General features: G+C 39.3%; 6 protein-coding genes across 8 annotated transcripts in view; 2 read left to right on the plus strand and 4 right to left on the minus strand.

The window, feature by feature from the left end:
• Positions 1-2,021: 2,021 nt before the first annotated feature.
• Positions 2,022-15,595, minus strand: LOC105395628. The gene is made up of 6 exons (XM_048625858.1): positions 14,051-15,595; positions 13,152-13,364; positions 12,675-12,784; positions 6,772-6,979; positions 4,399-4,535; positions 2,022-4,163 (listed from the first exon to the last, which is right to left on the minus strand). The coding sequence occupies exons 1-6, from the start codon at positions 14,175-14,177 to the stop codon at positions 2,289-2,291; spliced, it is 2,670 nt and encodes an 889-aa protein (XP_048481815.1). The 5' UTR covers positions 14,178-15,595; the 3' UTR covers positions 2,022-2,288.
• Positions 15,596-15,705: 110 nt separating this feature from the next.
• Positions 15,706-18,336, minus strand: LOC119691300 (seminal metalloprotease 1). The gene is made up of 6 exons (XM_038108527.2): positions 18,177-18,336; positions 17,788-17,976; positions 17,122-17,231; positions 16,534-16,750; positions 16,089-16,225; positions 15,706-15,856 (listed from the first exon to the last, which is right to left on the minus strand). Exons 1-6 carry the CDS (start codon positions 18,268-18,270, stop codon positions 15,767-15,769), a joined length of 837 nt encoding a protein of 278 aa, XP_037964455.2. The 5' UTR covers positions 18,271-18,336; the 3' UTR covers positions 15,706-15,766.
• Positions 18,337-19,828: 1,492 nt separating this feature from the next.
• Positions 19,829-22,434, minus strand: LOC119691170 (seminal metalloprotease 1). Its single transcript, XM_048625690.1, has 6 exons — positions 22,426-22,434; positions 21,961-22,315; positions 21,608-21,717; positions 20,765-20,975; positions 20,246-20,382; positions 19,829-20,017 (listed from the first exon to the last, which is right to left on the minus strand). The coding sequence occupies exons 1-6, from the start codon at positions 22,432-22,434 to the stop codon at positions 19,928-19,930; spliced, it is 912 nt and encodes a 303-aa protein (XP_048481647.1). The 3' UTR covers positions 19,829-19,927.
• A 905-nt stretch (positions 22,435-23,339) lies between these two features.
• On the minus strand, positions 23,340-53,640 carry LOC105395627 (guanine nucleotide-releasing factor 2). The gene is made up of 28 exons (XM_048625715.1): positions 50,924-53,640; positions 47,089-47,260; positions 43,764-43,869; positions 42,137-42,245; positions 41,594-41,902; positions 40,705-40,849; positions 40,010-40,090; positions 39,600-39,736; positions 36,522-36,636; positions 36,090-36,197; positions 35,603-35,719; positions 35,171-35,281; positions 34,236-34,336; positions 33,637-33,660; positions 32,767-32,869; positions 32,316-32,420; positions 31,649-31,748; positions 31,181-31,276; positions 30,847-30,951; positions 30,548-30,740; positions 30,164-30,175; positions 29,150-29,309; positions 28,702-28,846; positions 28,250-28,507; positions 27,793-28,046; positions 27,251-27,382; positions 26,673-26,844; positions 23,340-25,581 (listed from the first exon to the last, which is right to left on the minus strand). The coding sequence occupies exons 1-27, from the start codon at positions 51,534-51,536 to the stop codon at positions 26,712-26,714; spliced, it is 4,044 nt and encodes a 1,347-aa protein (XP_048481672.1). The 5' UTR covers positions 51,537-53,640; the 3' UTR covers positions 23,340-25,581; positions 26,673-26,711.
• A 13,012-nt stretch (positions 53,641-66,652) lies between these two features.
• LOC105386732 (parafibromin) lies at positions 66,653-68,426 on the plus strand. Of its 3 annotated transcripts, none has more exons than XM_048625949.1 (6): positions 66,653-66,849; positions 66,926-67,031; positions 67,110-67,229; positions 67,418-67,548; positions 67,687-67,807; positions 68,210-68,426. In XM_048625949.1, the coding sequence occupies exons 1-6, from the start codon at positions 66,716-66,718 to the stop codon at positions 68,279-68,281; spliced, it is 684 nt and encodes a 227-aa protein (XP_048481906.1). In that variant the 5' UTR covers positions 66,653-66,715; the 3' UTR covers positions 68,282-68,426. The 3 variants fall into 3 exon arrangements, with proteins under 3 accessions (XP_048481906.1, XP_048481905.1, XP_048481907.1); XM_048625948.1 differs by having other exon boundaries at positions 67,687-67,806; positions 68,203-68,426; XM_048625950.1 differs by lacking the exon at positions 67,687-67,807 and having other exon boundaries at positions 68,203-68,426.
• A 250-nt stretch (positions 68,427-68,676) lies between these two features.
• Positions 68,677-71,408, plus strand: part of LOC105386763 (parafibromin) — a 10,336-nt gene continuing 7,604 nt past the window's right edge. The window contains exons 1-7 of the mRNA XM_048625951.1: positions 68,677-68,842; positions 68,933-69,038; positions 69,115-69,234; positions 69,447-69,592; positions 69,930-70,155; positions 70,477-70,645; positions 71,070-71,201. Of these exons, the coding sequence (XP_048481908.1) occupies positions 68,712-68,842; positions 68,933-69,038; positions 69,115-69,234; positions 69,447-69,592; positions 69,930-70,155; positions 70,477-70,645; positions 71,070-71,201 (1,030 nt within the window). The 5' untranslated portion in view covers positions 68,677-68,711. The remainder of the gene's footprint in view (positions 68,843-68,932; positions 69,039-69,114; positions 69,235-69,446; positions 69,593-69,929; positions 70,156-70,476; positions 70,646-71,069; positions 71,202-71,408) is intronic.

Consider the following 71,408-nt stretch of genomic DNA (forward strand, 5'->3'; position numbering starts at 1 on the left):
GAGATGAATGAAAGAATTATTCAGGTTATGACAAGACAACAATACAGAAAAATACAGGAGATGAAAGAAAGAGAATTGGATGATATTGTTTCTATCAATGAACGGCCTGATCAACCGAACGTGGTGGAAACTCATATCAAACCAAAAGAATGTGTGGAGTTACGTATGATAAACGTTAAAGACTATGAAAATATAACGAAGAAGAATTTAATTACAGAGGAAAATAATATATTTGCTTACGTAAGTAGTAAACAGACAATATATATTAATCCAGCATCTCGATCACAATGGACGCGAGCCGACTTTGTGAGAGAGCTAGGAAAGTTTTGTAAATTGTTGAAAATAGATGAAATATATTTAATAAAAGAAGCAAATAATAAAAGTTTTGTAGAAAAATTAATAAAAGAAGTGAAAGAAAATAAAAAATGGACCGGTCCCCGTTTTTGTGTTTTAAATAGTGTAGAAAGAATTGAAGATAAAGATGATAAAAGGTGCATACTTAACGATTTTCATCTTTTGCCCACAAGTGGCCACGCGGGCAAAAGACGAATGCTAAATAATATAAAGAAATACTATTATTGGAATGGGTTAGAAAAAGATGTCACTGATTTCGTAAAACGTTGCAGTCATTGTCAAAAACAAAAACAAACAACTATTATAAAAGAGCCTATGGTAATAACGACTACTGCGAAGACAGCATTTGATAAGATTTATTTAGATATTGTCGGACCACTAGAAAAGGATGACAATAATTACAATTATATTTTGAGCATTCAATGTGAATTATCAAAATTTATCGAAGTATTTCCATTAATTACCAAAAGTACAAATGAGGTAGCTAAAACGTTAGTCAACAATTTTATTCTAAAACATGGTATACCTAAAGAAATATGTACGGATAGAGGAACAGAATTTATGTCAGCAGTAATGAAAGAAGTCTGTGATCTTCTTCACATAAAAAAGTTAAATTCCACCGCTTACCACCATCAAACTATAGGATCTCTTGAGAATTCACATAAACATTTAGGTTCATTTTTACGGATACAAACTGACAACCATCCAGAAACATGGAGTTCATGGTTGCCATACTGGAGTTTTGCATACAACACCTCAGTGCACTCCGAAACAAAATTTACCCCGTTTGAGTTAGTTTATGGTAAGAGGTGCAATTTACCTACTAATTTATGTAAACAGGTGCAACCACTTTATAACAGTGACCATTATCCTTATGAATTACGATTCAGACTACAAGTATCCCAAAAAGAAGCTCGTGAAAATTTGATTCAAAGTAAAATAATAAGAAAGAATAAATATGATGTTTATACAAATAGTGTCAAATATAAAGAAAATGACTTGATTCTCGTTAAGAATGAAACTGGCAGTAAACTCGACAGCTTATATTTAGGACCTTATAAAGTTGTAAAAGACGAATCACCAAATGTTATTATAGAAAAGGATGGAAAATTAGATAGTATACATAAAAATCGAACGAAGTTATATTTAACTAAGTAATTAATCCCCTTGTATCTTTCTACTTATGTTATCACTTATAGAGGTAATAACCATATTAAAATGTTATGTTGTAAGCATACATGTAGCCGCATATAATCAAACCTTTATTATATTCATGTGTATTGTGAAGTGTAAGCAATGTAATCAATATTCGATATAAAAATAAAATAAACTATACCTATTTTATTTTATTTTACCCCTGCGTGGGTAATGTAGTGGTATACCTAAAGCATATCTTTAAATATTCATGTTTACTCCAAAATAAACCAGTCTTAATCGAGCCTTTGTTTCATTAATACCTCCGCCATCCTTACATTTGGATGTGATGCGAAACCACCACAACACAACACGTAGTGGAACTTAACCAAGTGGTAGCATAGAATAACGCTACTGTACTTGTTATTCTATATGGTGGTAGGTAGACTACCCACCGACAGCTTAGCATAGGTCATGTTCTGTTTGAGCCACCCCACTTATGTAAGAGAAAATACTAGTAGTGTGGACCATACAAAATAACGAAAAAGTTTTTAAACATTATTATCTTTTATTGGGTTAGAGCTTGGTACATGTGGTGTATGTCACAATTTAAGGGAAGGCCTCATTGGTACGTTACGCTGCGTCGCGTCGCGCGTCGTTGCGTGTCGTCGCAAAGGAACGGTCATAAAAATATATTTTATGGAAGCGACGACATAACGCACCAATGGTGCCCTAACATAACATAAATGGTCGAATTCCTTCATTCAACCGAACGACCATTTCAAATGAATGCATGATATTTAATATAGGTAACTTTTCATTATATCTTTAAGACGATCTTCCATTTTCCGATAGTCAAATGCGTCGTTACCTTCTACGTCTTTACCGTTCGATTGTGGAATTTTCTTCTGATCTTGGTCGCTGTCTTCCTCAGATTCGTCACTTTCCTCAGTGACATCATAAGTGGTTTCTTTGGTTTTCATAGGCTTGACAACGCCCTCTTTATATGAATCCTTTCTAAAATCATATAACTTTTCTCTGCTAGTATCATATAACTTTTCTCTATATGGATCCTCTTGGCTCCCTGATTTTTCTTCATCATACTCCGCAGAATAGTGTAATTTGGCATCACTTTTATCTTCAGATGAATCGCTGTGATTGATTTCTCGAGATTCGTCATCGTCACCTTCACTTGATTTATTTATTTCTTTAGAACTTTTGTAAGAACTTGAGGGTGAAGTATATTTTGGCGCATACTCCTTTTTTCTCAATTCATCATCATGATCACCATTTTCGTGAGTTTTATACCATTCTTTAGTAAATGGTGCTGGTTTTTCACTTTTTATTGGCTTTGGACCGTGGTAATACTGACTAAAATCTTGCTTCTTGGCAAGATAGGCAAGTGAATCGGGATCTGAGTAATAACCGTATTCAGTTTTAAGTTTTTCTTTTTCCGGATCTTTCTCTAGGTAGGGCAAATTAGAATAAGGCGATGGATCTTTTTCAGTGGCACTATCTTCTCTAAATGAATCTAATTCACTTGAAACCTTACCTGTGGAGAACTGAAAGTTAGGTTTAATTTCTTCCACTTTATACCATGGTTCAGATAATGGTACAGATTCACCCAACAACGTATAAGGCGACCGACTCGATTTTGAATCTGCATTCAAGGCCTTATCGCTATCAGGGTCATAATAGGAACTGTAATCATGCTTATTTTTGATATCCTTGTACTTGACAATAAATTCAGACGGTATCTTGTATCTTGTCTTTAGGTATTTTTCTACCTGATGTTTTTTGAAAGGCTGCGACGTTCTAAATGTTGAATCTATTTCGTCATATTTATATTTTTCTTGATCATTCGGTTCACCTGGCTGATGAACCCACTCTTCATGACTAGAAGCATTATTAAGGGGTAACTTTTCTATCTCATCCTTTTTGTCGTTTAAACTATTAGTATATTTATTTTGTACTGGGTGTTTGGAGTTACTAAACAATTCATCGATTTTCTTGGAATGTCTTTCGCTCTCATGCGTCTTAATAGGATTATAGTATTTACTGTAATCAATCTTCCCGCCGTGGGATTTGCCTGCGGAGGATGGATAAACATGTGATCTAACAATCATATCCAATCTTTCTATAGCCTTGTCGTTATATTCAGTAGAATCCGATTCAGTTGTTTCTTCATTACTTTTTATAATTTCTTTATTTTGTTCCGTTTCTTTACTGTTCTTTTCACGGTTATCATCTGCTGGATCTTTACTTACTTCAACTGTAGCGTTCCCAGTATTCTTATTCGTTTTATACTTATAAAGTGGTTTCTTTTCGTCATAGTTATATTTCTTAAATACATCAGTAGTTGCATCTTTGGGACTACTTATTATATCTATGGTATCTTCAGGGCCTTTTTTGAAATAATCGTAAGTGGGATAGGTTGGCTTTATTGGATATTTGAATGTTTCGGCGGCGGGTAGTTTTATGACCACCGTTTTGCCCTGGTGGTAGCCGATGCCGTGGCCTTGGAAGGGCTGATTCTTCGGCTTCCTCTTCTTCACTACTTTCGGGTGATCATTCGGCTGGTCAAACGTGTTCGAGTCGGCGTCGCAGTACATTTTGTTTAGTTTTTGGGTGTCTTTGTCCGACAGTCCTATTCTTTGGCCAATATGCGCGCCACTCTGAAACAAAGAAAGATCGAGAACGATCAAAATACAAAATCCTATACTTGTTTAATACGAGGGTCGGTAATTCGTTGCATGAAAAGGTGTAAGTAGTCAATGATCATCTAGTGCCGGTTTTCCATGAGTAGAGGAGAAGGCAATACTGAGATCACCTGCTTGGGCATTATAGTCAGTTTTCCGTTCAAGGGCCAGGCACGACTGTAAAGTCTGTTATAATGTAAATTAGCCATACCTGCTTAGGCACTAAGGTCGGTTTCCCGTTAGAGGAGAAGGCTCTGCGGCTGTAGTGCAGCACGCTGTCGTAGTCGTAGCCGACGCCGAAGTCCGACACCGAGAACACGTTGTACTTGCGGAAGTTGTGGCGCGCCGCTGAAAGTTTTTCATAATCATTATATTTATTGTAACTAAGTAGGTACTTATGTGTGAGTTTTACATGGTTCTTAAAATATGTTGGAATGGTCGCCTGCGCCTATAAAAGTATACAGGCGGAGTTTTAAACACCACTGCTACACACATCACACACAACACGTCCCCGGATTTATAATAGATGTAGCTGGTCCCTTCATCATCAGGGATCGCTATTTTAAAAACTCCGCCTGTATACTTTTAGGCGCAGGCGACCGTACATTAACGTCATGATTTTGTATTTTTTTTTTTTAATCAAAGTCGCTTTACGTTTTAGTAGTTAACTACTACTTAGATATTATTTAGACTTTTTGTAAATTCCCACAGAAACATAACTAACCGAATGTTGACAAAACATGCGAAGTGGTTAAGGTGAGTCGGGGCAAGCGCGCCTACGGGGTAAGAGCGCCCCCCCCTATTATCTCAAAAACTACTGATGTGGGACTCTTAACGACATCTTACATCCATGGAACAAATCAAATGAAGTTCCGGGTTTAAATCACAGATGGCTCTGCTTGCTCTAATTTGAGATAATGGACATTCTATTCTTAGTGTCATTTTAACATCAATTACGAGATGAGCACGTGTTACAAATCCATTAAAATCTCAGAAAATCATCAGTGTTTGGGGAAACTAATAAGGTGAGTGTATAATTTAAAAGATTTCCTTTAAATCCTTACTTGTATTTTTCTTTTTAGTAGCGAAATTAATAATTTTCTAGCCAATTATAAATCTTAACCTAAAAATTTTCGAGAGGGGTAAGTGCGCCTGAGTACTAGGGCCAGCCATTTTTATATGGCGCATTTGCCCCAAGGCAGGGGTTACCAACCATAAGGTGGCCGATTATTTCCAAAATTGCCTTTGATATCTTTTTTTATTTATTTAGCCAAATTCATACTGGAGGCTTGGTAAGTGACTAGTATCACAACTCGAGAACACTTTATGCTAATTTTATAATATAAATTGGTAACCTGCCATAGTATAACTGACTCGGGACTGTCCTTGCGTTTATAGGGAACATGTATGTTATTGTATTGCAGATTATTGCTCTAAGGTATTACACTGATTACAGGTGTTTATATTGTCTTTTCTAAAACATATATAATTTGAATTAAGTAAGCGAAGACTGCTATTCGACTGAATATCTATTAAGTACTAGGTAATAAGAAAAAATGTTTAAGTTTTGTTAAATTTGTTTATGAAAATTTTGTACGTTTTGTTTTTATGCAAATAAATATAATTATAGCCTGAAATTAAAGTTTTTTTTTCCTATTACTGTGATTTGTCATAATTTATGCCAGTATAAAATTTCATCTACACATACATTAAAGTTTTTATCAAAATTCAAAAAGCTACCCACCTATGATTGTTGAGAACCCCTGACTCGAAAGATATGGCGCACTTGCCCCGAATTTCATTTGATGGCCGTAACTTATTTTGTATTGCCATTTTCAAAAATAACCCAAAAGTATTGTGTTTTTTTGTTGACGTTCTTTCAAGTAAATTTGGTGTTTTTCTGCTAAGCATTACTTTTGGCGGTTTAGTTTGTGTAGGCGCACTTGCCCCATTTTCAGAGGCAAGTGCGCCTATCTCCATGTTTTTAAAAAACTAGCATTATATCCTAAATTTATCAGTATATTCACTTAATCAACGTAACATTATTATCTCAAATAACCAAAGATTGTAAATTTTATAAATTTACATGTTTAGGTCAGTAAATAGAGAAGATATATTGAGTTGAATTCATCTATGAAAAAACTATGGCGCGCTTGCCCCGACTCACCTTAATATAACCTATTATTTGTAGCTATGTTATATCTTATGTTATCTCCTAGCTCAATATATCTTATGTTGAGCTAGGAGATAGACAAAGGTTGTTTCATTTGAGTGAACCAGGTACAATAAAAGGAAAGGAACTAAAGTACATCCCCATAAAAAATGGAGAAAAGCATGCAGTACAACGTACACTTGTCCAAAATTAATAATGCACATGCAGATCTTCACACCCGAATCATTCAATCGTAAGAGCCTTAAAAAAACACTTGCATTTTGCACCTTGTTCGAAATGAATAGGAGTCAATATCATGTGTCACATAATCGAAAACAACCGATCTGTCAAGGATTGCTATGCGCATTATCAATTTTGGAGCACTGTACACGTGTGGCAACTGGCAACCCTAACATACAGTAGTAAACTCACGCTGAACAATATTCTCCCACAGCACATCAATGAACTCGTCTCTATCTGGGCTGCTCTGCATGTGGTAGAACCCGAGGGTGTGAAGCATCTCGTGCACCACGGTGCCGTGGCGGAAGCACCCGCGCCCCACCGGGTGTCGAGCTGACAGGTTCAGCACCTGGTACCCGCCCTGGTAGCCCACTTGCGAGAAGCAGCCGCGGCGACTGCCCTGGGGGAGGGAATAGGTTTAAGTAAGTTCGCATTAGTCGTAAAAACTGAAATCAAATCGTAGTAGTCTATGCCTGGATGATAGATGAGGATGACTCTTTCGCGGGAAAATGACTGGACCAAATTATGTGAAATTTGAAATGTAGTTAGCTGATACCCTGGATTAACACACTTAGGTATTTGCCACTTGGGTAGGTACCTAAGAAGGTTTTCAGTCAGATATTAAAAAAATATTAAACTGTGGAACAATTTTAGGGCTAGGGATACAACAAAGTGTTTATTTGGTAATAATCAACATACTTAAGCATTCCCGAATTTACACTGCCGGGCAATGAAATAGTTCCACTGATATAACACCACATTACTCCTAAACGAAAAATGCTAGCTTAATGATGCCTTCTGCAATATTGCAGAATATTTAATTGCGCATCAGAATATACCCATGTAAAAACTTAAATATTGTAATAAAAATTTAAATTAAATGTTTTTAAAAAAACCGGCCAAGTGCGAGTCGGGCTCGCGCACAAAGGGTTCCGTAGCAGCAAAATTACAGTTAAATCAACCTATCTCAAAAACTATAAGAGATACTTTGATCAAACCAAAAATCGTTGAAAGAGTTAATTAGCATGCATCACCTCTATTTTTTTTAGAATTTTATACCCCGTAGTTATAAAAATAGAGGGGGGGGGGACATACTTTTTACGACTTTGAGAGCTGATATCTCAAAAACCGTTCACTTTAAGAAAAATGTTTTTTAGAAAACTTTATATCATTTTAAAAGACCTTTCCATTGATACCCCACACGGGTATGTACATCGAAAAAAAAAATTTCATCCCTCAGTTACATGTATGGGGGGCCCCACCCCCAATTCTTTTTTTTACTATTTAGTGTCATATTTTTGTAGCGGTTCATACAACACATATTCCCATCAAATTTCATCACTGTAGTACTTATAGTTTCCGAGTAAATCGGCTGTGACAGACGGACAGACGGACAGACGGACAGACGGACAGACGGACAGACGGACATGACGAAACTATAAGGGTTCCGTTTTTGCCATTTTGGCTACGGAACCCTAAAAATGGGGCATTTGGCAAATAAAACAAAATCTCTAATTATGCGTTTATTAGGTGTGCGTGGTATTTTGATAACTCAGTACTTGGTGTTTCCTCCATGTGCTCTCAATACAGCTTCTACGCGATTGGGCATGCTGAATACCAGATTCTTCAGCATATGCTGAGGAATGTTCTCCCATTCTTTGATGAGCGCGTCTTTCAAGCCACGAAGTGTAATTGGAGGTGGAACTCGGTCTCTCACAGGTCTGTCGAGCTCGACCCAAGCATGCTCAATGGGATTCAAGTCGGGGCTCCTTGGTGGCCACTCCATTTTGTGGATTCCTACGTCATGAAGATACTCATTTACAACTTGAGCAGTGCGCGTCCGTGCATTATCGTGCATGAACATGACTATCTTTCCCATATTGGCCAAAAACGGACCAGCATGTTCATTGAGGACCTCATTGATGTATCTCACAGCAGCTAGGTTCCCGTTCTCAATTGAAACTAACGCTGTTCGACCCTCTGCAGAGATGCCCGCCCACACGTGAAAGCTGCCTCCGCCATGTGCCACTTTTTCTTCAAAACATACTTGTGAAAAATGTTCTCCTGGTTGTCGGTATACTCTTTTCCTCCCATCATGATGGTACAGCATACATTGTGACTCATCTGAGAGCATCACTCTGCCCCATTCGTCCTCACCCCATTCTGTATGATCACGGGCGTATCGTAATCGGGCAACTTTATGATGCCGTTCCAGTTTTGGGCCAATTGCTGGCCTGTAAAGCTTTAATCTTCTTTCGGCAAGAGGTCTCCTGACTGTCCACTCGCTTGTTGTCTCCCTTCGAACTTGTAGAAGTTGTTGTTGAACGGCTACTCCCGTCTGATGTCGATTGCTTAACATGATTTCCGCAATCAATCGATCTTTTCGGACTGTTGTGCACCTTGGCTTGCCAGTACCTGGTCTTCTCAGGTAAAATCCAGTCTCCATAAACCTTTAGATCACTCGTCGTACAGTAGTATGAGTCACACCCATTATTCTGGCCTCATTTCTTTGGCTGGTTCCCATCGCCACCATGGTGATGATTCTCGCACAATCCTCGCTTGATACAGGCATGATTTATGGGTACGAGAGCCGTAAGACTTTACAATTTTATAATTCTTTCACAACGACAAAAAAAAGAATGAAATAAAAAGCAAAACTTAAAACGAAGCAAATATTTTCCTGAATTTTCAAACCCGAAAATTTTCCTTCTTATCTTTTTTTTATCCATGGCTTCGAAAATAACACTATTAAAAAGAGTTTGCATTTAAAAATGATTGCATAATAAACTATATTTCATTAAACTTTATAATTCATGAAGCTAGGTTCTATATCTTAGGAGATATTAAGGTGTTTGTCGGCATTTTGTTGGTGGAACTATTTCATTGCCCGGCAGTGTATATCGTAAGCACAGGTAACTAGATCGCACCGCTAAATTGCCATTTCACAAGTATGATGTACGTATAAAGTAATACAAGTAGGTATTATAATTATGGCTTATGGTATCACAAGCACATCGCGGTATCGTAAAGTTTAATGTAACGCGCAGGTACGTAATTAGCGAGATTGTAGGGGCGTCGTTATATTGTCTTTGGTTATTATACTTTATTATCACGTCATTAAATTATGATAGCTTTAAGGGCCCGTACAGGGTGACGTGCCGCGCCAATTTTGGGTTTTCAATGCTCTTCACACAGCACACGCAGTGACACGCACACATGTAAGTTTGCACAGTGGGTCGATAAACTTTTACTCGCCAACTTTATTGACAATTATGTTCAAGTACATTTTGGGTGATTTTAGGGTAAGTAAGTATAATTCTTACTTACACTGGTAGGCACCAGGAAAGAGTAGAAATTAATAGGGGTGCCACTTTACTTTATACTCGGAACCCGATTAGCTTTCTCAAACAAATGTGGTATTTACTTGTAGAAAGGTAACTAAAAGTATTAAAGTGGAGATAATAAGTTTCGGGCATCCTCCAGCCAACTGAACCCCGACGACAAAGCAAAGTAAATACATAGTGTCGCAAAAGGGCTATACTAAGCCAAAAGGGGATGACTCAAGGGGTCATTCTGAACAACTTTTGTTCTACGAGATTTGCAAATTCGCGAAAAAAAATACCTATTCGTTTTCCATGGTAAAAAGTCACATGTCCAACAAAGTTTCTATGAAAAAGGTTTTTTTTTGTTAATTTCCAAAACTCGTAGAGCAAAAGTTCAGAATGACCCCCTGTCTTACTCCTTTTTACCCGACTGCCGAAGGAGGAGGGTAATGTTTTTTGATTGTATGTATGTATATATGTATGTTTGTCTGTTTCTTTGTTCCCTCCTGTAGCCTAAACGGCTTGATAGATTTTGATGTATGAGGTATTGTTAGAAGCGTATTGATGGCGCGATGGCTATAGGCTATGTGACGTTCCATTAAAATGTACAAAGCGCCCTCTTGAGGACATAACGTGATGATCGAAAAAATAATAATTCAACTTTGCCGTGTAAGGTATCAAATGAAAGGACTTGATTTTCACATTACAAAAATATGCATATTGAAGGTATTTAAATAACAACACCAAAATTATTGAAATAAAAAATGATCATGAACTACCTACCGACGTAAAATTTCATAAAATATAAACAAATAAAAAGTTACAAATAAAAAAATACAATTATAAAAAACTAAAAACCTGACTGTACGCTAAAACATGAAAACGAGTCCCAATGTTAATGGAAAGTATCGCAGGCGGGGACCAACTTGACCGCCACTCAAGGCCGTTTTCTAAGTAACATTCAGCTAAATGGTGAACCCTCTGCTGGTATAATTTGTTTATATACCGCTTTTTCAATACCTCTAAGTACATTTTTTGGCAGCATAATATTTTTACTTAATTTTAGGGTTTCGAACGTCAAAAGAAAAAAAGCAACCGTTATAGGATCTCTTTGTTGTCCGTCTGTCTGACTGACTGTCTGTCACCGCCCTTTTTCTCAGAAACGGGTAAAGATATCAAGCTTATATTTCGCATAGATGGGGAGTACCCCAAAAAAAATATTATGGTACTCCCTGTCCCACACAAGTAAATTGGGGCTTATATTTTTTCCAGTTATTTTGATGTGTATCCTTTTTTTTCTTTGTTGGTTTGTATAAGTATGTGTTTCTTTTCTTTAAATCTGTATTTTTTTGTTGTTGCTGTCTATGTGTCGAAAAAATGTATCTTTATCTTCAAATCACGCCATCTTCATCATCATCACGACCCATTACGTCCCCACTGCTGGGGCACGGGTCTCCTTCCAATGAAGGAAGGGTTCGTTTGTTTTTTTTGTGGCTACTGTCTATAGAAGAAATTCCGTCATTGACAATTTTACGTTACGAATTTATTTTTATTTATTTTATTTTTATTTTTACATTTTCGTGGAGAATCAACAGCATTTTTTTAATAAATAATTATTAATTATGAACACATAACAACTTGATGCCATTAACAGAATGAACTTAGTAAACCCAGTAAACCTAACACATCCAGAGGAAAAACAAAATCTCTTTCTCTCTCTCTGAAAAACATACTTAATAGCCCAAACTCGATGCTTTTAGCTATTAACATCTTTGAAATAAAATTGAGCCACCACCGTGTTACTGCCCTCATCAGATCCTCACGAGACCATACCTCAACCAGCACCAAGAGACTGTATTTTTGATCCCTAACCTAATGTTCGTGCGTATTGTCATCACTTAGATCCATTCGCTATATTCCTGCTCCTCATCAGACCTTTACGAGACTGTAATATCACGAGAATATTGCACACTATCTAATTTAATTTAATGTATTGAATATACTGGAAGAATTATGCTTCCTCAATTTCAAATCAAATTATGTTGGTGTCATAAAAGTTGAAAAAGTGCAATGACAACCAATGTGCAGTGATTTTGTATCTGTACACGATAAGATCGCGAGCTGTCAGTGCTGCCTAAACCGACGTGACCCTTCTTTGGAGGCCAGCGGCCAACTGAGTCAAACGTCACTTGTGTTTATGATTTTATAACACAGAAAGCCGCCATAGATATTTGTATGAAGATTTGAGGGAAAAAAATTGCTCAAGTTTGGGATTAATTTACACAAAATAAGTGTGTGTTTATTAAAAAACAAGGTATTTAGCGCCTAGTCCAAGCCTTTAACTTTATAATATGATAAAAATCATATGAAAATTCTTAATAATTACGACACAGTTGTTACAATACGGGAGTGTGATTGACTGGTTTTTCTTGATATTCTGAAATTAATTTACAGTTATCCATAATCATTTACTTAAATTCGAATGATTCAGCACCTAGCTAGACTCTTCAACTACCTGTGTGATTTTTTTCAAGGCTGTAGAGCATCATTTACTACATAATTCTATGACAATGCCAACCCTCGATTCCCTATTGCAGACCCTTAAACATAACACCTTATTGCTAAGAGTAATAAGCCTGCCTTACTGTTACTTCTTTGGGGCGGTGGGTACTTAATTATCTCTTTTGTTGAGTATACTTATATTTATGTATAATATAAAATATTATTAGTTATTACATTAATTAAATAAATAATATTGAGGATTATAAATACCTGTATGACCACAGCATCTCTGTCTCCCTTTTTGTAAGGTTTGAACTTGACGCACGAAGACCGAGCCAGGTCTTCTATACCGTCCATGATGGCTTGCACTTGCCCACTCGCTGAAAACATCATAATATTACGATTAAGCTACATAGTTAGGTACTTACTTACTGTTATATGTAGATAGAAGATGATGAATTATAGGTAGATATACATATCTCTGTGAGCTACATAAAACATTGTTTTAGATATAAGTATTGTGATCAAGAGGTAAGAAACATGTAACTATAATAAGTAGCTTGAAAAACTCATGATGTCTGTGGCAAAAATGAGTTAAGCTGAATAAGGATAGTTTGTATCATAGAATAACTAAGTACTTAGTTATTCTATGGTTTGTATGAAGCAAAAAAGTTACTGTAACATACCTACAGACGCACGCACCAACAGGTATGACGAATATTTACTTATAAATAAAAGATAACTTACTAAAGTGCTCCCTCTGTATGTAGTAGATGACTTCGTTATTGGGCCACCGCTTGGTGCTATCCTTGAGCCCGTTCCTAGCCAGTCCTTCAGCGACATCTTCCACGATCAGCCGTCTCTGTCGCTCGTTCAGGATGAGGTCACCCTCGAACTTGCCGCTCTCCTCCCACGCGTTGTCTGACACCTCCTCATGTTCGTCGGATGAGTGGAAACCGCCTGGAAACCGTTTAAAGTCAGTATAGGTAGATCTATCCAAGACCTATCTAATGACAACTGTCGTTATTTAGTTAGTGTAAGTACCTAGTTAATGGTTTTAAAAAGGACCTGCATTTGGTGGTTTTCTTCTCAAATTACCACTCCTAGCCTTGCTGCGGTCCGTTGTAGATAGTAGAGCCACCCAAATACAGCAGATCACTACTATCTTCACTTTTGCACCTTGTCAAATTAACGAACAACCTCGCCTGTTCATTCATTCAAACATTAACGTTTTGTGAGTTTGATAAGGTTCTACTAATGAAGCTGACCGTACTACCTACATACCTACAAATTTTCACTTTATCTATCACTATGAACACAGTTGTGTGCATACCAAACATACAAACACATACCGATGTCGATACTATTTAATTTACATAATTACTTTGGTCCTCACGTGTTGAGTATTCAGGCCGTGTCCTGGTGCGGTGATAGTGCGGGTACATCTCACTTTCAAAATGATTGCAGTCAAAGTTTAATCTCTACATTCAGCTAATAATGTTGTACAGATGTTGTAAAGGTTCTTTTTTTTTCTGAATGTTTTGTCTTCGTATATAGAATGTTGGTAATATGAACTGCTGAGCGGATGGCCGTTACAATTAAAAATTAAAACTTAAGAAAGAATTCAGTCAAATAAGCGGACTTACCTTTTAAATTCTGATCCAAAGCCGAAGATCGTTTCAAGAAATCGCTAAATTCCTCTAATTCGCTCTTGGACATCCCATAACACTTAACTACACTCAAAAACAACAATAACACGGTTAACTGCGTCATTTTAATTAACGTTAAACTTAAATCCTATGAACATTGAGGTACTGCGTAACGCACATGTGTTTATCTATCGCTTTCTCTGTGAGTTCACACGTCGCGACAGTATGTGTGTCATTTTACTGTCTATTGTTTATAAAGTCGTCATTTTTTGGCGCGGTTCCGTTCCGGCGGCAATCGATGGTTTATTGTCTCAAACGAAACGCATTAAGGCGGCACGGGATTTAATATAGCTTTAGATACGACCATTTCGCAAGGCTGAGCTGGGCAACTGGCGGGCCGGCTCTTGCGACAGTCTTTCCGAGCCATTTCGCACGTTTACTTACCTATCATAATCCGTGCAACGGCGGACTTATTGCTAAATGTGCCGCCCGACTTCATTTTTCGTTTCATAGATTTCCGATTTCGATTCCGACAACAATAACTTAATTTTCACTGTTTGTAATAGTGATTGGATCAATTGAAAGGGGTATTCTGTAAGATGTGGATACGAAAAATTGTGCAGGTTGTAATTATTTATAGGTCTATTTTGATGCGATGTAATAATTATGGTTTATCTACCTACACCTACTTTACGTAATACCTTTTCTCTACATACCTATATAATACCAACATTTACAAGATAATTTTAGAGCTACATCGACTTTTAGAATGAAAAATTATAACATGCAGTAGGTAAGAATGGTATTGTGTATTTTGATAATCTATTATGAGAAAACCCTTTCTTTGAAAAAACAAAATGAAAGAAAATATAGTACTTTCTATGTTAGATGTAGTAATAAAAAAGGTGTGAAACTTGCTTGAACTTCACTCAACGCCCTTGGCGTGTCTGCGGACAAAATGTCTAATCAACCGAAACATTAGATTATGCCGAATCTTAAAAATAAGAAAAAAACAGTCTTGCTTACCGCAACCTTTTCGATTTAATTTTGATACAAAATCTGGTAAGAAATTATAATTGGAAATGGTCGAAATATTATAGAAATGCTTCTGTGACATGGCACAAAGCTTATTAAACTTGTAAAGACTGCTGTTAAGCAACTTTAAACTTAATTACTAACTTTCTATAGGTAATCCTTTATCGGTTTCATTAATATTCAACTTTAACTACTTTCTCCGAAAAACCTGACTGCATTAACCGGGTTATCCACTTCCTTTTACGAGTTCAATTAATTTATGGAATGAAAGTTCTGACATAATGTTTTGTTGGTGTAGAGCTGACTGTTATATACCGCGCCGCTGTAGCGAGGGTCTCAGGTTCAATTGCCATTCAGGACTCTAACTTCGTACCAACAGAAAGTAGCACTATGCTTCCCTCAAAAATAAAATAAGGGAAGAGGACAATAGGTAAAATAATCGCCCGTTAAAATTCTCTATTATCTATTATTTTAATCACCATCTATAAACTACAGATCTATCAATATGTATATAAATAAAAAGTTTTCTGAGAACTCACAAAAAAACTAAATAATAGAGGGCGTTATAGTGGCGATGGCAGAAGTACTACACACGTTTTCTGACACCTCTTAAAAAGTTAAGAGGTGTCAGAAAACTCCCCATTATTTATATGAAAACTGAAAAGTCTTTCCTCTGCATCACGAGTGTCGCTGCTCGCAGTACATGCGGTTCAGCTTGAGCACGTCGCTTTCGGACATGCCCACGCGCTGACCAATGATCGCGTTCTCCTAAAAAATATCACAATATTTTTAGTAAGTATATACACAAAATTCGTGAGAATACCTTCACGTCTACTTATAGTGGTGAATCCAACCCCCAGGCTACCAGCGTGGTGGGAAATGGTGCAAGCTTTAGATTTAGTTTATACCTAGGTGATATGCACAAAAGTTTAATTCGTGTCAATTTCCTGGCTCTACATAATACGTATAGATTATACCTGCTACAGGTAGAAGAGCTTACCCTTAAAACAATGATAGTGTCCTCCCCGTTCTTAGAGAACGCTTTGGCGGGGTAGTGCATGACGCTACCGTAGTCGTACTCGACGCCGAAATTCGTCACCGTGTCACTATTGTACTTGTAGAAGTTGTGACGACATTCTAAGAGAGAGAGAGAGAAATGAAATAGCTGAATTCATCGATATGTTAGTGTTAATACTACTTATTTACAGCCAAAAAGCTGACCAACGCCTTTCGCATTAACATAACTACCTACAACTATTTTTTTTCATTATTTAATCTTACCTAGTAGCATAGACTAATACTAGTAGGTAAGGATATCTTCTTTGGTATGCCTACTCGAGAGAGGCCTGTGTCCAGCAGCGGCCTGCGGTAATACTATTCAAATAACCACCTGCAGTTCATCTGTGTATAAGTACAAACATTAACGCAAAAACATAAGTACCCACCTTCCCAAATGTTCTCTAACACGATCTTAACATACTCGTCTCTGTTGTAAGTGCTCTGCATGTGGTGGAAGCCGAGGGTATGGAGCAGCTCGTGTACGATGGTGCCGTGTCTGAAGCAGCCCTTCTCTTCGTTGTGAAAGTTCAGCCGGTTCTGGTGGACGCCATTATCATCCTTGGGTTTGTAGCCCACGCCTGAGGAACAGCCGGGATTGGAGCCCTGCGTGTTGTTATTATTATTACAGGCTTCCTATAAATTGTGCCGCATCTCTCACGCCAACTGCGCACAAACCTCTTCCCAATAAAATGACGCTGCAACAATCACCTGATCAAAATGTCGTGAACAATGATAATGTATAAACCATCGAGTTCTCGAGTGCAGACGTAGCTTAGGGGCATGGCAAGCGTAGGGGGCCTCTGTTCTGTTGGACCGACGACTTTGGACAGATGGCCGGTGGAGACTGGATATGGGGGCATCGCGGTGGACTGCTGGGGCGGCCGCGGGGACGCGTGGCAGCGGGATTCTAATCTATCTTTAGGTACCTACCTATATAGTTACTAGGTATAGGGTAATAGGGTAAAAATTCTTACCTGAATAATTACCGAGTATTCTTCACTATGCTTCCTCGGACGAAATTTGATGCACGATTTGTTAGCGATGTCCTGCATGCCATCTTCGATCATTTTCACTTGGTCTTCGTCTGTTTGAAACAAAATAGTAAATAGGTGGGTATCTACTATATTTATTTATTTAATAAAATAAGTAATCCTTTATTGCACAAATATAAACATAAGTGTACAAAGAGTGGTGGTGGGAGCGGTTCAAATCCCGGTGCTGACATGACATGTGCCAATGAGTTCTTTGAATTTAAGTACAAAGTATACTATCGCTATTTCGGTGAAGGAAAACATCGTGAGGAAACCTGCATATCTGGATTTAGCACATCTAGATATGTGAACCCATCAACCCGCAGTGGACCAAAGCGTGGTGGGAAATGGTCCAAGCTTAGGAAGGCAGTATAGACCTAGGGGATTTGCACAAAGGTCCACTCGAGAGAGCCAGGTGCAGGTACTGACACCCCCACAGAGAATATAATAGAAGAGAGGGGTATAATTTTTTACCAGTCAAGTATAGTACTTATAGTAATATGAAAAAAACGCATTCCAATGGTTTCCTTTCGACGAACCCTAACTGGCCAAAATATGTTAGTACCCTGATTTCTGATTGGAGACTCGATACCATGAACTACAACTAACCGAAGTCACCCTCTACAATATGGTACACGACGGTACGGTTCGGCCATCGGGATTGGGGATCCGTGAGTCCGTTCCTCGTCGTTTTAGCTTCGGTGATGCGCCGCATCTGTTCCGCCGTCATCATCATATCGCCTTCGTAGTAGTAGCCAAGCTCACCCAAGTCTTTGCCGGCTAGAATTTGAGCACATCCTGCAATATATAAATAACGAATGAATTACGAAGTTTGTACAGATACATAGTTGGACGATTAATTCTCAAAGAATTCGTTTATTAAAATGTTCACTCGTTTCGTAGCTATTACGCCACAAACATTGTCTTCTTGGGTGATAATGGGTTTAAAACAATGCTATATTTTTCAACTTCAACAATAACTATTTATAGGTACTTACTATCATTCATCACAGGCGCCGCTATAGCAAATGCAGCACAAACTAACAATACGATAACCTGATGCATTTCTACGAGTCTCCCACCAATCTGCATCACTCTTGGGAAACTACTGCTGACTACAGCAAGATACAAGTAGCCCCCTTTTAAATGTTCTGCTACTCATCAATTGGTTTATCTCTAAACAATACATTTAATCTAAACCTGCTGTGTTCCCGCCGTGAAGGCGATAATAAGTACCTAGCTAAATAGGTAATACGTGCCATGGATACATGCACGGCATATTTACTGCATTGCTCTAAAACCCCATGACTCGGTTATGAATGGTGGACTTTGTGTTCAAAGTCAAAGTCAAATGGTTTAATCGACGTAAAATTTTACAATTATTTGTCGATAGTCATCTACCACCATTTCACAAAGGCCCCGTCATTGAGGAGGAAAGAAATGGCGAAAGAAACTCCTCGAGCATCTTTTCAACTTTTTGCTTATATCTATTAGTAAAAATTATAATCAATTTTTACTTATATCTAGTTAGTACAATTTTACTTAAGTAGGTACCTATATCCATTTCATTTTTTCAATAGCCTTAGCTGAGGTGGACAAGACCATGCGTTTTTGTCGTTTAAATAATCATTTATACTATAATAAGCTTTACTACATAATGTAGCTTTAACATAATTCTTAAATTTATTGCTTCATTTGATAATTTATTATAAAAGCGTATATACAATACAGTTCCCCATGAATGATGTGTTTGTTTTCGAAAGTCTGAGTGTGGGGTAAAGCAACTTATTTTTGTTTCTGGTCTCAATACCGTGAGTGGCTCCTACTTTACTAAATGAATTTAAGTTTTTACGAACGAATAATATTTTCATAAATATATTGGCATGGTTCTTTTTAGAGTTCCCTTTCCCAAAGTGGAGATTCGGAACTTTTATACCATCACTTATTTGTATGTATGTCTGTCAATCACTTCTAAATGGCTAGAGAAAATAGCATAAGTACTATAGTTTGTTTATCAAATGGCCAGAATCTACACAATTTTTGTGACTGTTTCAGCCAGGTGAACCAATGACTTACTTATCTTGTATATTATGCACTTTTGTACATTCTAGTAAATTATTATGGCACGGAAAAGACTTGTTTTGTCCTTCAAAGTATATTTAGCGCCCTCGCTACCACGACTTTATTAAAATTTGACTACCTAGTTGGTTAACAATGTATACTTAATAAGTCGCTTTTTCAACAATAGAGGTTCGTACAGTGCCACAAACTTATCTGTTCCGGTGACAGCTCACGTAAATGTGTAATATTTCTTCACTCTATAAGATTTTAAGTTTGCCAGTAGTGGTAATTCGCTCTTGTGGTTTCAATAAACCCATCTTATCTATATCAATATATAATTCATTAGTATATAATGAGATATGGATCAATTTAGTTCGCTCTCACCGGAACAGATAAGTTTGTCGCACTATAGTTACTGGTACTCTTAGCAATCCAAGTCATTGACCCCAAATCAAAACCCCTTAAAAGATTAAATAAAGGATTGCACTATCAGTCTTCATACTAACTGCATCGACATAGTACCTAATATGTAATTGCCTACTCGCTTCTTTTAATCGGTTTGAAAACCTATTCAGATAACAACACTCACTCAAAGGATCAAATTTTATAAAGTCGTTCGTTCATTCAAACAATAATTTTGTTTTTGTTGAGGTTTCAGTAAACTTATATGAAAAGTCTTTCCTCTGCATCACGAGTGTCGCTGCTCGCAGTACATGCGGTTCAGCTTTAGCACGTCGCTTTCGGACATGCCCACGCGCTGCCCAATGGTCGCATTCGCCTAAAAAATATCACAATATTTCTAAAATATAGGCAAATTTCTTGAGAAAACCTTCACCTCTACTTAGATTGGTGAATCCAACCCCCAGTCTAACAGCGTGGTGGGAAATTGTGCAAGCTTTAGAAGGCAGTTGATAGGTACCTTGGTGATAAGCACAAAAGTTTAATTTGTGTGAATTTTCTGGCTCTACATAATACGTATCTATAGAATACAGATAGAAGAGCTTACCATTAAAACGATGATAGTGTCCTCCCCGTTCTTAGAGAATGCGTCGGCCGGGTAGTGCATGACGCTAGCGTAGTCGTACTCGACGCCGAAGTCCGTCACCGTGTCGTTATTGTACTTTTCGAAGTTGTGACGGTGATCTAAGAGTTACAAGTGAACAAAAAAATATGTATGTAGCTGAATTCATCGAGACCTAAGTAATAAATTATTTACACCCAGTGCGTTATACCTAGGACACATAGGTAAATAATATATATTATCGCTAAGGGCTAGCACGGGGCGCATTTAAAAAGTGACTTTATAGGCGAAGGTATAACATCCACCATAGAGCAAGCAACGAATTAACATATAAACACTTGAAACCATCACGTCGTCTCACAGATCGTCACGTAATATCTTCAGGTTTTCTCCAGGTATCCTCACCTCATTGGTAGATCTAGCGGTGTTCTTTGGGAGAGGCTCATGAATAGCCGTGGCTTGCGATACTGCCAACATACAATCATTTATTCAACTATCATTTACCTTCCTCAATGTTTTCAAACATGATCTTGACATACTCGTCTCTGTTGTAAGTGCTCTGCATGTGGTAGAAGCCGAGGGTATGGAGCAGCTCGTGCACGATGGTGCCGTGTCTGAAGCAGCCCTTGTACAAGTTGAGCCGTTGCTGGTTGTCGCCGTCTTCGTCGGGCTTGGGCTGGTAGCCCACGTGGGAGAAGCAGCCGCGCTCTGAGCCCTGTGTGTTTTTGTTGTTAGGAACTAGGCCAATAATCATCCACTGCTGGACCTAGGCCTCTCCCAAGGAGCGCCATAACACTCGGTCCTCGGCCGTCCTCATCCAGCCACTACCGGCTACCCGCCTAACGTCGTCGGTCCAGCGGGCAGGAGGGCGCCCCATGCTGCGTTTGCCTGTTCGTGGTCTCCACTCGAGAACTCGTCCACCCCCGGAACCCGTTAGGAACTTATTGTATGTAAACGAGTTCGAGTGGAGATAAAAAAAACGGCTAGCATACCGTGAGACGGGATATCAAGCCCGCTGGACCGATGACATTAGACAGGTGGCCGGTACCTCCATATTGGCTGGATGAGAAATTTCGACAATAGCGTCGTGGCGTTTACGGGATGATGATGATGATTATTGTTTATGTAAGTACTAGTTTTTTAAGTAAGGTCAAGGTCCAAATCTACTTTTGAAAATCTAAAATGGATTGAACAACCCGTCATTCTGAACAGCTTTGAAAGTTTGTTGGTTTCCCGACATTAATCTGATTTAAAGAAATTTGAAAAAGATATCCTTATAATCAAACACAATTGGATAATTTGTTACGCTGGCGATGTCTCATTAATCCAATATAGTACGATTCTTACCTGAATCATCAGCGAGTGTTCCTCACTGTGCTTCCTCGGGCGAAATTTGATACACGATTTGTTAGCGATCTCCTTCATTCCATCTTCGATCATTTTCACATGATCTTCCTCTGTTTGAAATAAAATAGCAAATAAGTAGATAGGTACCTACTATCATAATACGTTTCGACGAACACTAACTCGGCAAAATATGTTAGTACCCGGATTTCTGATTGGAGATCGATTCAACCATTTCGGAGTTACGTTGCAACAGACAAATACACGTCAAAGTTATGGTAATACCCGGATTTTCCGATTGGAGGGTCGATACCATTGTATCCAATCTGGATGGACTATAATGGACTACAACTAACCGAAGTCATCCTCCACTATACGGTAAACGACGGTACGGTTCGGCCATCGAGTTTCGGCATTCGTGAGTCCGTTTCTAGTAGTTTTAGCTTCGGTGATGCGCCGCAGCTGTTCCGCCGTCAGTATCATATCGCCTTCGAAGTAGTTGCCAAGCTCACCGAGGTCTTTGTCGGCTAGAATTCGAAAACATCTTTCAATATATAAATTTATAACGAATGAATAACGAAGTTTGTACCGATAGGTACACAGTTGGACGATTAAATACTCAAAGGATTCGTTTATTGAAACGTTAACCCATTTCGTAGCTTTTACGCCACAAACATTGACGTCTTGGGTAATAATGGGTTTAAAATAATGCTGTTATATCTTTCAAACAAAGCATAGGGCGCAACAATTTATAGGTACTTACCATCATTCATCACAGGCGCCGCTATAGCAGATGCAGCACAAACTAACAATACAATAACCTGATGCATTTCTACGAGTCTCCAACCAATCTGCAGCACTCTTGGCCAACTACTGCTAACTACAGCAAGATACAAGTAGCCCCCTTTTAAATGTTCTGCTAGGTACTCATCAATTGGTTTATCTCTAAACAATACATTTTATCTACGCCCGCTGTGCTCCCGCCGTGAATACATGCACGGCATATTTACGGGTTGTTCTAAAACCCCATAAATGGGTTATGACAGAAGCCATTACCGGTACATATTTGCGCATTTTCGTCCATGTACTATAATTTAGGGTGGCTTGCACAACAAAGTTAATCAAAATTAAATAGTTTGTCTCTTTCTCTGACATTATATTGTCAGAGCAAGAGGTCATAGATTTAATTTTGATTAACTTTGTTGTGCAAGGCACCCTAAATGTATCTTGTTTTTTACTGCATACCTATGTTCGTATTTTAAAACGAAAATCTGTGTTTTTCTCGGTTAGGAAAATACTTATTTAGTCCCGCGGACTATAAGAGCCCCCGATACCGCGACTAAATTTCACTTTCACTACTTGGTTAACCATGTATTAATTACAGGCAACAAAAGACGTACTTTTAGGTATTCAAGTGTCATTGACACCAAATCAAAACCCCTTGAAAAGATTAAATGAAGGATCGCACTATCAATCTTCATACTAACTGCATCAAAATAGTTAAGTATATGTAGGTAATTGCCTACTTACCTACTCTTTTGATCAGTTTCAATTTATTTAAAAAACATTTTAAAAAGATATTTTAGTTATTTTAGTAATTCAATTTTTTTTATAAACTAATATGGCTGCTCAATTTATAAATGTAATTTTCCCATGATACAATTTTAGTATGATTGTTAATACTTTATAGCTATTTTAGTCTAGATATTACAAGGAAGTAAATTATACTTCAAAATATGTTGTAAATAACGTGCTATATTTATTTTACAAAATAATTACAAAAAGATGACACACGCAAAATTTTACTGTACATGCATGCAATTTAGATTTAGCATATAAACTTCATGGTTAACTGAATAAATTTAATATACAATAAAATATAATATAAAAATAATTATAAAGTAATTTTAAAATAAGGATATAAAATGTAACACAAGTGTCCCAAAACGATAAATAAAAAATCCATCTCATACATTATGGCATTCATTTCATTCAACATAATACTGAATACCCTAATACAACGTAATTGTTGTTGTTATTCAAATAGTATTCGAAAGAAATTACGTAAATTACTTTTGTAAATAAAATATAATTCGACAAGGTTCTGAATAACAACTCATATAATATTTACATGACATTTTGCTAGTTTAATGTGACTAAACAAAGTTTGTCTCTACTTTACATGTCAATTACAATAATTATAATAATTAATTTAGGCAGTCTTTAAATACACTTCAATAATCATACACAATTGTTACGTAATACAACGTAATAAATAATAATACAACAAAATGGTAACAGACCTAACCATCCAAGTGATTCACTCATCATGAGTCATTCTTATAACTGAGTAAAAGCATTGTAAAATGTTCTAAATATTGGTCTAATATTTATTGCTGCGGACTGGGCCGCTATTTCATGAAACTTTTGAAAATCATCGCTTGCATAAGTGTCCGATTTGTGACTTTGGAATAAAAGGATGTTATTTTTTTCGTGAAATAGCTCCTTGGACGTCCGTCATTGTTTTTGTATACACAAATAGTCTACCAGCAGATCAATGCAGTAACGTTACTCTTACTAGAGTCAAGGGGTTGTATATGCTTACTAATTAACATTCGTCTAATACAATTTCCTACCGAGGACGTTACTGAGACCGAGCGGTGAAGCGGCACACTATATCACAAACTTGTGCAGCGATCCTACTATTTAATTATAAGTTTATTGCTATGTTTATCCAGATTCGATTGTTTAAGGCAAATTAACGCCGATTATTATTCAATATTCAAAACGCTAACAACAATTGATGAACTATCATGTACTTAACAAGTGATCAATGTAAGTATATAAAACTGGCGCTAATAATGCCTAGCTAATGTATGCAGCAGCAAATTATTGCTACTTGTATATTATGGTGTACTGAGACTAAAGTTTACAGTACCAGATAGTAGACTACATACACAACTGTGGAAGTAGATAGTTTAAGTCCTTTGTAAATGTTTCATTCAAATAACCCTTAGGGAAAGTATAACATCTGATTATCAAAAATAATACGCTTCATCGATATTTTAAAATCATGCACAAAATATGGCGCCATGAATAGACAATATACGCCATCGCAAAATATGCATTTTTCACAAGTCACAAAATATTATGTATGTTTTTCTGCTGAATGTTAGAAACGCAAATGTTGGTTAAAAGTTCTGTCTTGTAAAGTTATTAGCAAAAGATGTATAAAAAAATTACACTTTACAGCTAATATTGTACTTCTATTGAAATCATTTAAGGCATTCCTGACAACAGAGGGGTCTCATTGTATTTGATATGTATCAATGTTAACCTGCCGGTGTAGACTTTTCACTATTCACTTGGTATTTGGTAGCACTCACCCCTTTGGAGACGCCGATACAAAAATATTCAAACAGAACTTACATACAATACAACATAAAACCTTTTACGACTAATCACTATATCAAAAGTCTACTAACTCCTATAGCAACTTGAAGTCCTAATTCGATGTACTGAGATATAAGTTGTCAAAGCATGCTTACGATAATATACCGACACCTATGGCAATTACAACAACGAGAAGAGTTTAAGGACATTTTCCTAAACACCGAGGCGATGCTCGACTGTTTAGAACACTATGCAAGTCACATACTGATATGTAAAAGGCGACAGTATATCGAATAAAATACTGATAGAGATTATTTGGCTTATGTACTTTGAATATTAGAGTTTCACGTGAAAAGCTAAAAGAAAGTATTGAAAGTATTTTTTACTATATCACCGCATTGTTGTTCTAACAACTTAAAATTACGTTTAAGAAGTCGCACACTCTTATTAATAAATGCACTAAAAATAATTAGGCCTTTCGATAGGTAATCACAATTCATCTAACGACTTACACAATTCCTTGTCGATGTGAACACGTCCGGTCCGGAGCGTCGCTGCATCTATTCTTTGGATTTCCATTTCACCTGTAATACAAAAAATAGGTTAGCATAAAAAAACACTACAAAGAAAATATTCAACGGAGCCATTTAGAATGAATAATCCTGCTTATGGCTGAGCAAGTGAGTGAATGAAGAGTCAGCTAAGGCTAATGCGCGCTGCGGCCGTCGCTCGGCTTGATGGTCTTGCTGATCGCTGAGTGAGTGAGTGAGTGAAGAGTCAGTGTGCGGCACTCACCCGTGCTATCAGCTGGCAGCACGCGGCCAGGGCGCGGGGCTAATGCGCGCTGCGGCCGTCGCTCGGCTTGATGGTCTTGCTGATCGCTGAGCGAGTGAGTGAGTGAGTGAAGAGTCAGTGTGCGGCACTCACCCGTGCTATCAGCTGGCAGCACGCGGCCAGGGCGCGGGGCTAATGCGCGCTGCGGCCGTCGCTCGGCTTGATGGTCTTGCTGATCGCTGAGCGAGTGAGTGAGTGAGTGAGTGAGTGAGTGAGTGAGTGAGTGAGTGAGTGAGTGAAGAGTCAGTGTGCGGCACTCACCCGTGCTATCAGCTGGCAGCACGCGGCCAGGGCGCGGGGCTAATGCGCGCTGCGGCCGTCGCTCGGCTTGATGGTCTTGCTGATCGCTGAGCGAGTGAGTGAGTGATTGAGTGAGTGAAGAGTCAGTGTGCGGCACTCACCCGTGCTATCAGCTGGCAGCACGCGGCCAGGGCGCGGGGCTAATGCGCGCTGCGGCCGTCGCTCGGCTTGATGGTCTTGCTGATCGCTGAGCGAGTGAGTGAGTGAGTGAGTGAGTGAGTGAAGAGTCAGTGTGCGGCACTCACCCGTGCTAACAGCTGGCAGCACGCGGCCAGGGCGCGGGGCTAATGCGCGCTGCGGCCGTCGCTCGGCTTGATGGTCTTGCTGATCGCTGAGCGAGTGAGTGAGTGAGTGAGTGAAGAGTCAGTGTGCGGCACTCACCCGTGCTATCAGCTGGCAGCACGCGGCCAGGGCGCGGGGCTAATGCGCGCTGCGGCCGTCGCTCGGCTTGATGGTCTTGCTGATCGCTGAGCGAGTGAGTGAGTGAGTGAGTGAGTGAGTGAGTGAGTGAGTGAGTGAAGAGTCAGTGTGCGGCACTCACCCGTGCTATCAGCTGGCAGCACGCGGCCAGGGCGCGGGGCTAATGCGCGCTGCGGCCGTCGCTTGGCTTGATGGTCTTGCTGATCTGCCACAGCGCGTCCTCGCTGAGCACGTCGTCGAACTCGTTGAACATCGCCTGGATCCGCTCGTTGCGCTTGAACTTGTATTGTCTGCTGTCACCAATGAGAATGCCAAGTGTTAATAGTTGCACTGTGAATGGGATGGCTTCAGGAGGATTTGTCGGGACTCATTGCTTTAAGATTCTTCTAAGAAATGATTACTAATGTAATTTAAAAGAGTAGTGAACATACACTGCTGTCGCTATCCACAATAAAATAATTAAATTTAAAAATATATATACAAAAGCACAAGTGTGCTGTTTGACGCTACACATTCTCAGTGTACTGAAGTTAATTTCGTCCTATTATTATAAATAATGCATGAAAGAGGCCTCCCGAGAGACGTATAAACTGTTCATTACAAAATGGAGCCAACCTGATCAGTTACTGACGCACTAGACCAGCTCTAATCAAAACGCTTACAAGTAGAACAACAAACAGTACAGAGTAAAATACTCACTCTTTCTGAAACCGCTTGATGTTCTCCATGATTCCGTACTGCTGCCAGCGCTTGGAGAAGTTGATGCTGCCGTCGGCCAGCAGGTCCGGGTTGCCCACGTGCACGAACGTCAGGTCCTGCAGGACTAGACCGCTGGAAGAAAATGTCGTGGTTATTGATACGTGTTTTGCCTCCACTGCGCTGGCGCTTGGAAAAAGAGCACAGTTACGCTACTGGCAGGATTGTTACATAATGTAGACAATATTATGTACAATAGACATAGACAACAAAGAAGAGTAATTATAGAAGGGATACAATTAAACTCAAGGGATTTTAAATCAAAGTAAAAATTGCACACAAATTTTATTTTACGTATTTCACATCTGTAATCCCCGTAGGGATATTTTGAGGTGACTCACCCGCATCTCTAGATGTGCAGTCTAGAATTCAGATGTAGTCTAGAATCTAGATGTGCAGGTTCTCACACGATGTTTTCTTTCACCGTAAGAGTGTGAAATGTGTCACATTATATTTACTCTAGAATACTTCAAAATGACACTCACAGGTAAGGTATACACGGCGGCACCGTCTCGCTCAACGCAGCCCTGTACGCTCTGAACGAGCACGACGAATCAATCAGCGCGCAGTATTCCCTGAGCGTCTCCTCGATGTGGCGCGGCCAGCCGAGCCTCCGCACGGGGGGCGAGTCCAGAGCGGAGACCAGAGCCAGGTACGAGTTGAAGTTGTTGATCTTGCGGAGAACTTTCATCACTTTGAGGAACTTGTTGGCGTATTTCTCGCGTTCGCGCGCTTCCACCTGAAAGGGTGATGGGGTTAGTGGTGTTTTGTAGGATACGAATCAATATTTTTTATATGGTAAATATTCCGCATTTACAGAACATAAGTAGGGGAGGGAGCTAAGTCCATGAGATGAAAGAGAAATGAGAAAGTGAGTATTCAGGCTTGAAATGTTTGAACACTTCTCCTAATGATATAGATAAAAATATAATGTTCGCTAACCTGTTCAAGTATTCTGGATCGCGCCCAAAAGCTCATATTGTTGAAGTGCGCAGTAAACCTCGTGAGGTTTGGCGAGCTCTCCTCTGATTGGTCGCGCGGCCACGACAACACTTCCGCAGTCGTGATTCGTCCGAACAACGCCGCGTCTAGTAGCGTCATCTGTTCGGCGATCTCGTGCGACTTGAAGTCTAGGAGTGTGTCTCGACTGAGCGACACTGCGCCGTAGCACGGGCTGTCGTATTCGTAGCGGTGGTTTGACTGTAACAAACAAAAGGGTTCCATTATGAAATGGTATTTAAAATGTATGATGCCCATTTATGCATATCCTTGTTTGCTTTAACATTTAGAGTAAGCAGCAGATTAAAACAATATTTGACTGCAGATGAGTCATAAAATTAAAATTTAGGATTTCCGTGAAGATAAGTAGCTATTACAGTTGAAAAGTATCTTACGTTGACGGTTTGAGAGTGCAGTTGTTTCTGTTTTTCGACTAGGATCTGCCTCAGTGCTTTCGCTATCGCCAACTCTTCCACTTCTACCAGCCAGTAGATGAAATTCGTTATTTTCTGCACCAATTTCGTCTCCAGATCGATCATACTGAAATAATATAATTGAAATAAGATAATGTTGCAGTATTATGTTGAGGTTCATAGCGCTGGTATCGACAGAGGGTCTAACCGACAGTATTACGTGCCTCGTCCTTTCTTGCACCTGGTGCTTTTAATCCATTAAAATAATTATGTTTTAGGATTTTACAGCCATTGTCTTCAGTTTCCAGCTTTGCACGCACTCTAAATCCACTCTCAACATTCGTAGAAAAATGCAACACGCCACAGGTGGCCGCCATTTTGGTCAAGACACATATTTTCTCCTCTACATCTCCAGGTATACAACACTCACGTGAGGTCGGCCACGACGCGCGTGAGCAGGCTGAGCGTGGAGCGCAGCTCGTGCGGGCGCTGCCGGAAGTGGTGCGCGCGCCGCTCGAGCCGCTCCACCAGCGCGCCCGGGCCCACCCACGTGCGGTACGTCGCCAGGAACGCCTCCTGGTAAGCGAAGTCTGCATAGCAAGGGTTGAGATTAGTTGTGGGTAAGTGTGTACAGTATTGTGCAATACACTGGGGCAATAGAGGAAAGCGCTATTTAAAAAATACCGGTTTATTTCAAGATATATGGATGAGAGTGAGCACAAAAGGCTCAGGATGTAGATTTTGTGTGCGTGATCGGTACAAGAGTTACTTTTCTCTATTGACGTTAGTGTATTGCATAATACTGATATTTTAAAGAGTGTGTGTTAGTTAACTAACTTACTAACAAAGTCTCTAGATTATGAAGCATCAGATAATTTGATTAAGAATATGATTATGATTACCTGAAAGTTTAAAAGGAAATTCAACGTATTCTTAATTAAATATAAAAATTACTAGGCCATATAACTAGGGAGAAGTTGCCTAATTTTCAGTTTCATCTTTAATTCATACTATGTATAAAGCTTTGAAGCAGCGAAACAATATCTAGAATATAGTGTTCCATAGCCGTGCAAGCGGCCAATCCGTGCACATATCACACCAAACATTGCACTCTCAAAACCCCCTACAATAATGTGTGTTGGTGTATAAGACCATGCTTTTTACAGATAAACCTTCAAGCGGTGACAGAGTATTCCCAACGCAATCAAGTATCAGCTAAATATTATCTCTTCTCACAAAAAACTACAATCATATTTTATCAGACATCTGGCAAAGAGGCATAGGGTATTTAACCTTTTGAAATGACCCTATCGAAACATTTAGCTAATGCGAGAGTGCGTTCTAACTAGATCAGCGAAACCGATAAGCTTCAAGGCTCGGTAATATTATTATTATGTTTGAGCTAATACTCTAACCATACTGCGTCATACAATGATTGACTTACACTCGTCCGTTTCTGTAAAGTGAAAGCATGAAGATCACATGTTAGGGGCGAGAAAGTATAGAGTATTATTTTATTGATATAAGAAGGACATTCACAGATGGGCAGATGTAATGGTGATTATCGTAACATTCCTTTTTCGTCGCATGGGTTTATTGGTAAATATGTTTTTACACTTATTACTCTCGTATAATATATATTTTCCGATTAAAAAAACATGCTCAGCATGATCTAGTATTAATTATTATTTGGCTGCCACCTTTTTTAAACAGCTAATTAAAACCCTCTACGCCAAACCCATATTTACCAACAACCCAAAGAACTTTATGAACAAGATTCACAGGCACCGTTGCATTATTCATTTCGATTTTCAAATTAAATTCTTACCTTTGGTAGCTTTAGTGGCCAGTACGACTAGCGCGTCCGGCTGTCCGCCACGGACTTCCGGTCCGTTCTTGTCTGTGTTGAAGAGGAGGCGCGAACTTATGTCCGTTTGTAGTATGACGTCATCTTCGTCCACTGGTTCCATGGTTGTGTTTGCGTCTGAAGCTACGTTCGGTTCGGAACTGCTTTCACTCCGCTGTAGAATATTTTTCAGTATTACTGGCTGTACATCATGTATTTTAAATAAAACGAAGAGTTTTAAATATTAGTAAAAGTGGACTTTCAGAGGTTTGTAAACTTACTTGTGATGGCACGGGCGACGGTGTCGGCTGTACTAGCCGCTCCAACTCATCCTCTAGCGGGAACTTTCCAGGCGCTGTGATGCTCGGGTATGGATCCTCTGAATTCTGAAACCCATATATAAAGTGTTAGGCCCACTATTTTACGACACGAGGCACATCTCGAGATCTCGAGGCGTATCTGATAGAGGATTTACTTTCATATCCAAAGATTTAAAAAACAGTTCCTTGTCATAATACTTTGAAATAGTATCTTGGCAAGCAAATTTACAAAAGACATAACAGCTAAACATAAATGACATAAAAGTCCCTGAAATATTAGCATAAATGATCTTACCGAGTTGTTCAGAATAGTTTCGTCGGTCCCACTGTTGTAGGAGGAGGGCCGCGGCGACGGTGGCGGTAGCAACTCGTTACTCGTGTTCATTTGGAGCTGAAACAAATTGGGTCAATCAATAGATCGATCATCTAACATTCTCGGGCCTACTTACTACCGCCTTTGCGATTGATTTGACCTTGATTGTACATTACGAAATTGATCTTGAATCTTGGGCGATTAATTATGTATCATTATAAAGTTAACAAGGATATGCAATAATTACTTGTTTTGCAGATAGGATTAAAAGTACCAGCTATAACATGCTATCGTAATTGAAGAGCTGTTTACCGAGCATCTGTTACTTCCACTTTAATCTATGTGTTAAGCTAATAATGCTGAGCGTTTTACCTTTCTTAGGATTCATAACTATCGCGATGGTATACCGATACAGCAATAATTGAGAGATCATACACTATAGGTACATACCAGTTTATTTTTGTTCATCTTTGGTGGGAGCGCCGGCGGCTCCGGCGGCACCGGACTCGTGCCGCTCGACGTCGTCATACTGACGCTGTCTTCCGACCCGCTGTAAATGAATTACACTATTATTGACACCGTTTTAACATTCACAAAAGTATTGTGGAATATGTATTTACCGGCGAGTGTCTTTTCAACTTTTTATTTAGAGTACGGCATGGTTTTGACCATCGCTCGTATGGTAGGAGGTATAGGTGCTATTAGCTAGGTATCCTAACTAATCCTAACTAATATTATAAATGCGAATGTAACTGTGTCTGTCTGTCTGTCTGTTACTCTTTCACGCCAAAACTACTGAACGGATTTGAATGAAATTTGGTATATATGTCGCAGGCAACTGGTTTAATCTCCTGTTTGATTGAACCACTAGCCCGTTCATTGGATGGCGCTGTTCAGTTGTATGACTAAAGGACAACTCGTCAAGTCGTTGATTGTAACTTGACTGAACGTCAAACAGGAGATTAAACCAGTTGCCTGCGACATATACATATATATGGTCTAGGCCTTGAGAAAGAACATAGGCTACTTTTTATCCCGGAATTCCCACGGGAAAACTTTTTAAGGCGAAGCGAAGCTCGCGGGAACAGCTGGTTAGAAATAAATATAGTCAGCATACCTTAGTGGAGTAGATCCGAAATGCTGCACAGTCAGTGATTGTGCTATCGAGCGCTGAACATGCTGTCGAGACACGCTGAGACTTCCGACTGTTGAGTGCTGAGCGCTGGAGAAGAAATGAAAAGGAATTAAAAACTATATAATGTACGGATTTACTAGTCAACATTAAAATAACATAAAATGCCAGCTTACCACTACAACAGTTCGGTTAATTTTACGGCTATTAATCAACAGTGTTAACTATTTGTAGCAAATCGATTTCAATTCCTAAAGTGATCCACTTAAACCGTAATAAAGGTAGGCTTTTGTTTTTTATTTCCTTTGTAAATGTGTAACAGCCTTGAATTTGTTCAATCTCTTTCTTTTGTACCAATGAAAAACCGTTCGTCTGTTACATTTTAGTTTACAAACTGATTTAACTACCTTATAAATAAAATATATAAAACTCTCACCTAGCCAGATTATACGTATGTATGGAGTGTCGGAACATGTCAGGCGCGGCGGCGGCGTTGTTCTGTTCCAGCTGCTTCCCAAACATCTCCATGTACGCCATTACTGCACAACACAACAACACATGTCAACGCACCATTAAAACAAGTATTACATTATGTGACACTAGAGCTATGCACACTAAACTAAAACTAGGCAGGAAAAGATTTTTATGTTAAGTTAAATTTAACTGATAACAGCAATCGCCAATAATCTTTTGTTGGTCTGATAACATGGTTTCACTATTATCCTACTATTATTTTTTAAGGTTACACTTGGAACTGTCTAAATATAGGATTTTATAAATTGAAGAAACTCATAATTTATAGACGAGACGCAACATTTTATTGATGACCAATCTCGTGTTGAACACTTATTTAAATGTGTGTTTAATGTAGCGGAGGCACAAACGCGCACTCCAAGCTCCGATGCGCTATCTAATTGCAATTAACCAGAGCGAAGGCGAAATATGAATTAACATAACATGAACAACACTCATCGACTAATCTAAGGTGATAATTGTTATTACGTGCCCACTACTAATAGACACAAGTTCGTAAGCCGCGCAAGCATTGTTACATGTTATCATTTTACTAATCGATTTGATACACGTTTAACAAACTTCATGTTTGCTTCAATGTAAACTTCTAGGGTTAGAGATGTGCGTAAAATGGATAATGTGTTAGAAACAAAGTGAAACAAATCCCAGAAAACTGCGAAAACGTCAAGAAAGCACTGTTTATTGTGCCTTGACAAACACAAAAGCGATATTTTCTATAATTTACAATGATTGATGTCTCATGAGGAGCTATCGGCGGTGCATGCACACTTACCACTGTAGGCCACGCTTTGGAACACTGCCGTACCGCACCGAACCAACAAATAAACATGCCATTACAACCCCATCGACATTATACACCACACACCCCCAGGGAATAAGGTCTCAATACGCATAGCTGGGGTAAACATTAGCTCCAGGTTACTAATAAATATACAATTATTCAGAATTAATATTTATCTACCAAACCCTTCGCATTCAGATATAGATTACATTACATGAACGATGGGATAAAGCGGGGGGGAAAGATACAAACGTTTACAATTACTTTTATCCAGAAATTATCATGCATAGATGTAGGATATATATTATTATAATAGACTTTGTTCAGTAACCAGAAAGATATAGAAATAGCATTGACATCATAACCCAAAGACATACATATTTTAACATCACCATGATAACAAATACATTCATTTCATGTAAATTCTTCTTTTTGGGCTAGACACCATCTTTTTTTTGCACCTTTTTTGTACACCTTTTTCAAGTTTTTCAGTGTCTGTCGGGTTATAATGCCAATGAGAAAGAGCCACGCAATAAGGTCCCCAGTAGTATGTGAAGAGTAGTAATCATAAGTGACGGTGGTATACTGACTGTGTTTCTTCTTGAGCGGCAGCGGCGGCGGCCGCGGCGGGTGGTGGTCGGCCAGCGTGTGCGGCCGCCCTTCGCCGTGCAACGTGCACACTGGACTTGCTCTGGAATTAAATATATGGTTGGTTACTACTTACTTCCATTGAATCACTGAACAGCGATGAGATCGGTACTACACTATAACAACAGTGAGCTGAACAAAAAACGCGCGTAAGAAGAGATTCAGCCTGCCAGCCATAGGGGCCACTTCTTCTTCTTCTTCTAGTGCCTCTCCACTACTGGAGGTTGGCGGTCAGCTCTGCATACTCCTCTCTGTTCTTCGCCAAGCGTATCAGCTGTTCTACGCTGGCTACTCCCGTCCATTCTCTTATGTTACAGAGCCACGACTTTCTCCTTCTGCCCACACGTCTTTTCCCCTCTACCTTGCCCGTCACAATGATCTGAAGAAGTCGGGATCGAGCACATGTCCAAGATAGCTTTTCTTCTGTTTTATAGGGGCCACACAGAACTGCAAATCGGAGACTGCAAGACAAGCGCACAACATGCACTGTCCCGCTCTCTCCTGCCCTCCCTGCGACAGGGAGGGAGACAAATTGCTCAACTCACCTGATCTCGACATTAGGGAAGTGTTGCTGCACGTCGCTGCGCGCCGCGCGCCGCGTCTTCACCGGCAGCTCCGGCGGCACCTCGCTCTCGTCTGACGTCACGCTCGCCAACCTGAGACACATCATGTCATTTGCGAGTGGGAGGGAGACAGAGAGCTGCAACTGACCTGATCTCGACATTAGGGAAGTGTTGCTGCACGTCGCTGCGCGCCGCGCGCCGCGTCTTCACCGGCAGCTCCGGCGGCACCTCGCTCTCGTCTGACGTCACGCTCGCCAACCTGAGACACATCATGTCATTTGCGAGTGGGAGGGAGACAGAGAGCTGCAACTGACCTGATCTCGACATTAGGGAAGTGTTGCTGCACGTCGCTGCGCGCCGCGCGCCGCGTCTTCACCGGCAGCTCCGGCGGCACCTCGCTCTCGTCTGACGTCACGCTCGCCAACCTGAGACACAATTATCTTTAGTGGAATAGCTACGACGCAACATTTGGCCAGTATCGCCAACTGATGTATAGGTTACCATAGTGCAAATTAATATGCGCAAGTTGAATTATTAGGTAGGGACGTTAAAGACAACTTGGGGGTTTTAGGGGTTCGGAAATAAACAGATGCTATGGGGATTTGGTATGAGTATATAACAATTATGTATTTCCTAACCTAATTACGGAACCCTAAAATGCATGTAACAACAACAAAAGCACTTAACAACAGACAGAGAAACAACCAAATAACAAGGACAATAAAGAAACACAAGTAGACACTCACTTTATACTCTGAGCGTGTTGTGTCGTGGAGCAGTTGGCATTGATGAGGTTCATGCGGCTCTCAAAGCTCTGCCGCGTGCACTTCAGCTCCGTTACAAACTCTGTACTGTCAAAAGTACTGCAAAACAACAACAGGAAGCACATGAAACGGAAACGGAGAAAGAGAGTGAAAGAGATAAAACATAGAGCAACGTACAAAACACAGAGTAAGATAGCTAGTTTTTTATTTTTTTTAAATGCCGTTTTTTAGTATGTGCATAATACTGTGTCAAAATTTGCGCAAAGAATCGCACATAATATAGCTTTTTGATACTTTCGAATATGTTATTTCATCCTGGCCAGTTATCGCATTGTGATTGTGTATTTTATTGCAACGAACGGCGCCGCTTTCTTAGCATACAACACTATTACAGCTTGCAAACAGTACAACAGTAAGTATATTATTCTCAAATAAACATCAAATAAAACATAAAATGATCAGTGCATACCTATCTGTATGACTGGAGAGGTGATGCGAAGAGAATGCGGAAGTAAAACTATGTTCAGTCGATTGTTCCTGATGGCCGACCGACACAAAGCCAGACTCATTCGAGAAACTGAAAAAAACGGAGTAAAAACAAACAGTTGTAGAGACAGATGCACTAATACAAGAAGGTAGTAAATACGAGATTAGAAACAAAAGCAAAAAGTGTTTTGGAAAAATGCATAAGAAATGTGCGTCAATTATTCTACAAAGCGCTATAAGATTATCTGACTCGGTACAGGTCAGCGAAATCCTTGGCTCATTTTAGTTCAGAATTCCGCCACCAATTCAGATAAAATTACAGCGCTGTCAACAACAGAAAAAAGAAAGAAGAGAGAAGCATAACAAAGACAAAGAAAGAAAAAAAACATGGAACACTACATACAATTGCACATACCGATTGTGGTTCGAGTTTGAGTGCGAGTGCAGATGCGAACTGTTCAGGTGGCTCTCATGGCCGGTGGAATCCAACGAGGTGCGGCCTTCCAACCCGTTGTTGCATATGCATATGCCTGTAAATGGAACATGTCAGCTTTATTTAGTATACGCAGTCTAGATGCATTTATTAGCGGGACGAATAAGGCGGACTCGCTTTGAAACCTTGGCCTGGCGGTGCCTTATTTAGGGAGTGTGTCACGATGACCTTATTTAAAACACAGATTTATTTATTTATTTATTTATTTAGGTATACAAAACGGTACATAGTTCATACATTAGTTGTAAACAAAATCATACAATCTGATCTAACTATGTTCCAAAGCATGTACACACAGGTGCATTAACAAATTGTGCTTAACGTTAACTTTTAAATATTATATATAGACTTTATAAGTAGTTATGAAAGATTTCTGGTTAAGTCTGCCTTAAATTTGTGAATTCTTGGGTTGAATATGTCTATTTGTGTATTTTTCACCACCAGCTCATTATATGTTCTACACATTCTGACTAAAGGATTATAAAATGAAGTATTATTTATATAAGACCTCAACATAAAAGGAGCATAATTTCTGGTTCTACAAGATATGTTTATATTGAGGAAAGATAGCAGAGAAGGAGAGTCAATATATGCATGAATTATCTTGTAAAGGTAAATTAAATCCTGTTGTTTGCGACGTGTCTCTAATTTTGTCACTTTGAATTTTTGCAGTCGTTGTTCATAGCTATAAAGAGTACGATTAAACCCACTTCTGTAAGATATCACTTTTAAGCATTTCTTTTGTACTCTTTCGATGCTTTTACGATGCACTTCATAGAATGGAGACCATATGCAACTACCATATTCCAAAAGGCTTCTAACTAGTGTATAATAGAGATTTAACAGACTACTGGGCTTTTTGAAATCTTGTGACTGTCTTATAATAAAACCTAAAAGCTTATTGGCTCTAGTCGTTATATACTGATAATGAGTTCTAAAGGTTAATTGATCGTCAAAAATGATTCCTAAGTCCTTAACATTAGATTTTCGTTCTAGAGTGTGCCCAGACAACTCATAGTTATATAAGTATTTTTGTTTTTTGTTAGAAAAGCTAATTACCAAGCATTTCTTTATGTTAAGCGTCATCAAATTGTTGGAACACCATTTAAGAATCTTATTTAAATCATTTTGAAGTGATAAGCAATCATTAGCACATTTAACAGAGGAATATACTTTAAGATCATCGGCGTATAACAAGCACAAATTGGACAGACTCTCTATAAGATCATTTATAAAAAGGATAAATAGTAGAGGCCCTAGATGAGAGCCCTGCGGAACTCCCGAAGGAACGTGTCGCGGTGATGAGGAAAAACCCTTAATGGTAATTAATTGGCTTCGTTGGCTGAGATATGAGCTGATCCATCGGTATAAGTCCCCGTGAATACCGTATGAAGAGACTTTTTCACAAAGCAGTGTATGGTTAACACGATCAAATGCTTTGCTGAAGTCTGTATATATGTCGCAGGCATCTGGTTTAATCTCCTGTTTGATTGAACCGCTAGCCCGTTCATTGGATGACGCTATTCAGTTGTATGACTAGGCCGAACGTTGATTGTACAAGCGTCACAAAACGTCCAACTAGTTAGCGGACTTAAAATCAGTCAGGTGGTGACTGATTTTACTGGTAAAACAAATATGGCGTCTAACAGCGAACAGCTGACACAAAAAGCACTTGTATTGTTATTTTTTGCAAATAAATTAGCTTTAAAGTGCGTTATTTATGTTAAAATAGTGTGACAACATGGATTTACCTATTATTACACCGCCGGCGGATAGTTTCAAAGAAAAAAATGTGCTGAAACTGGATAATTATGAACAACAATATCAAGGTACGTTTATTGTTATTGTTTAGTTAATTTGTGAGATGAGAGCTTTGTAACATAGTCTTTTTGTTGACTCTTGTCTGGTCATGTTCATCCTAACCAGACATTACAAAGTTGCTATACTATATCCCATTTAACGACTTCGCTGAATAACGTTCAGTCAAGACGTTGGACGTTACAGTCAACCACTTGACGAGTTGTTCTTTAGTCATTCAACTGAGTAGCGTCATCCAATGAACGGGCTAGCGGTTCAATCAAACAGGAGATTAAACCAGATGCCTGCGACATATATACTATCTACTTGTCCCCTAGCAGCAAAGGCAGAGCAGAGATAATATTTGTATTCCAACAAGTTACTGACCGTTGATCGTCCAGTTACAAAGCCATGTTGTTTGTCGGATATGAAAGGCTTTATATGATTGTAGAGACTTTTATACACTAAGGACTCAAATAATTTAGCCAAGCACGATAGGATACTTATTGGTCTGTAATGTTCGCAACAAGATTTATCTCCGGATTTGTGTACAGGGACTATGTGAGCTCTCTTCCATACATTTGGAAAAACACCGGTTTTTAAAGATTTGTTAAAAATTATGGATAGGGGGATGCTAAGTTCCTTAGAGCATGTTTTTATGAAGACAGGTGGAATCAAGTCAGGCCCCGGCCCTTTACTTGCGTCTAGAGTTTTTATTTTTGATACTATTTCGTCAGGGGTAAAAAATATATTTGATAATATGGAGTTACTGTTTGTATTTATGTGACCCGTTTGGTTTGTTAACGGGGGATTATCATTGAAGACTGAGCAAAAATATTGGGAAAAGAGATTACGTCTCAGTTAGGTAAATCGGTGTTTTCTTATTCAATGGCCATAAAAATTGCGTGTGCTCTTATTCAGATATACCAAATAAAACTGTTTCTAATTGGTCAATTCTGTAAAAGTACGAGTAAGTTTTTACGCCAAAAGTAGAAAGTGGACAAGACCTCAAAGTATCGTATTATTACTTACATCTTATTTCTATCATGTCGGTCACAAACACAAAAGAGCTAGATAGACTAGGGTTTGTCACCGTGGTGAATAACTTACTGACTAAAATACAGATCAACATAAGCCGGCGGTGGCGGATAGTCGTACAAAACTTACCGACTAAACCCGAGTTATTAGTCATACACAACTTACCGACTAAGTCCGAGTTGGGCGGCGTCGCGAACACGCTGTCGTGGTTGGAGCCGTCGGCGGCGTGGCGGGACTCCTCGTCGTTGGACACGTTCAGCATCGAGTCCAGGGAGCCGCTGCTGTGCGACTGCAGGGAGAGCCTGCGAATTGCAAGATATGATGAGTCATTAGCATGGCATTAGTACTAAGATTAAACTCAAATTACGAATTTGGTAAAATTTCGATTATTTTTATTTCACGTCCTAGTGGTCAGTCCGTTTTACAGCGGCTTAAAAACGGAATTTTTGGTTGATAATATTATTTGTATTTTAGTAGGAAGTATTGCAGCAGTAGTTAGCAAAATAAATGTTTTGACGCTCTTAATTTTTACAATAAATGTCTTATAAATATAAGAATAACTGTTTAATACCAACCCATCAATGGAAAGTGCCAGTAGCGAATTATCGTTGGCAGATTTCCGCTTGGGCGGCAACGGCGGGGCCAGTTCAATTTTTCTGTAATAAAAAATATGATTCAAATCATGGTGATGATAAAACTTAAAAAATACCAGAAATATGAAGTCAACGATAGCTCTTTAGGCATCCGTGGGTGTAACAGGGCACTTTACGCCCTCTTAGGTCAAAACCGGGCGACCATATTGGTGCGCTACCCCGCTTGGTCGCCGTTGGTCTGTTTCAACATCGGAAAACCGAGCAACACCATTGGTGCGCGCTACAATGCTCCATCCCCATTGGTCAGCTTTTACCTCTAGCCACGCTCTTTGGGCGTCAGCGGAATGTTACAGACCAATTCACGTAACTTTACGAGTAGAATAGAAGGTGCTTTTAGTACCCCTTACGTCAAAACCGAGCGGCTCCAATGGCGTCTCCATTGTAGCGCTCTAAGCCGCTCAGTAGCTGCTGGTCTGTTGCAGCATCGGAAAACCGAGCAACGCCGTTTTAACCCATATGTCAAAACAGAGAGGCTTCAATGGCGTCACCATTTAGAACGTGTTAAGCCACTCAGCCGCTCCTGATCTATTGCTACATCAGAAAACCGAACATCGCCATTAGTATGCGCACTACACTGCTCCATCCCCATTGGCCACCTTCTCCCTCTTGCTACTCACCTATTGGGCCTGGCTGGCTTGGGCGGCGGCGAGTCGGGCGCGTCCAGCACGGACTCGGACGAGTGCGAGGCGCGCACGCCGCCGCCCTCCATCATGCCGCTCGATCCCGTCAGCAGGGAACGCTCTTTGGGCGTCAGCGGGATGTCTGCATAAGGAAATGAGGGTAGTCGTTAGTAGATGCATCTGATAAGGGAGTAAACATGATGTTTGCAATGTTGAACTGTTTTTTTAAGGAACTCATTGTGTCCTACTGCTGTGCAAAGGTCTTTCCTTGGGTCTTCCACCTATTCCTGTCCATATATCAATACTATAGGTAAACTCACAATGTTTCTTCTTTCATAAGTACGGGTCAGTAGATTAGATACCACTTAAATGAAAAAAGAATGATTGCCTTTAGGTAAATACTACTAAAGACATAACCGGCTCATGCTACAATGTTTCAGAATCTCATTACATCCAGTAACAACTTCTGGTATAATTACGAATCACTCATCTCTTTTCGGAAACTCAATCTCCTGCTGATCTCGAATGCCTGCAATTTGTATGTCAACAACCGTGGCGCGCTTGCGATCACGTCATACGTCACCGAGGTGCATTTGACAGGCGTCACGCCTCCCGCTCTCCGCTGTCACTCCGATAGCGTGATTGATCATGAACACAGCTACGAGCCATGTTGCCCGGGTCATTTGCGACCTTAGATATGCAGGCGGCATAGATATGGGAAGATGATTGCTGTTTTTGCTATGGATTACAGATGTAGCATTGTAGATTACTCCTTGTAAATGTAAGATTGAAATGGGACCTCAGGGTCCTTTCTCCTTTAGAATGTGAACTTTATGATCTAGTTTCACGTTAGTAAAGAAACAAAAGAAGTGATCAAAGATCTCACCTGGTAGCGAGTTCCTCTGCGCGGGCGGCCTGGGCGCTAACAACGCGGCCGGCCTCGGGTCCAGAGCAGGGCGCGTCATGTGCTGCTGCGCCAGCCGCGCCACGTCGTGCACGGCCGCGGTCACGCCCGCCACCACGCCGCCCACGTGCTCGGGCGCCAGGCACCCCGTCTCCCCCGTCTCCTCCTCCTCACCCCGCAAACTAATCGCCGTGATCTCGTCGCACAAACGGATCAACATGGCCAAGGCCGTGCAGAGGCGCTTCACGGCGTTCGTCAGCGGCGGCGACCGCCCGCAGTACGGCTTGATCGCTGAAAAACAAAAACAACGCGTCAGTTACACCCAATTAAACGCGTCTATAGCTATAATTATGTGTGCGTTCATTGAATTTTAATTGATGTTTAGAATCTCGCTGATTAATTTTTAATGTTTATTCTGAACTTCTAATAATTCGAGGCTAATCGCCTCGCACTGGAGCGGCTTTCAGCCGAGTTATTTATGCCATAAATATGTTCGGTGTAAAAGAAATCTTTGAATAATATTACCTTTGTGAATATTGGCGATTGATTCGAAAACGAGGGTGCCGTTGTCCGGCAACATCTCCAGTTTCCTTTTTGTTATGACGTCGGAAAAGTGTTTTAATCCGAATGTGACCTAAAACAAAAGAAGCATCGTGAATATCAATGACCCCAACAAGAACAATAAAACATAGTAAAGAAATCAATTATACATGGACCATCTAGACACAGTCGTACGCGGGGTAACCTAGTAAGAATCACGAAATTCGCATTAGACATAGTTTCTAAAGAAATGGTGACACGGTAAATTAGGTATTCATACTTGAGATGAGGTTTATAGGCAAACGAGTTCTGTGTCTCGGATAGATAAAAGCTAAATGAGCCTGAGGCTCTAGGTGGTTAGTGTAGGCTGGAAGCAGACTGCCATTAAATATGCAATAGCTAATTAATCTCACTTGAAAATAATTACACGGTTGTGAAAAAAGTAGTTTATAAATACAGATGTGGAAGAATTGTTGTGTTTACAATATCAAAGAAGGAGTGAAGAAACTAATTTACACTGTTGTGCTATTTTGTAACATGAAAGAGCCGTCAAATTCATACGATCGGTCCATCAACTAGGGGTGTTAGGGAGCTCCGTAACCGTAACCGAAACTATCGGATATCCGATATAAAAAATCATCCGTAACCGTAACCGAATCCGAAATGAAAGTTTCGGATAGTATCGTATAGTTATAGTAAACTTGATTTAATTCCAATTTCAATATTTTCTTTTAATACGAAATTACTAATTCAGTAAGTATAAGTAATAATGTTGTTATTACATTTTTTATTTTAGGTGTTTTTGATCTAAAACATCTAAAATTTAGATAATACTCAATATAATTTAATTATTTATATTTATTTTTATTTTAAATAGCTGTAATAATTACTCACAGACTGATTGTAATTCCTGCCAAAAACGAAATAAAACTACTTTATTACCTATTAGTATTTTACTTTTAAAATTCCTTAAAAATATAATATCCGTAACCGAAACTAACGGATAATCCGAAATAATTTATTATCCGTATCCGTAACCGTATCCGGTATAATAATCATTCCTATATCCGTATCCAATCCGTAACCGAAATTTCATATCCATAACATCCCTACCATCAACCGTCGTGCAACAATGATCAGTTTGACAGCTTTTAGCGCGTTTAACACGAGACGAGATAGCAATAGCGTAGCAGAGTACAAGAAATAAGTCAATCAGTTTACGCGGTGGATGTCAATAAAAAAATAATATAAAGGTATATGTTTTTTTATATTACTTAGACAATACAGGCATACAGACCGTAGTCTTATACACATATTCACTTAATCTGACTGTCTAAACCTTTCTACTGTACAAACCAGACCAGCTACCTTACCACCGACACATAAGCAATCAGCATCTTTCTCATTTCTAATTTTCTACATCATCGCTTATCTGTCATACATCTGCCAGATTCATACAAATTATGTCAGTTTTGACAGTTAACCAATGCTGCTGCTTAAAGAATGGTAGATTGCCTAGCGGGACGGTAGCAGCTCTAAAGTGCTTTGTCACTTTGATACTTCAATGAAGTGTCGGTGACAAAATCATGAATAAGATAGCAACAGTACGTACATCTTTGACTAGTCGTTCCAGTTCTTTGGCCGGCGTGAGCTCGCCGTCGTCGGCGGCCGCCTTGTGCCCCATGTTGCGGAGCTTCGGGCTCAGCGGGGAGTGCGATCTGAGGGCAAACAGGACGAAAATTATTTATTTCAACACTGAGAAATAAAGGAAATAATCTAAGGCCAAAAAAATACTTTAAAATAAAACGCTAATTAATACGTCGTACTGTTCATTTGTGTCTGAAATTTAAAAATGTACCTATTTCCCTTTTTTCTTTTACTGTTACATGGTTTAGTAACGTAGGTACTGGGACTGAGCGTGAATATGAATAATTCAAGTTAAAATTAGGGCTTTAGATTATGACATTTACATATGCATCCAAACATAGGTGCGATGTTTGTATAATTAAATTTAGGTTTTGAAAAATCCTAGCTTCATGTATGGTCAGTCAGCAGCTGACTTTTTGCCCCCTGTTATGTAATAGTCCGTAAAGTTACTTTACATGATGGAGTAAAAGTAATAACGTGCAGCTGGTTTATCATTAGTAATTCCCAATGCTTTTCCTGTCTACATTTTTGGTCAACATTATTATATCACTTGCCTAAGCACCAGTAAGTATTTGAATGTTATAAAAATACCGTGCGACATTATACACAATAAGAATAAGAATGAATTATAGTAATACCTACATAACATAGTATAGTGTTGCGAAATCACTTAGTTTGCATACTGTCAACTTATTGTTTCTACAGCCTACATTTAGTGTATAATATTACATACATTACATCACACTGTCATGTTATTTAAAGTGGGAGTTCCCAACAAGCAACCAAGTTAACCTTAGCCGTTCTTCAAACAAACTGTTTATTCATCATAATATGCAATGTCTTTTATTAGCGTGCTAAGTGAATCGAAACAGAATTTAATATCTTGGTCTACTTCGCAGATGTTTGATAATAATTTAAAGTACCTATGTATCTGTGTATCACATTACATTCAAAGTATATAGCTTGCAGCTGACGTTCCGAATCACATACTGCGAGAGGCATCAAGAGAAACAATAGACACTAAAACCACAACATACCCGTGTCCATTGTGTGCGAATCTCCTTTGAAGTCGATGCGTCCGTTTGTGGATCCAATGCTCCATTTAGCCACATTTAACACAGACACAACCACAATCACAGGAACCATAAACACCTACAACACTTCACTTCTGCAATGTTTACTCGGCGACTTTCGAACGAGTACGTTGGCGCTGATTTACGTCAAGTGTAAAACAAATAAAAAGCGGTATCAAACACGCTGTCAGCGCGGCCGCGGACATTAAAATGTAATCATTTAACAGTGCACGCACCAAACTAATGAGATTTCAGCGGACAATGTCACTAACGAGTCTGACTCCTCGTGACTCACTCTATCGACCGAATGTTCCGTGCTATGTCTACAGTATTGCCGCTTCCAAGCTACAACGCTTTGCACAATCCAGTGCAAAGGTCAGTAGACCCATCTATTGGCTTATTTTACGTGACAATTATAAATAGATGAGTAATTGTGTAACGCGACTCTGTCACAGTGTAGCACTTTCACCACTGAAGATAAAGCTGTGCCGCACTCCCTGTGCCTCGTCGTCAGTTGTAAGATAGCGCGCTGGTATGTCTGCATGTTAATTTATCAAATAAGATAACAAACAATGATGGTTGTTTGTATCTTGGCAGTACACACAATCTGAGCGATAAGACTACAGTTTTAGAAGAAAGTCATTCTAGTCTCTGTCCATAATATTTTATGACTATTAGCACAGTACGTAAGAACGTATCTGTTATTATTACTCGTACACGTATCTAGTAGTATAAATCCTAAGCAATCATTACTATTACAACAAAGATTTGCAAACATTTTCGAATGCCGAACAATTTTAACACTCATTGGAGTGTTAAAAATATTCTGAATGTTATTGAAGATGCATTTCGATTTTAAGTAACGAGTGTTACTCACGAAATTACCTGACTCATGCAAAAATGTATACCTCGACGACTATGTAGAGAGGGTTGGAAACGGGCGGGCGTGCCATGACTGATTAAACCGATAGACTGTCTTTAAGTATTCAGTGTAATATGTGTAATTATGAATTTGAATAAAATAAAACCTCAGGTATGGCAATCCTGAAATAGATTGGATAATCGTTTGAATTTAGAACATAATAAAACGAATGATAGTCAGAATCTGAAGATAATTTCCTATCCCTATTATAAATCTATTATGGAAATGTTAAGTGCATACATTGCGCGTTATTAATTTAACCCGTCGGCCGTAGTTGCGTTGTGTCCTTGATAGCTAATTTAATTTAATGTGATACTCCTTGAAGTGAGATGATACGCAATAGCAATATTTGGCTGTTGGTAGAACCTGACCGACTGAACATACCTAATCCATAAATAACACTATATGTATAGTCTTCGCTATAAACATGTAATGGACCACTTCTATTTAATTAAAATTCCTTACAAAGTTAAATTCTAATCCAATTCACTTTAATCCTCGCGGCGCCAGCGAATGGTGAGAAAACGTCTAGGAATCGCGCACAGATGGTCACCTGTGTGCAAAATGGCCGTCCCTTCACTGCACTTGTATATCTAACGGATAAACTACGGGACCCGCTAGCCACAGATTTATGCAGGTGTGCGGAGCCCTAATTCCACTAACGGAACGCCTGTTTGGCCGAGTGCCACTGGAACGGTTCTGTACTTTAAGTTTCAATTTCCCGTAGTAGAATATTTCATTGATAGGTAGGTACTTACTAGATAAGGAGTAACACTGACCGGCAGATTATAGAACAGTTTCATAGTAAAATAGACCCTAAGAGAACTTGATGACAGTAGTTATCGGGAACAAGAGCTTGTTATTACACCCGCAGTAATACTTATGTGATTTAAACAGCTTAGATAATTTATGGTGTTCCACATCGCTGCCACTTTCTAACAAATTACACGTCCAGCTTTATAATATTCTCTTAACAATACAATTTTGTAGCGCACCATTACAGAAATAAACTACAGCCAAGAACTTAATAAAAATATGTACAACCTTAATGCTATCAGCAATCTCTACTAAACAGAAATCTTTGGACTGAGAACATAGTTTAATACTCTTACGTATGTTATGCACATACATACTTTTAATATATTTGCATGTGAATAGAATTAGATATAAGTAGTACAAGTATCTACACGAACTTGCGAAAGTGACTATTTTGGGTCAAACAAACCCTGACCTCTCCTATCCTATCTATGCATACAAACAGATCCATAAGCATTACATAACAACAACATATTCACCTGAGAGCATTAGCCAGATGAGGCGCGTGATGCTGCTGCTGCGGCGAGCGCATGTTGGAGATCCTCTCGAGCAGGTCGTCCTTGAAGCTGCGCGCGCGCCGCGCCAGCTTGTTGGCGCCGCGCAGCGACCCGCGGTGCCCCGACCCCGGCTCGGGGCTGAACAGGTCACTCTCTGCAACAACGCCATACGGGACTGTTACCGACAGGTATGAACAAATGACTGTCGGATGCAACGTCATTGGAGGGTTAGATTGGCTTAAATATGCATACAGGCTATCGGCTCGGGACTGATCAGTAGGCCTATCACGGGCTTACGTGGGAAATTCTATGCTATTTTCGATACTACAAAAACATATTATGGAAAAGGAAATGACACTTTTGGAACTAACAAATTTGCCTTACATTTTGACAGTGACAGTTGACGATTCACAACGTCAACGGAGGTTCGAAAATATAATCACTCTCTGCAACGCCATTGGCCAGGTACAAACAAATGACTGTCGGATGCAAATGCAACGTCATTGGTTGGTAGATTGGCTTCAATATGCATACCGAAAGGGTACCAAATGAATCAATCTATTAGGTACAGTTAGGTCACAGATTGGCAGGTATGAACAAATGACTGTCGGAAACAACGGCATTGGAGTGTATTTCTGATTGGCCGGCATGTGCATATATATTGTGAAGTATGAGGGCCATTTACAACGACTTTATCTGGATGCATGACAGCTCCCCGAAACTTCGTATTACGTCAAGCTAGAGTAGCCCGTCTGAATGATTCTCTGAAAAACGCAGTGGCGCAGGCCTTTAAGTTTGATGGCATTTATTTCATGTTTCGTGACAAGGTTGCGTCTTTGCAAGGTATTCCTTTAAAAATACGCGATGCTAAAAACACTTTTACTATGTAATTGTTTAACTTTTGTTGTTGAGGTTACAACTGCTTGCATTTCCTATGTGGGCAGAGGAAGCTTTCTATTAACTGTCAAAACATAGCAATTTCGTAATTGTTAACTCGCGTTCAAGTGGATAATTCTGTTACATACATCGTTAGCGTTTGATGGCTATCTAGCCAAATTATTATATCGCGAATATCTAGATGAAACTTCACATGCTGAAACACGCACAAATATAATTAAGGGAATTAATCGTTTAATTATCTACACTGCTACAACTAACCTAGGTGCGAAGATTGCAACTTCAGATGCGATTTTATTGCAAGATTTAATCTCTCACTGTTTCTTTAAACTTAAGTGCATCCATAGTTCATAGACCATTTAAACGAAGAACTTTCTACATAACTTATGAAGAAGCCGCTATAAGAAAGTGTTAACCCACTCTGCTACCAAAACTTATACACGATCAATACTATATTGTATTTTCACTTTCAAAATATGCAATAACACTTATAGGTCAGACAAGTTCAACATTATCACAACATTTTTGCATATTTTTATGAGAATGAAACCGAAAGCAGTCGAGCGAGCCGTCATTAACTCTGGGCAAACGAGTTCCGCCCGAACTAAATCATTTAATCTAAATGACGAAGTAAACAAAAAAAGAGTTTCAGTTTAAAATTCAGATTTAATTAAATTCTTTAGTACATTAACACTAATTTGTTTGAATAGTTTTTATTTAAGTCATATAATTAAGAAAAGAACGTAATAAAAAGTGAATACTAATGAGTACAAACGGTACGTATACAAGAGTTTGGTACAGCACAATGTACACACATAGAGGTGTACGCACAACAGCCATCATTGTCATCACGTATTGGGCCCGTTGGTAACAATTGAATTGCGCAATTGAAGAACAAGGAAAAACTCAGGAGCCAGTCTTTGTTTATTGACGCACTGAGATAAAAACATATCGCTGACTTCGACTAAACCAACAGGACATGCCACAGGAAGGAAGCCGCTGGATAAACGCGCTTTTGTTATAATTATTATTATAAATTACAATATTCTGTTCAACGTTACCACTTTTCAGTGATGAAACCACTGTGACCGACACTTATTTGCTCACGAACAAAAACACACAAAAGCTCGGCACAAGCTCGGGTATATAAAAAGGCAAGAGATAAAGCTTAAACTGAGTCCAGAAGTATATTACACAGTTGAATCTAGCACATCACGCCCATGATCGCAACAAGGATGTATCACCACTGCTATATTGAGGCAAAACTCAAGCTTTACCTTTAACGGATGACGTAAGATTGTGGCCTCGCAGTCGCTTTACTATGAAATCACTTTTACAGTTTTCAAGACATCGCCCTAGCGGAGGGCATGAATGAACTGAGGGATGGAGCGCCGGTCACAGGAGTCGCGTGCGCGGCTATAAATACCCGGCAGGATAGGAGGACGCGCCGGGCCGCGGAGTGGTTGACTGACCGCCGCGCCGCGCCCGCCCGTCGCCTCCGGCCCGAGTGCGTCACTCACATCATAAACATACAAGCAATATAATCAAACGCCTATTTAACATTCAACATCGGTAGCGACGCGACGCCAGCCTGTTTCTGACTGCGCTCGTCAATCAACAGGAAGTATTTGCGATCGGCGGACCCAGCTAAATGGCCTCTTAGATGGCTATTATCAGTTCTGTTATTGTTTATTCGTGGGTGGTTGTTAGGTTAGTAGGTATATTTTGAGTGCATGGGGTTTGATAATAATTTTGGATTTAACCCTTATCGAATTTAAAAAATCTTCTTTGTAATGTAGAGACTATATTTTGTGTCCATTTATAAAGTTTTTCCGAGTTTACAAGTCGCTAAACATACATATAGGTAGGCGAATTTTCATAAGCATGGACGAATTACTATTAAAAGCAACCGCAACATTCAGGAATCACGGCCTCTGTTTACTTTATATTATGATAAAATAAATTTATATTACAACGTATGTTAAACAGTGCGGATCCATCCCATAGTGATTATAACTCAGAGATCTTGCTAAAGATTGGAGATGGAGAAACTATAAAGCCCACTTTCCGCAATATCATAATATTAGATTAGAAAACTACTTATAATTCGTGATTATTCTTATACTGGAATGACTGGACTTTCTCTTTCACTTTATAAACTGATTTCCTGGACATCAGATATTCATGTGAAAACTATTCATTCACAATAAAATCTACATGTGACCTTGTTTGTAAGGTGTTCCACTTTTTGTGATTCTGTTATCGTAAAACTTTTGTTCCTGACTCATTAATCTCATGATTGTGTTAAAACAATAAATTTACGTCAAAAATTACTGTAATCGCGTACTTGACACAATAGAAGTGCGAGTGTATCATTAACCATAGTAGTTTTTGTCTATGGCCTTAACATTACGCGAACAATGAGCACAATGGAGCGTCTTTCCCGCGTCTCTTACGTGTTGTTATACAAGAGTAAGCATTTCATTAGCTGCACCGGCTCTTACTTAACAAAGCTGCTGCAAAGAAAAACGGAAAGCTCTCTCCGCGCCGCGTCTTCCGCATCGCCGTCTCTCGCGGGAAACGTGCCTATCTGGTTGCATCGCCCACGACCGTGGACAGGCTATCCGCTTACAAGAACCCAATTACAATCACGCTCAAATATTTCATATTTCAAACACCTATCGCATTCATCTGTGCAATATTCGTGCCCGCCAGAAGTTAAGTATGTCACATGTACACAATCGGTGGCAGCCTAGAATCCAATATGGCTAAATATGATATATGCCGTTCACAAACCAATTACGAGCTGATATTTCCAAAAAAGGTGTTGCAAAGAGACTAATTTGTTATTTAGATTGAACATATGGATTGCCGAAATGGAGTACGGTTGGTAACATGTGTTTTGTAAAGTGTTTCGTACCATGAGTGGGTCTGGTGGGTTGTTGTTGGTCGCCGTTGATCTGTCGGTAGACGCCGACGCCGGGCGGCACGGCGCGCGGCCCGCCCGCCCCGCGCCGCGGCCCCTTGCGCGCCGCCGCCGCCAGCCAGTACGAGCGAGGCACCCCCCGCTGGGGCGCCGCGCTGCCCTCGACCAGCGGGGACGAGTAGTGCTGCAGTCCTTCATCATCTATCAAATTCTGCAAACTGGTGCCGCCTCTAATTACTTTCTCGTTGTACTTCTTAGCGTGCTTCAGGGTCAGATTGTCCAAGCTCTTGCAGGAGGCGAGCGACACATTGTTGTTGCGTATGTCGTTGTACTTGTTGGGGTCGTAGCAGGTGATTCTTGGGCAGTGGTCGATGATAATGTCAGGGCCCCGGGCGAGCTGGTCGGGCTTGGCGCGGGCGCGCTGCTTGATGTTGCGGATGTTGCGCTTGATGACGGAGGTGCCGCGCTCCTCCAGCGCGCGCAGCACGTCGCCCCCGCCCCCGCCGCCGCCCGCGCCCGCCCCGTGCTTGTACACGTGGTAGCTGCGCTTGTTCCGGCGCTGGTTGTCATTGTCATCGAAAATAAAACTCTCGTCGTAATGCGGCATTTTGTATTCTTACTTCACCACTTTTTACATAATCCTTTATGAGTTTCTGCACTTTGTTGCACAATTAATTATACCGGATATTGCACCCTGTAGCTGAATGTGGCGGGTTTCACCGCGGTGACAAGCGGCTGCTGCGCGGGACGGCTAGTCGCAGAGAAAGGGAGAGCCCTTTAGAAATCTTCGAAAGCTGTTTGTATGCACTTGCATTGAAATTTCACATTTCTGTCATTTATCTTTTGCAATGATGTTCTATAGCTTGCAATGATACAATACGACACGTAAACAACCTGCCCGTTGATGTCTCGAGGTATGTACATAAGCTCGTTTATACAATACGTACAATATACAAAACAAGTCAGAGACGTAAATAGTCTCTGAGGTATAAGAATAACACTATCTTCGAAAGTTAATCCCAATCACATGATGTTATTTTGGGACAAAACTACCTATAAAGATTTCGTTTGCTTATTTAAAAACAACGTTCAGACCCATTCAACGTAATTCAATAAAAGAATCGGGTTACACAAACCAGTGATAATTAAAATTTACCGTGCTTTTAGCATAAAGCTGGATTTTGTGTATTTCTCTGGCACGGAGAGCATATGTTTGAGATGCGATTAGGTCATTATTTATTTCCAGTGAGCTTCGCGTCGCGTTTTATGCGCGAATGCTGGCCGCTTCGCTCACCTTGACATTATGAGACGGCCCCTAAATTTGGTTCACTGTATCGTGCTCATATAGCTCATCAATTCAGCTTCATTAAAGGAATTTAAAATGATTGATTCTTCCGTCGAATAGCCGTCCATACACAGACAAAGAATGTTATGTAAATTCGGAGTGCTAAACGGAGGTTTCAATCAATTAAGCTGAACCTTTTATGTAAGGGAAACCAGGCATTCGAATTAGTAGCTTTCTCTATTCTTTGCGACAGCCGTCGAACTTGGACACCGGGTCTGATTTTCACTCAGTCATGCATCGCGGAGTGGTTACACAACATCACCATACACAGAACTGGGAGTCAACACAAGGTAATGCCTCCGGGCAGAAGTTACCTTGTTAACATTAAACAAATCTTCCGCACATGTCACTATTATTATCATATACCGCACTTTACATGCACTAACACTATCAGACCACTTACGCTTAAATCACATAGTTTTTTATTTTTATTTAGTAATTAATTAAATTTTAATTAAGTCGTGTTTTGTTATACGATCGCGGCGATGTCTGTGCGCATGCGGCTACAGCGACTGCGTGCGGGTCGGGAGGAGCGCCGCGGACGGCTGCGGCGGCACTGCGGCGCGGACTGCGCGGCCGCCGCTGCGCCAACGACAGTGAAAGTCTGCATGCGCGCGCGCAACCGACAAACATCTCCGCCGATCTTCTACTAGTACACTACCCAATCGATCTATTGCAAAATGCAACACCTTACAAATAGCTTATCGCTTATCTACTAGCCAAATGGAATCGTCAAGATTAGCAAATATGTATTAGGTTAAAACGTACGTTCCGAAGTGCCTCTCCGATGTGCAACGTAAATTGTTACGTGACGTGAAATTATTTAAACATTAGGAATACATATTGGATTTCGTGCTGTGGAAATACAGGTCATTTCCAATTTCATAGATTATTTGTATTCGCAACAATTCAATGCGATAGTCCGTGGAATGTTCAGAAGTAGATAGGTCATGTGATGTGATTCGTATCGAGCGTATAGGAAATAGCGACGCTAACGTCGAGTTGACACAGCCCTGTGGCCATTGGGGACAGTCGGCGGGGCATCCGCTATGCAAATAGCGGCAGCATTATGACCGCCTCGTCAAATCACCATAAAACTGAACACTAAACATAAGTATTGACACGGTTTGAAAAATACTTCTCTAAAGCCGTTGCGAAAGAGAGAAAATAGTAGATGCGTGTGCCATTTGTTTGTGAGTGGGAAACTTAACGTTGGCTGTAATACGATTTGTGTAAAAATTAGAGAAGAAAGGGCCGAAAGAAAAGATATTCGTAGCTATTCAGCATGCCGGTCGCAGGTATCAGTGCAGAAAATGCAGTATAATTAGTAGTAAACGAGAAGGGCTAACCTATAATAAAAGCCGAAGCTAGGGCAACCAATTGCAGTTACAATAAGTGGTAAAGATGTGTGTCATACGAGCATTTAGCGAGATAGCGAGTAGGGTCCGAGCGACCGGTCACACATCGCCTAACTGTGAAATCTATGGATCAACTGGAACCGATTCCATCGCTATTTGATCAAATAATTATACCTCTAGCTGACATCCTCGTGTAACAATGTTGCGTAAATTATATTAGAGATCTCAACGATAATTTCGTGAATGCTATTTCCTGATCTGAGTTGCGTAGATTGTAAGATACCGTACATTGTTTAAAAGCTTTTTTTGGTAATCGCAAATAGTGGATTCTCTACCGGTCCATTGTATACTTTGATGGATTCTGGTTTTTATAATCTGTTATTTTAGAACCCATTTTAAAATTAATATCATTAAGTATAGATATTTTTTTCATTAGAATAGAGCAATAGCATAGTATTATGCATAATCAAAAAATCAATAGGATATCAGTTACTGCCATAAAATAAGCATCTATACGTTCGTTTCCGTAATTATATTCTGTTACGGTTGGTCTTCTTCAGCATAAGCATAACGATAAGTAAAGATGTTGATCACGCAAACAGTACTCTACTGACACGGAAAAAATATAAATGCAATCAACTAGTTCATTCTCAAGTACGTATGTTGCAAATGCATCTGCATTTAGTATACATCTACATTTACTGCCATTGAGTGGTATATAATTAAATCTAAACAAAGAATTAACTGATTTCATTGCTACAAAGATCGGGCAAAGTAAGTAATCTGTAAGAGACAGTCATGAAATTGTTATTGGTCTCAACAGGAAATATCAGAGCTAGACCCCACCGACAAAAGTAGCAAGAACAATAAATAAATTGCGAGTCACGAAAGAGGTTGAAGTGCCGGGAGATCGATAAATAAAAGAGCACTCAACAGAAATGGTTGAAGAGCAATCTCCGTACAGCGGTACTACAGGCGGCAGAAAAACCAACGCCCACCGGTAAATGACCCAGCAGGCAACATAGACAGCTCGCTATGCAACACTAGATCCAGATAACAAAGAAACGCTTCATGTAAATTTGCGCGGCACGGCTGAATGCCCCAAAGACTTCTACAAAGATGAGAGAAAAAACATGAAGACGTTATGTGTATACGAATTACAGATAATCCGAATAGTATATTATATATGAAGGTAATTAGTTTATTATGTGCGTCGGATTAGGGTCCGCCTTCCGGTGGCAGAGAGCGCACGCCACCACGCTTCGCGAAACCACTTTCCAATAACAACCACGCTGGCTAACCACTCTAACGGGAACGGACCCAGCACTTTTTATTAGATTCTATCTACTTGTGTTTTATTAGATTGCAACTTCTAATAACAGAGAGCAAAACGCAGGTAGTGTGTGTATATAGTGTGGGCCTAACGTATATATCGTCGCCCTTCGCGCTCACTATCGTAGTACAGTGGATACGGCGTCGTCGGTGGAAAAAGCTTTTTGCACTACCGATCAAAAACTAAACTTATTAGATTAGGTACATAATATGCTAAACTTCGCTATAATACTACAACAACTTGTTTAACGAAATCACCATACCGCTGAGGCGGTTTAATTGATGTGTGAAAAACTTAAATTACACACCAACTAGCAACAGTTAAAATTACATAAAATAGCCAGGAAATTAAGTCGTGAGAGATATATGTTTTGTATTTTCATATTTGGTCATTATTTCAATTATTATTTTCATTTTTTGTTGAATACGATTAAGAAGCAGTGGTTGATTGTTGACAAATTCTTGATGAATAATGCTAATGTTAAGCAATGCGGCGGAAGCGAGCATGATCCACGCCGCTGACTGCTCAGCGATGTAATCTCGGGGCATCTCATCACGACTGTGCCGCAAAAAACAAACCTACTGTCAGCTAGAGACACAATCGTACATCTTCATACACTTGCCACAAACGAGCTCGAAATATGTGCATCACGTCAGGAGTCCGTGACTGGGACTACCTTGCGACATTCTCCAAGTAATACCCCTCGATTAGGCTGACTTTGCATACTACGTGCCATTGTTATCTAAGCTTACAGGTTACATAAAAAGGAACGGCTAACAATTATCTAATCGACTCAGTTATTCTTCAATGAAACCAAATGCCAGATGTTCATGGGCAGTCATTAATATCTCAAATGATACGTCTCATCTCGGCAATCTGGCACACGCACCGTGGAAGAGGAAGGCCGCTGTTCGGCCTCCCGACCACAACTAACACACTATTACTATATTCAATGAAGGTCACAAACCTTTCAATAGTAATTTGTCAATTTTTGTAATTGGATATGAACGTTAGGTATAGTGGGTAATTCATGTGCACAATTTTATTTTCTCACGATAGCGTTTTTATGGCAAGGTCGCCCGCTATTACGCTTAAAAGCTGCTCGTTTATCAATTGCTAAGTAAGACAATTTTACAGACACGACAACTAAACCTTTTAAGTTAAAAGAGAGTTGAAAGCCATTTATTAAATTCTGCTTCACATTCCTGCTTAATTCTATAAGCGGACGTGGGCCCGTACTAAAGTTCAAGCTGGTTAAATAAATGTTACTTATTTTGTTGTACCGTACCTACCAATTAGGTTTGCGCAATCGTATGTAGCCATTAATATTAATAATATGTGGGGACATCTCACACACGGCCATCCGACCCCACGCTAGGCAGAACCTGTGTTATGGGTGTCGGACAGCTGATATATCTACACAAATACATAGAGAGATAGATACTAAATATAAATATCAACACCCAAGACCCGAGTACAAATATCTGTCTTTAAACAAATATCTGCCCCAGCCAATGATTTCAAAAGGAAGGATAGGCCCTTCAGAACATTTTACTCAAACCTTCTTCATACAAGCAAAATAACTGTCATCTGTCATAATTTGTTTGAACTATGTCAGTGCCTAGCAACTATCTTGACGACGTAACCTTGTACGTGCGTTAATAATTTACCATCCCGGATATTGTTTTATTATTTGCAGGCGCCATATCAATAATTGAAGACAAATCCAACTACTAAAATTAAAACTGTTTTAGGCTGTAGACCTGTAGAGCGTCCCGTACAAATGCACTAAAAATCACGCTCCAAAACGTAAGTATGTGCAACAAGAAAATGTTCTCGGAGGATAGTCAACAAAAAATGACGTCCGCACAAGGTTACAGCGCGCGGCCATTGTAGACTTTGGTAGTAAAATAATTATCACTTTAATGTATTTATTACTTAATTTAATGGTAATTACCGATGATACGATATTCGATGTTTCTTTTTGACCTTCGTATAATAGTTTTTGCAGCCTTTCACAACACAACTACATATTTATCACAAGATTCACAAGACCATCTCTCGGCCACAGACAACTGTCGACTGAGGAGCGTTGGCCCTAAAATTACGATTTTAGGGCCAACGCGCGGGTGCCATTTTTTTGAGTGGGAGGCCCTGTCCTTACGCTAGTAATATATATGTCAATGGCCCCAGCCGGGAATCGAACCCGGGACCATCGGGCTCAGTAGTCAGGTCACTAACCACTACGCCATTCGGTCGTCGAATTCGTATATTCGTCGAATCGTCGTTGTTGTGAGAGCGGAGGAGCCATCGGCATCGACACAACATGTTAAGTAATAAGTCCAACGGGAAATGGAACGATTCGATAAACATATTAAAGCTAATATCAAAAAGTTAGTTGGTGCAGTAAGATAGGTTAAGAATAACAAAACAGAGTAAAAAACTAACATGAAAGATAAAATTGGCTACCATATATTGGATAAATAATGTTACTATAAAGAATGTAATAACATTTCTCATAATTAAATGAAATGTGTATAAGTACTGGTCCTTAGCCTAGAAACATGAAATAAAGAACCTACTTAAATTAAGTATTTGAGTAATAAAAATAAATATATAAAATATTTACTAGGCTAGTGTTCTAAACCATCAGGAATTTGAATGTCGCTATTATGGTAAGGCTTCTCGAAGGAGGGCTGACTGCGAACCTTTCACTTTCGCCAGCGGACCGCGACGCCGGCTAGAATCCGGCGGTGATGCTGTTACGTCTCAAGGCGAGCCACCTGCCTGACAATAGACGCCACATCCATCAGCCATCGGTGGAGCAACCGACAACGAGCCATTCAAATATGCATTAGTCCGACAATGCTACTGCTGTTCTTTAGCTAACGCGGAAAATAGACAACCGTTTCTTCTATTGATAACTCGTTTTTTAAATAATAATGTTAAGTATTCCTTTTGTTATGTACGTAGTTAGTTCTTATTATAATATAATTGCGCATTGCTCAAATAATTGCATCTAGGCGTGTCGCAAGTAAAAACATAATTGGTTTCACACAAACGTTGCTAACAACGTCTAGGAAAGAGCCGGCGACTGGGGTTTCTGTATCGAAATGGCGGTGGAATGGGCGCTGCAATAGTCTCGGTCCCGTTACAGTGGGCCGGAGATCGAGGCGCAGATGCCCCGCACACGCCGCTGCTCGACCATTATTTACTTGATAGCGATCCGTAATACTGCACAGTACACGTTGCTTCACTAGCAAATACTCAAAGGGTATCGGAGTATCGGAAGACGAGCGTCGCAGGAGATTACTCCGCAGATCCAATACCGGACAACAGCCGGCGACAGGCTATCAAAAAACAAGATTTATCTCTTTTCCGTTGCCTTTGTTGGAGGATCTAATGACAAGATAGGTCAGTCGCACTAGCGGTCGCCGCAGACTGTGGCATAATGTTGGCGAGTTGTCTCGTCGTCGTAGATAATGACCAAATATGACCGTTATTTTCACAGCTATATGATTGATGACTCTTCAAGATTTTAATTTTTTGTACAATATTAAGGTTAATTATCAGGGTAAAATTAATAATGGATATCTATTGATAATGTTATTATACTATGTAAGTACCTACTTATAAAAGATTTGTTAGCACAGTGGCACATTATACACAGCATTTTGTATTTTTTTCACTAACCCATTCCTGTACTAATGATGGAAATGCATGCAGTAGGTAGTAAATGAATATACATAGATAAATATATTCCATTGTATCATCAACATTATCGTCTTCTATTTGGCAAGACTACGACTGGACAATAGGCCTCTCCGTATAAAATCTGAGAGCCTAGGCTTAACATTTAACAACGTAAACAAGCCATATGCGCTAAGTCGCACAGGGTTTTCCAATTTATTATACAACCGTGCTAACAAGCAGCAACGGGTCGAGCACGGCTCTAAACCCGCAGGAATATTAATAAATAAGTCGAATGGCAGCGGGCACGGCGCGCGGCATACATAATTTCGCGTCTTCGTCGCACCGGCAGACGAAGGAATGTCTAATTCAAACAGCCCTATTGAGAGAGCGCGGTCCCGTTACGAGTGCCTGCGCCTGCGCAGCCACATCCCGCGAGTCGCCATCGCCAGCGGCCGCCGTGCGCTCACCCACCATTTCTAATGCTGGGCCAAACCTACCACTCATGGCTAGTGCCATAACGTTTATTACACACTTATACGTTCCGGCTCCGTAGAACACCACTTATCTGCACTACTTGTGCAATGTAATGAAACAAATGGAATTTATAGATTGAATACAAATAGATATCTACGTTGAGTTTTAACCTATGGTTGTGCAATTATTTTTCAAGATGCTGTGAAGATTCCCCGATAAGATAGCAAAAGCACAGCTTTCAAAACATCGTGTTTGGACATAAAGGCTTCAACCGCAGTGTTAAAGTTGTCACGTTTCTTATTAGTTTCTTGATTTGACGTACTTTCGTCACGTTTTTGCTCATGTTACTGCAGCATCTTTAAAAATAAAGTGGTTAATAACTTGGTGAAGATTTCTCCACGCGGGCAATAAAACCGTGATATTTGTCAACTAACTGGATGGAAAATTGTTTGTGTGTGCCAACGGACGTAAATACAGTATAGTTTCAGACTCTACATTTCCTAATAACAAAAGAAAACCCGAGTTCCTTTAGCCTAGCGAATTTCTAAAGCAGTTGTACCTACGTTTTTAGGAAAGATTTAGCTAAGAGCTGTCTTGTATTCTGCGGTTTGTAGTTTCGCTTGAATGTGAGAAAGCTAGGATTCACCTCTACGGGTTATCTAAGTATGCGTTAGTACTGAGGCTAATTTTGAGAATTTCTAGTAACAAACATGATTACAGCGTTTAATGTCAGTCAGCAGTGAGCTACGTTTGATAAACAATCCTCGCTTTCCTCGTTACGGCCAATTTAAGCACACGGGAAAACTGACTTTCTAAACGACATAATCGATTGAAATGGATGTCATACTTATCAAAAGTTTATCTCGGTATGCAAATAAAGGAAATGAACTAGCTTTCACTATTGATAAAGAAATGCCAAAGATTAGATGGTAAGTGTGTGTGATTTACATTGTTTATCAGGAGTCAATCAGCGAACTTCAACTTGGAATATCTTTAATTCACTGTTGGGGAATAAGTAATAAACACTTCCGTTATATATATATCCTCTATGTACCTGGCACCTGCAGAAGACTAACAAAAGGTGCATTGTAACTGAGAAACAGGTAAGGTCGCAACTTCCTTCATAAACACATCGGCACGACTGTATAGAAACACCGAGACATAGAATTTAGCGATGTGGAACGGAACATGGAACATGGCGGATGCTGCGTGCATCTTGCGGGTGCAGCCGTAAAATACACGTCTTTGCTTTTATCTACTTAAACTATGCACCGATCTTAAGTTGCGTGTCATAAGGATTAAATTCTAACTGAGCCCCTCATTCGATACTGTCGTACGATACGGAGCTTCCCTTATGTGGCAATCGTTGCCTTACCAGAGTGAGCTGGATAGCTCATAAATGCATTTAGATAAAAAGGCGAATGTCGCCGAAGGTGGCTAGCAAATGGTAAATGCAAAAAATCTAATGGCTTGCCTTAGGAGTCTAGGGAGACCTGGCGAGTTTTATGATGGTTGGTACTAATCTTGAAGGAGAATGAGTTACATATAGTATAATTGTACAGTTTTTCATAAATTGTTAGACATCTTTAAATTGATTATTTTATGTCTTACATATTGTTTGTAAGTTCTGTTCATTATTGAAAAGGGGAAGGTATTTCAAAATTGGTCTCTTTGGTGTTACCAAAAAGAGGTGATCTCTCTATACATATAATTTCATTAAATATTATAATAGTAAATAAAATAGTTTCAAAGCTTAAACATTGGTATTGATTGGGAAGGTTCTAAGGTATATTTCATAAAAAAATTAAAACCAAATCAAATGTAGTATCCACCCCAATTACCCAGGGGTATCAGGTAACAAAACTATAACTCAAATTTTATTCATCTGTTTGGCATAAGGTTAAATAAAAAAGACACCAAACAACTATTTCATATCTTAATTATGCGGTAGTCACAAGTTGAGGGTGAATGAGTAAAAGATGGTAGGCAGGGGTACACTACATAATTCCGAATTACTTTTTTACGAATATGAAAATAACGATTTTTTTAATTTCGAATTTCATAGTTCCGAATTATTCACAATCCCGAATTTTAAGTTTCCGAATAACGAAAATCACGAATAGTTTATAAACGAAATTTCAAACAACACATTTATTAAAATGACGAAAGTCAATTTTCCGAATATTATTATTTCGATGTTTCAAAAGTACGATTTTTTATTATATCGATTTGTTAAAATTACGAATCCCGAAGTTTTAATATTCCGAAAATACAAATTCCCGAATGTTTCTTAGTTAACAAGAAATGCTTATATGAATAATGCAGCATAATGCGTATAAAAACAATATTTTTTAAGCTATATTATGTGAAACGCTCCGCTCCGCTTCGCTGCGCTCCGCTTTGTTTTTCGATATCTATGTGCACCTAACACGCTCCTCCTCGCTTTGCTCGTCGTCGCACCTATCTTTAGGTTTAGGTCCTAAGGTTTTTAAGTTTAAACACCATAAAAATCCTAGCAATTGTTTTGCTCTAAATTTGAAACGCTCCGCTCCGCTTCGCTGCGCTCCGCTTTGTTTTTCGATATCTATGTGCACCTAACACGCTCCTCCTCGCTTTGCTCGTCGTCGCACCTATCTTTTGGTTTTGGTTCTAAAGTTTTAAAGACGTTTATGTTTTTTTGTCAAAATCACGAATTATCATATTTCCGATCGGGATTTGACTTTTTCGTGATTATAATAAATCGGTATTTTATTTTTCGTATATTAAAGTAATCGTATTTTTTAACATTCGTATATTTAACAATCGTAATAACAATATTCGTGATTATAATATTCGAAATTATAATTTTCGTGATTATTATAATTCGGTATTTAAAAAAATCGGTATTGCAATATTTCGTAAATTACATATTCGGGGTTATCAAATTCAGAAAAAAGTTTTTCGGAATATTTGGGTGTTCCCGGTAGGCAGCCCTAAATTATTGAAGAAAGAATGAATTTCACATAAGTGCCAGAAAAAACTAAACATTGGCACTTGTTTCTATAGCAAAATTAGATTTGTCAGGCAGTAACAAGCAAGCCACCCAGTTTTGTCTGATGCTCATTACCACCCACAGTTCAAACCACAACACAATTCTGCCAACAACACAGTGTGTAAGGTCCCTTTTCCTGTTATGATCTGGTTGCACTGCTGCCTGCACCCTATAATTCTGAATAATGACATGGATTTCTCATCATGCAGGTAGCAGGCGAAAATACCTATAACAGGAAAAGAACCCTAAGGGAGCACAGGCCTGCATGACTTATGTTGTAAAAAAACTGTCATTTTATATCAAGCTTCAATCTTTGATCCAAACTTTTTTTTCATATTGATATATTAGACTACCGTCATCGAAATGTAAAGCTACACATATTTGCTATTTAATCTTGATTTACTTGATGAAATACATAAAAAGATTCATAATCTGGCTTATTTTTTAACGGCCGAAAGGAAAACAAACTTTTAAAGCACCAAAAGTTACTTATTGTTGAGATTATTTATGATTTAGATTTCACACCAGCTGTCATCCCATACATTTTGTAGCTGTCCAAACAGGCCTCTTATATTTCAATAACTGTAGAGTACTTATTATTCTATTCTATTCCATGTTGCTGACTGCCCAGACCTAGTTAAGATTCCTTCCTACAAAGGAAGGAACAGGTGATGATAATTGTGAAAATAATTCATAGCCAATTAATTTCAGACTAACCATGATTTTTATTTTTATTAATTCATTTATTTCAGATTAACATTATAAATGCTAAACATTGTGAGTGTCAGAGATCATTTCATGGACACAGGCTGAACAAATTTTTATGAAATTTGGTATGCAGGATGACAAGACACCTTAAATTAAAACATAGGCTACTATTTATCTTGAAATTCCCATGGCAGGAATTATTATTATTAGATTATTTTATTGTTTATACATTCCATCCTGTTAATTTAATTGCTTTACTTTTTAGGTTTTTAGCATATTATATACCTATTACCTACAGGTTTACATTATGTAAAAGTTTTCAATAAACAAACATTTGGTATTGGTGATAGGTAATTAAAATACTATAAGGTAGTATAGATATATTTTGAGCTATGACAATAACAACATCATCAGTGTATTATTACTTTTATTGGGAGGCTGTAGAGTGTAGACAACAGTCAGAAGGAAAAATAAAAGGTTTTCCCTTACTTTTAAATTGAGTTTCTTAGTCATTTATAGCTTAGAATTAGATGCATGTAGAGGAGCTTAAAGACTATTAGAATGTGCAAACCCCTAAACCATCAAAATCCAGTAAAGAAAGCTGAATAAATTATAAAATCTAAATGTACCTGAGTAGAAGATTGCAAAGCAGATCAGTGTGTCATGCATAACTTACCATTGCCGTATTTTTCAGTCTTAGGAGTTGAAGTCATGTTAAGCACAATTTTCTTGAGCCACTATGACATATTATCACTACTTTATTGGTTAGTTCAAGTAAATTTAGTTAAAAATCACAAATTATCGATAAATAAAAATCTCAAGCCCGACCGGCAGCCATGTTTTGGATTGTGTTTTTTTTTTCGTTTTCACAGATAAATAAAACCTTCACAGACTTAACCATAGAAAGGGATTTTTTTTTTATAATCTCATTTATTTTATTAACCATAGAGAAAGGGATTTCATTAGATAAAATAACGTTATTATTCTAAGGAATCGGCAGAGATCAATGATCCTTAAGGTGCCGATACATTAGCGGATGCGGCTTACGGATGCGGCTGCAAGCCGCGACTTAAAGGTATCTAGGTAAGGAATGTACACTACGCTGTTCAAACTATCGGATGTAAGCTTTCAGACGTCCGAGAGCGATCTGGCACTAACTGTCCCGAAAGACAGTGCACATTATCAGTCGCTGCCAGCCGCGTCGGTAAAGCTACGCACAGACCGGGCCTACGAACGTCCGGCGAACGCCAACGGTTATCCTAACGATGGATATTTATCATACATAATACAGGGCAGATTGCAGCAACGAAGGTCAACGAAACCCGTTCGTTGGCGTTCGTTGGGCCGGTCTGTACACGGCTTAAGCCGCGTCCGCTAATGTGTCGACGTCTTGACAGCCGCATCCGTAAGCTGCTTCCGCTAGTGTGTCGGCATCTTGACATACACTCTATAATCTGTGATACAGAGAAAAAAAAACAAAGGCAAAAAATTCTACTCTGGGTTGTTTTAGTTGTTTACTAGTAAAAAAAATATACTCTATGGTTGTTTATGAGCCGTTTTCCTTGACAGCTGTCAGTTGAGCTTTTGGGTAAGCCGATAGATGGCGTGAAAACGCAGTGTACCAACTGTCAAAAATTACATAGAGAGCAAAGAGTACTAAACTCAGAATAAGAACTCACTAGTTGTGATTAAATGTCGGGTGGTAGCGCGAGCCATCCTTCCGAGGCTCAGACTGCATGTGGCTTGGGATAGTGCTAAGTATTCTGTGAATAGTTCTACCCGCGCCGTCACGTAGTGTTCTTTTCTCTATGCGCGCCGTTTGAACGGGTGCTGCGTGCGAGAACTGATTTTCTATTTTTATTTATTGTATGATCCTAAATAAGATCCCAAAGAAATACTTACAAGACAAGATGAGAATGTGTCACTATCTCAAGTGCACTAACTCTACAGTATCAAGGGAGGAGGAGCATATAGCTCAACTACAACTCAATTAATACAGGAGAAACACAAGGAAACTTGAAAAGAACGGCTGTACGCACAATCGCACTGAACGCTGAAGCAACAGTGACATCGACATCATAGAGAAAATAATACTACAATTCTACCTACCTACGTCACTTTCACATTTCGTTAGCCTCACAGAATAACATATTGTGATCTGAGTGTGTTCTGAGGGTTTGAAAGTTGGTACAACCCCAGACAACGCCATCTATTTCTCCAAAAAGGAACTTTTTTTTTTTTTTAACAAACGCCTCATTGGTTGTTTATACCATAGAGAAAAAATAAATAATTGTGAAAAGAGTGGCATCTCAAGGAGTTTTTTGTCATACTCTATACGTCATACTGAACAGTGCCATCTCTTTTTATTTCTCAGCCTCATTGTACATACATACAGGGTGCCCTTGGGACACCCTGTATATATAGATATAGCTGTTCCCGCGCGCTTCGCTTCGCCCTAAATAGTTTTCCCGTGGGAATTCCGGGATAAAAAGTAGCCTATGTTTTTCCCCAGGGTCTAGACCGTATGTATACCAAATTTCATTCAAATCCGTTCAGTAGTTTTGGCGTGAAAGAGTAACAGACAGACAGACACAGTTACTTTCGCATTTATAATATTAGTAAGGAGTAAGGATTGTTATCACAAGTTATTAACTTCAATCTATAATGATATCCTAATCCTAACTATCCTAACTAATATCATAAATGCGAAAGTAACTGTGTCTGTCTGTTACTCTTTCACGCCAAAACTACTGAACGGATTTAAATGAAATTTGGTATATATACATACGGTCTAGACCCTGGGAAAGAACATAAGCTACTTTTTATCCCGGAACTCCCACGGGAAAACTTTTTAAGGCAAAGCGAAGCGCGCGGGAACAGCTAGTAAGACATATTTGCCTTAACGTAGTTACACCACACAACAGTTATTACATTTATTAGCTAAATGTAAGTTCAATCTACATATTTATGTACCTACCTACATGCAACAATAAATAAAAAACAAATTATTATATAATTATTTATTACCTCGCATATAACAATGTTTCAGTTCAGTTTCGTTCATGTCACTTGTAAAATAATATGCGAGTGGGTGTGTGTATTCCTTTTTTATTCCTTTCACCATGAAAACCAATTCATGTTTTGCTAGTTTATGTTTCCCAAGAGAAGAAAATCCTTTTAATTGACCCCTAGCGGCATCATAATGCACTTGTGGTGATAAAGTCATTTCGTCCAAGATAATAGTGCATCATTTATCCTCGCGAGGCAAATCTTTGACGACATTTATCAGTTTGGTACACATAGTATTTTAATTTTCAGCGAATATGAAGATGTCGAACGCTCTTTGCCAGTGCCGCCATTTCAGCTCGGTTCCCGTGGAACCACGTGGAACCTGGATCCATATGAAATCTGTTAGGTCACAAGAATTTCATAAAAACACTTTTAGCTGATAAAGATGCTTTTTCTTGACACATCATTTTTATTTGTATATAAAATTTATAAATAACGATATACCGAGAATATAGGCTTTTATTTACAAAAATTAAACATGTTATTTGCGAGACATTGTAAGACAACTGAACTGACACTGACACGCAATTTCTTCATAATAGCCATAGATCATGACAATGTTGACATTCAAATACTACTTATCTATGTGTCTTGTTATTGTTCTATGGTCTTGTTCATAACGCCATCTTACATCTTTTTTGGTAATAAGAGTAATATAAAGAGATGGCGCTACCTTGTACTAAAAGTTCAGCCATTAAGGCACTGACCCCCCCCTGGTTTATACTGCGGCAGTTTGTTTATTAAATTTATTTGAAATTTGAATAAAAACGTAATTATGACGGACCCGCTGAGTGTACTTCGCCAATATAACATAAACAAAAAGGAAATTATCGAAAGAGATAACCAAATAATATTTGGAGAAGTTTCCTGGCCCAAAAATGTTAAAACCAATTACAAAATTAAGTTAGGGTAGGTTCGGTTCCGCGTCAATATTATCTGCTGTCTCATTACAATGTTTATAAATTTAGATATTTGTAATTTTCAGGAAAGGACAAGGAGGCAGTGTCAAGGAATACTATACATTGGAGTGTGTTCTATATTTCATAAAAAATATAAACCTCGTACATCCAGTTTATGTCCGACAAGCTGCTGTAAGTTGGGTGTTCATTTAAGTTGAAATTTACTTGCCGGTAAGATCGTGTAGACTAAAGTCGTGAGGCTATTTTCAGGATGCTAATATCCCTGCTGTACGACGTCCTGATCGAAAAGACCTGCTGGCTTATTTGAATGGGGAAACTGCCACTTGTGCATCTATAGATAAAAGTGCACCGAGAGAGATCCCTACCCAGGTAAGAGTTCTTTAGAATTGTATAGTATTACATTTAGAAAGTACCTATCAGTTTATAGCCCAAAATGAATGTAGCAAAATAGAATAAGAAATTAAAATTGCCTTTGAAATTAATTCAACTCTAGTTTGAACAATACAGTAGCATTGTATAGAATTCTGAACCTTAAATATGTACTTATCATATTATAGGTTAAACGCAGACATGAACAGGATGAGGGTGAATCCGATGCCAAGAAGCCATGCATTGAGGAAACACATGTGAAGAAAGAGCAGGAACTGCCCACAGCTTCCCTTGATGCCCCAAAGGAAGCATCTGTCAAGTGAGTTTTTACCTTTGTGAGGCAACCTGCACATCACACTTGCATTGGACCAGCACTATGGGAAATAGTCCTAGCATGGAAATTATATACCTACATAATTATATATATATTAATATTGTCCTTAAACTTTTAACGCAGACATGAACAGGATGAGGGTGAATCCGATGCCAAGAAGCCATGCATTGAGGAAACACATGTGAAGAAAGAGCAGGAACTGCCCACAGCTTCCCTTGATGCCCCAAAGGAAGCATCTGTCAAGTGAGTTTTTACCTTTGTGAGGAAACCTGCACATCACACTTGCATTGGACCAGCACTATGGGAAATAGTCCTAGCATGGAAATTATATACATAATTATATATATATTAATATTGTCCTTAAACTTTTAACTTTAATGATATTTACTTTTGTTTCTTTTAATTTTAATTTTATAAATGTAAATGTAATTAGGATATGATATGGGCTTTTTACACCTGAAATAAAGATATCTATTATTATTATTATTAAAGGCTGTTCAGGTCTTAAGCGAATATGCAGAGAGGTCCCATTGAGAACATAATGTGCAGTAATTTACACATCTACTCCAGAATGTCTACTCATTCTTGGGATTGGTTATGTATTGCTACCAATGGAATCTAATTTATGTTTCTTTCCAGGTCCCTCTCTGAGGCTATGTCAGTGGAGGAGATTGCGGCCATCAAAGCTGAGCCAACTCAGAAGGACCAAAATCAATAGCAATGACTACCTACTCTGACACACTTTGGAGTGATTGGGTCAGACCTAAGAGACATCTTGGATGATTCTTGAGCCACTTTGGCATATTATCACTACTTTAAGAGTTAATTTTGTTATTTTCCATAAATAAAAATCACAAGCCCAAGCATAGCCCAAGCCTGATAGCCTTGTTTTGGATTGTATTTTTTTTCTTAAGCTTCACAGATTAAGCCAATAAAATAGATATTATTAGACTATCAAGGCGACCAATAATATAATGGACAGAGTATAGTCGCGGCTGACAGCCGCGTCCGCTAGTGTGTCAGCACCTTAACTCCCCGCATATAAATTTTTATTCTGTGAAATTAGTCTATGGTTTTACGGAGTCCGCGCTTTACTCTGTGTTTGTCTGACATGTTGAATTTTGTCTTTGGTTGATACAAACGTAATCATGGCGGATCCGCTGAGTTTACTTCGCCAATATAACGTAAATAAAAAGGAAATTATTGAAAGAGATAACCAAATAATATTTGGGGAATTTTCCTGGCCCAAAAATGTTAAAACCAACTATCTTATGTGGGGGTAAGTGCCCGATTCGGTTCACTAAAGCGTCAACATCGTCTGCTGTCACGTTACAATTTTTGTTTTTTACATTTATTTATAATTTTTCAGGTCAGGAAAAGAAGGCAGTGTCAAGGAATACTATACATTGGAATGTCTTCTATTTATCCTCAAAAATATACACCTCACACATCCAGTTTATGTCCGACAAGCTGCTGTAAGTTGGGTGTTCATTGATGTTTAAATTTACTTGATGGTAAGGTCGTGTAATAAAGTCGTGAGACTATTTTCAGGCTGCTAATATCCCTGCTGTACGACGTCCTGATCGAAAAGAGCTACTGGCTTACTTGAACGGAGAAACTGCCACTTGTGCATCTATTGATAAAAGTGCACCTTTAGAGATCCCTACACAGGTAAGAGTTCTTAAGAACTTACTTATAGCTTTATGTTTAGAAAGTACATATCAGGTTATGGACCGAAAAAAAGCAAAATAAAATAAGAATAGAGCCTTGAACTCATTATAATCTAGTCAATAAATTTTCATAGCAAGATAAATCTATTATTGTTTGAATGATAATATATCAGTGTATAAAATTTTGAACCTAAAATATTTATCATATTTTAGGTTAAACGCACCCATGACCATGATGGGGGTGAATCTGCTGCCAAGAAGCCTCGCATTGAGGAGACACATGTGCAGAAGGTGCGGGAACAGCTCGCTGCTCGTCTTGATGCCCCCAAGGAAGCATCCGTCACAGTTGATAACATCAAGTGAGTTTCTATACTGTACAATAAGGCTATGGATGCAATTCTTTTGCTACCTTATGTTATTGTGTATACAAATTACCACAAAGTGACTGGAGAAACAGCTCCAAACCTTGGTTTAAATGCTGATTGGAATAGTTTGAATTTTAAGTACAATTATCCCACATGCCCTTAAGGGAAAATGCACAGGGGGTACCATCGGAGAACAAAATGTGCTGCAATTAACACTACCATGGAGCTTAGAATATATCATTGCATCACTAATCTATTCCACTTAGTCTACTCATTCTTAGAATTGATTTTGAACTGCTGACAATAGAATCTAATTTAAATTTCCTTCTAGGTCCCTCTCTGAGGCTATGTCAGTGGAGAAGATTGCTGCCATCAAAGCTAAGCGTTTGGCCAAGAAGAGGACCACAATCAAGAGCAATGACTACTCCGACACACTTGGAGTGGTTGGGTCAGACCTGAGAGCCATCTTGGATTACGATGTGGACCTCACTAAGGATATTATCAGTCGCGAGAGGCAATGGCGGACTAGGACTACTGTACTGCAGAGTAATGGAAAGGTCTGTAATTTGATATAATTTCGTGGAGACTAATGAATTTAGGAACAGCTGTCTATACTAGGTATACATATAAGTTGATGTTTTGGTATCTTGTAAGTTATAATATTGGACCAGCCATAGGGCATGCTGCTAACATTCTTAACAGCCACCACAATGTTCCAGGGGTACCACCTTCTAGGCATCTATGTTTCTGATGTACATGAAAGGCTGATATACATAAAAAGTAATACAAGCAACTCTTATAACCCTAAGCCAACTTAATCTTAGGATGTATGCTGTACGGCTTATAAACTAAATAAGATTATAAAAAAACCCCTTCAGGTGTTTGCCAAGAGCATCCTAGCTCTACTGAGCAGTATAAAGGCGCGCGAGGAGGGGCGCGGGGTGCCGCGGCCGCCGCCGGTGCCCATGCCGGCCGCCGCCGCTCTGCCCGCGCAGCAGACGCAGTACAACAGATACGACCAGGAGCGCTTCATTAGGCAGAAGGAGGGTGAGTTCTGCTCATGTTGTAAATATGTTTTAAGTATGGATAGGTGGATGTTTGTTACTCTTTCAAGTTAATTCTACTGAACGGATTTTCGTCAAGTTAAGTATGCAGAAAGTTGATACCCTGGATTAACATATTGGGTAACTATATTAGCGGGCTTTTATACCAGATTTCCCACTTCTTGTCTATTGGTATCAGTTCAAAACATTCACAGCACAAATTTTGCAAAAATTTGCCAGCAGAATTCACTATCATATCTAGCGTAAAAGCGTCCATCTTCTATTCTATACCATTTGCTTGCTATGTCTGTCTCCACAATCTATAGGTACCCTAAATGCAATTTACATGCTCTACGCTAATTTGGCCAGAAAAAAAGCTGTTTTACTCACCACAGTTTCCAACTAACTCACAATAAACCTCATTGCAGAGACGGAGGGCTTCAAGATCGACACGATGGGCACGTACCACGGCATGACGCTCAAGTCTGTGACGGAGGGGCCCAGCGTGCCGCCCGCGGCGCGCGCGCCGCAGACGCCCAACCACCCGCGGTCTATGCCCTGTGAGTATTGCACTTTATATTTTTAATTACTTATGTTATGTTTTTGTTCATCAACAGAAATGTGCTCTGATTGCCATAAGCCTCTCCTAAGGAGAACCACAACACTCTGCTCTTGGCCCTTTCACACCGACAACGGCTATCTGTCTAAGGCTAAGGTCATCAATGGTTTTACTGTGGAACTCATCTACTTACCCCTTTATCTTTTTT

This window comes from Plutella xylostella, chromosome 15 (genome assembly GCF_932276165.1).
Source record: "Plutella xylostella chromosome 15, ilPluXylo3.1, whole genome shotgun sequence".
NCBI lineage: Eukaryota > Metazoa > Arthropoda > Insecta > Lepidoptera > Plutellidae > Plutella > Plutella xylostella.

Excerpts from the sequence above, each read along its gene's own strand:
- LOC105386732 (XM_048625948.1), top strand. The coding sequence starts at position 66,716 with ATGACGGACCCGCTGAGTGTACTTCGCCAATATAACATAAACAAAAAG. Across the intron at positions 66,850-66,925 it reads AATTACAAAATTAAGTTAGG|GAAAGGACAAGGAGGCAGTG; the intron begins GTAGGTTCGGTT and ends TGTAATTTTCAG. Across the intron at positions 67,807-68,202 it reads CCAAAGGAAGCATCTGTCAA|GTCCCTCTCTGAGGCTATGT; the intron begins GTGAGTTTTTAC and ends GTTTCTTTCCAG.
- LOC105395627 (XM_048625715.1), bottom strand. The coding sequence starts at position 51,536 with ATGCCGCATTACGACGAGAGTTTTATTTTCGATGACAATGACAACCAG. Across the intron at positions 40,850-41,593 it reads GCAGAGGAACTCGCTACCAG|ACATCCCGCTGACGCCCAAA; the intron begins GTGAGATCTTTG and ends TTCCTTATGCAG. Across the intron at positions 35,720-36,089 it reads CTCTCCAGTCATACAGATAG|TACTTTTGACAGTACAGAGT; the intron begins GTATGCACTGAT and ends GTTGTTTTGCAG.
- LOC119691300 (XM_038108527.2), bottom strand. The coding sequence starts at position 18,270 with ATGCAGATTGGTGGGAGACTCGTAGAAATGCATCAGGTTATCGTATTG. Across the intron at positions 17,977-18,176 it reads GGCGCCTGTGATGAATGATA|GATGTGCTCAAATTCTAGCC; the intron begins GTAAGTACCTAT and ends TATATATTGCAG. Across the intron at positions 16,751-17,121 it reads AATACTCGGTAATTATTCAG|GGCTCCAATCCCGGCTGTTC; the intron begins GTAAGAATTTTT and ends AACAACACGCAG.
- LOC105395628 (XM_048625858.1), bottom strand. The coding sequence starts at position 14,177 with ATGACGCAGTTAACCGTGTTATTGTTGTTTTTGAGTGTAGTTAAGTGT. Across the intron at positions 12,785-13,151 it reads CATACAGAGGGAGCACTTTA|CGAGTGGGCAAGTGCAAGCC; the intron begins GTAAGTTATCTT and ends TGATGTTTTCAG. Across the intron at positions 4,536-6,771 it reads GTGGGAGAATATTGTTCAGC|CGGCGCGCCACAACTTCCGC; the intron begins GTGAGTTTACTA and ends AAAAACTTTCAG.
- LOC119691170 (XM_048625690.1), bottom strand. Across the intron at positions 20,383-20,764 it reads GTTTGAAAACATTGAGGAAG|ATCACCGTCACAACTTCGAA; the intron begins GTAAATGATAGT and ends TGTAACTCTTAG. Across the intron at positions 20,018-20,245 it reads ACACTATCATCGTTTTAATG|GCGAATGCGACCATTGGGCA; the intron begins GTAAGCTCTTCT and ends GATATTTTTTAG.